At 39.0% G+C, this 72089-nt stretch overlaps 3 protein-coding genes across 3 annotated transcripts; all 3 read left to right on the forward strand.

Moving 5' to 3' along the window:
• The first annotated feature begins 2190 nt into the window (after positions 1 to 2190).
• On the forward strand, positions 2191 to 3155 carry LOC132648956 (olfactory receptor 4K3-like). The gene has a single exon (XM_060371545.1). The coding sequence runs from the start codon at positions 2194 to 2196 to the stop codon at positions 3130 to 3132; it is 939 nt and encodes a 312-aa protein (XP_060227528.1). The 5' UTR covers positions 2191 to 2193; the 3' UTR covers positions 3133 to 3155.
• Positions 3156 to 32228: 29073 nt separating this feature from the next.
• On the forward strand, positions 32229 to 33193 carry LOC132648958 (olfactory receptor 4K3-like). Its single transcript, XM_060371549.1, has one exon. It carries the CDS (start codon positions 32232 to 32234, stop codon positions 33168 to 33170), a length of 939 nt encoding a protein of 312 aa, XP_060227532.1. The 5' UTR covers positions 32229 to 32231; the 3' UTR covers positions 33171 to 33193.
• A 29173-nt stretch (positions 33194 to 62366) lies between these two features.
• On the forward strand, positions 62367 to 63308 carry LOC132648988 (olfactory receptor 4K3-like). The gene has a single exon (XM_060371630.1). It carries the CDS (start codon positions 62370 to 62372, stop codon positions 63306 to 63308), a length of 939 nt encoding a protein of 312 aa, XP_060227613.1. The 5' UTR covers positions 62367 to 62369.
• The last annotated feature ends 8781 nt before the right edge of the window (positions 63309 to 72089 follow it).

Consider the following 72089-nt stretch of genomic DNA (forward strand, 5'->3'; position numbering starts at 1 on the left):
AACTGCTGCTCACTGGAAGTATAACTTCCAATTCATCCAAGGCTGATAGTCAAAGGACAACCTTGTTGACATATTTATGTAGTTCATTCTGTTCTTTACAATAACATAGATGATCAGTAGAAAAGCAAAACAATAAGGAAATACATACTAGTGATAGGATGATGATAGGTGTTGTTTATGTCATGAAACTAAAGTATTTCAAAATCTGAAGTGGTCTCAAGATTAGTTTATGCAATTTAAGATTAATATTTTCTCTTTTTTTTGAGTGTTTCTTACTGGCTTTCTTATGCTAAATTTTTTTTAATTTAATTTAATTTTTTTATTATTAGTTACATTTTACTAACTCTGTATCCCAGCTGTATCCCACTCCCTCATTTCCTCCCAATCCCACCCTCCCTCTCTCATCTCCTCCCTGCCCCTTTCCAAGTCCACTGATTGGGAAAGACATCCTCCCCTTTCTTCTGACCCTGTTTTATCAGGTATCTTCAAACTGGCTGCAAAGTCCTCCTCTGTGGCCTAGCAGGACTGCTCCTCCCTTGAGAGGTGGGGAGGTCAAAGAGCCTGCCATTGAGTTCCTGTCAGAAATGGCTGAGACTGAAGTAAATGTGACTTGCAGTGATCAGGTCTGACTTAACTTGCCTTGTGCTTTCAATCCATTTACACTGGTATTTGTAGTAGTATTTGTTAATCAGTTTAGTTGAGCAAACAAAATCTATTATATGTATTTATTAATGAATAACTGTGAACCTATATTTTGTATTTATATCTCATGCCAGTGTGTATGTTATAGCACCTTCTGTATGCTCCCCAACTAAGGTTTTTTCAACATGCTCTTTCGAGCTTTAAGCTAAAATTGTATTTTTCATTAATTAATTAATTACTTTAGTTTATATCCCAATAAGCACTCCCCCTTCCACCTCTATTCCCAGGGCCTCTTTCTGCCTTCCACTTCCCCAATATCACCCGCCCTTTCTCCTAGGAGAAGAGGAGACATCCCAAGAATATCAACCCTCCTTGGCATATCAAGTTGTGGTAGGAATGGTATTATTCTCTTCTATTGAGGGTAGACAATGTCATCCAGTTAGGGGAAAGGGATCCATGGGAAGACAGCAGAGTCAGAGAAAGCCAGGGACCCTGCTGTAAGAGTTCCCACATGAGGACTAAGCTGTACATCTTTTATATATGTGTGAGGGGCCTAGGTCAAGCCCATAGACACTCTCTTCTTGTGGTTCAGTCTCTATGAGCCCCTTTGGGCCCAGGCTAGTTGATTTTGTAGGCTTTCTTGTGGTATCCTTGATTTTTCTGGCTCTTTTAATCCTTCTTCTCCCTCTTCCATAAGACTTTCTGAGCTCTGCCAACTCTTTGGCTGTGGTTGTCTGCATCTGTTTTCATCAGCTGCTGGGTGAAGCCACTCAGATGACAGTTATGCCGGTTTCCTGCCTGTAAGTATAGCAAAATATTATTAATACTGTCATGAGTGGGCTCTCTCTCCTTGCATGGGACTTAAATTAGGAAAGTCAGTGATTGGGTAGGTGGAAGGTTTTATGGGTGGGTTGGTGTTTCTCTTCCTCTACTGTAAATCTACCTGTCCACAATAGGGGGCCACATCATGCTCCATAACCTCTGCTTCTAGGAGTCTCAGCTAGGGTCACCACCATAGACTCCCAGGAGCCTCCACCATCCAAGAGAAGACACAGATATTATTCTACTGATGCTCAAAGAAATCATTATACAGTCTGACAAAATGGTAATGTCTTATAATACCATTTTTATTGAATTTTGGTGTATTTCCCCTTCAGTTGCCAAATTTAATCCGCATTTTTTTTTTTCGGAATTTCATGAACGCTAGTAACAAATTTGGACAGTTTTTCTCAATGAAACAGCATCCATTTTGGGGTTTTTACGTTGCTCTCTTGCTTTACTCACTGCTCTCTTAAAAAGAAATTGCTGATAGAGCATGTGAATAACAGTCACACATGATGCTTCTCTTCTTGCACTTGACTCATTAGCTTTCACCTCAGGCAGCACAATGTTACGCATTCTTGGCTTAGATTTATCTTCAATTTATCCAATTCTATTCAGATGAGTTTCAATACGAATGTCTAATTCTACAAAGAAAGTTGCCTATAGCATACCTCTAGTTAATATTTTTTTCTTTCTTCGCAGGTTACTTCTGAAGACATACTGAGAAAAATGGGTGAAGGCAATCAGTCTGTGGTGTCAGAATTTATACTTTGGGGACTTTCCAACTCATGGAATATTCAGCTCTCACTCTTTGTGATATTTTTAATGATTTATCTTCTCATTGTTTCTGGAAATATTGCCATTCTGGTTTTAATCATCACTGACCCGCATCTGCATTCTCCCATGTACTTCCTGTTGGCCAACCTGTCTTTTGTTGATATGTGGCTTTCTTCAGTCACCACTCCTAAAATGATCACAGACTTTCTCAGGGAAAACAAGACTATTTCCTTTTCAGGCTGCATGTCTCAGGTCTTCTTTGCTCACTGCATCGCTGCAGGAGAGATGGTGTTGTTGGTGGTAATGGCTTATGACCGCTATGTGGCCATCTGCAAGCCACTGCATTACTTTACCATCATGAACCTGAAAAGATGTACTGGGTTGGTGTTGACTTCCTGGACAACTGGATTTGTACATGCCATGAGTCACCTGGTAGTGATTGTGGAACTGCCATTTTGTGGACCTAAGGAAATAGACAGCTTTTTCTGTGATATGCCATTGGTAATCAAGCTAGCTTGCATAGATTCCGATAATTTGGATGTTCTAATGAATGCTGGCTGTGGGGTTGTGGCTGTAACCTGCTTTATTCTGTTGCTCATATCCTACACTTATATCCTAATCACTGTACGACAGAGCTCTAAAGCTGGGGCTCATAAGGCCCTGTCCACGTGCACTGCCCACATCACAGTGGTGATCATCTTTTTTGCACCTTGCATCTTCATCTATGTGTGGCCTCTCAATATCACCTGGTTGGATAAATTTCTTGCTGTATTTTACTCTGTTTTCACACCTCTCCTCAACCCAGGTATTTATACTCTGAGAAATAAAGAAATGAAAAATGCCATGAAAAGATTTATAAGCAACTACTTTGGTCCCAAAGGAAATTTCTAATATCCAGATATATGTCCGAATTACTGAACATAGTGAAACTGACTGTTTGAAATAGATTTTAAGTCAGAAAATATAGTTGATATTCAAAATTTGTACAAATACCCTAATATAGATATAACTTGCTAATTAAAAAAAATATGACATTTACTGACCAACCCTCTTTCTAAAATTTCTTTCTAAATCTAATTTGAATGTTCTTTCCTTGTAGGGATATCATAAAACTGTTCCTCTATGTTTTTAATAGAGTTTACCTTAATGTGTGTTGACCAAACTCATATGTTTATCTTTATAAATAACATCTTAGTAAAATTTACCTGATTATAATTCTGTATATTACCACATGCCCCAAAAATTCTATTTCTTTGCCAAATGGCCAATATCATCACTTTTGCCTGATCACAGCTATCAAGAAAAAAACAAAACAAAACAAAAACAACTAAAGGAGTGGGCAGAAAATGTTAAGAGAAGATCAAACAAGTTATAGACTCAACAAGGCAGCATTTTATTATACTTTGTGTTTTTTATTTTAAGCCAGATGAATATGTATCATAATAAAATGTCCAACAATGTTTACTGAGATTTCTATGTTATCTCAATCTGATACTAATATTTGTACTCTAAATTATTATTTAATATCATATATCCTGAAATAGAATCTCCATGAGGTCTGTTTTCATAAATTGATTGATTCATAGGGTAACAAACTATGTTTAGGATGCTTTTTCCACAAGATAGAGTTTATAATGTTGGTTAAAACTCCATAGCTATTTGACCACTTTAGGAATTTCAGATCTTATATTAAGTATTTTTTATTTAGGTTGTATTTTAAAGGATGCAAATAAAGGTTGAAGTTCATTCTTCTTCATGTGCACATCTCATTCTCCTTGTTTAGGATTCTTTCTTTCCTCCAGTATGTAGTTTTGGTATATTTGGTGAAAATCATGTCACTCTAATTGTGTAGAGTTAAGTAAAGTCTTTCTAGTATATTTTATTCATTTATATGTAGTTATACAAGTATGCCAGTACCATACTGTTGTGGTTCGGTTACACAATTAAATATTACTCAGCAATTAAACAGAAGGAAACCATGAAATTTGTAGGCAAATGGTGGCATATAGAAAAGATCATCCTGAGTGAGGTATCCCAGAAGCATAAAGGCATACATGATATATACTCACTTATAAGTGGAAATTCGACACGTAATATATGATAAACATACCAAAATCTGTACACCTAAAGAAGCTAAGCAAGAAGGAGGCCCATGGGTAAGATGATCAATCCTCACCCAGAAAGACAAATGGGATAGACATTGGAAGAAGGAGAAAACAGGAAACAGGACAGGAGCTCACCACAGAGGGCCTCTGAAGGACTCTACCCAGCAGTGTATCAAAGCAGATGCTGAGACTCTTAACCAAACTTTGGACAGAGTGCAGGGAATTTTGTGAAAGAAGGGTGAGAGAGTAAGACCTGGAGAGGACAGGAGCTCCACAAGGAGAGTAACAGAACCAAAAAACTCTGGCACAGAGGTCTTTTCTGAGACTGATACTCCCACCAAGGACCATTCATGGATATAACCTAGACCCTCTGCTCAGATGTAGCCCATGGCAGCTCAGTATCTATGCAGGTATCTAGTAAGGGGAACAGGGAATGTTTCTAACATGAACCCAGTGGCTGGCTCTTTGATTGCCTCTCCCTGATGGGGGCAGCTCTGTTGCCAGGCCATAGAGGGGGACAATGCAGCCTATACTGATGACAACCGGATAAGCTAGGGACAGATAGAAGGTGAGGAGGATCTCTCCTATCAGTGGACTCAGAGCGAGGCATGGGAGGAGATGAGGGAGAGAAGGTATGGTTGGGAAGGAATGATGGAAGGGGCTATAACTGGGATAGAAAGAGAATAAACTGTAATTAATATAAAAAATAAAAATTTCATAAAAAGTGGGATACACTGTCTGCAGGGTAGAGCCTTTCAGAGGCCCTCTGTGGCAGGTTCCTAGGTTGTTTCCCATTTTCTTCTTCTTCTGATGTCCATCATCTTTGCCTTTCGGGATGGGGATTGAGCATTTTAGTCAGGGTCCTCTCTCTTGATTAGTTTCTTTAGATGTACAGAGTTTAGTAGGTTTATCCTATGTTATGTCTATATGAGTGAGTATATACCATGTGTGTCTTTCTGCTTCTGGGACAGCTCACTCAGCATGATCCTTTCCAGGTACCATCATTTACTGCACATTTCATGATTTTCTTCTTTTTCATTGCAGAGCAATACTCCATTGTGTAGATATGCCACAATTTCTGCATCCATTCTTCAGTTGAGGGGCATCTGGGCTGTTTCCAGCTTCTGGCTATTACAAATAAAGCTGCTACAAACATGGTTGAGCAAATGTCCTTTTTGTGTACGTTAGCCTCGTTTGGATATATGCCTAGGAGTAGTATGGCTGGATCTTGAGGAAGCGCTATTCCTAGTTGTCTGAGAAAGTGCCAGATTGATATCCAGAGGGGTTGTACGAGTTTGCTTTCCTGCAACTGTGGTATGGAATTCCACAGTAGTGTTCAGGCTATTTGAAGGGACTTAGTTCCTAATGCCCTACCTACCTTGGCTTCTGTTTCAGTCAGGGTTCTGTATAAGAACACAAGTGGAAAAAAATAATGTGTGGGGGCTGGAGAGATGGCTCAGCAGTTAAGAGCACTGTCTGCTGTTCCACAGGACCTGGGTCCATTTCCCAACCCCATATGAAAGCTCACAACTGTCTATAACTCCAGTTCCAGGGGATCTGACATCATCACACAGACAGGCAAAACACCAGTGAATATAAAAAATAAAATGAATGTGTGTGTTCACATGTGCGTGCGTGTTTGAGTAGAATGGTTTACTGGTTGTAGTTCAGCCAGTCAAACAATGGTTGTCTCTTGATGGAAAGGCCAAGGACTCAGTAGCTTGTACAGTCCAGGAGACTAGATATCTCAGCAGTCCCAGTCTAATGCTGGAGTCCCTGTGGATCCCTGAGAGCTGCTGGTCTTCTATCTACATTGAATCCCTAAGTGAGGGAATGCCCTCAGTGAAGGAAGGAATGCCCCAGCATCAGGATAGATGAACTTGCCAGTAACAGTAAGGACAAGGAAATCATGAAATTTGCAGGCAAATGAAAGGAACTAGAAAAGATTATCCTGAGTGGGGTATCCCACAACCAGAAAAACACAAATGGTATGCACCCACTTATGAGTGGATATTAACTATATAACATTAAGATAATCATATTAAAATCTACATACCTAAAGAAACTAAACAACAAGGAGGACTCTAGGGAGGATATGTAAATATCATCCAAAATGGCAAATAGGATAGACACCCGAAGCAGTGGAAGAGGGGGAACAAGACAGGAAACTACCATAGAGGGTCCTCTGAAAGGCTCCACCCAACAAGGGATTGAAGGAGATGCTGAGACTCACAGCTAAACTTTGAGCAGAGAGAAGGGAATCTTATGGAAGAAGGGAGGAATAGAAGGACCCAGAGGGGATAGGAGCTACAAAAGGAGACCAACAAAGCTAAAATATCTGAGCCCAGCAGGCCCTGTAGAGACTGATGCACCAACCAAGGACCATGCATGGAGAGGACCTAGACTTCCTGCTCAGATGTAGCCAATAGGCAGCTCAGTCTCTATGTGGGTTGCTGAGTAAGGGGCTGCCTCTGTCATGAACTCACTCTGTTGACTGCTCTTTAGTTACTTTCCCCTGGCTATGTGACCTTGCCAGGCCACAGAGGAAGAGGATCCAGGCAGCCCTGATGAGACTTGATAAGCTAGAGTCAGATGGCAGGGGATGAGAACTCCCCCTTTCAATGGACTAGAAGAAGGGGATGGGGGGATGAAGAAGGGTGGGTGGGACCGGGAGGATAAGAGGGATGGGCTACAGTTGTGATATAAAAGGAATAAATTGTAAAAAATAAAAACAAAAAAAGTCGCTCCCCCCAAAAAAAGTGGGATACAGAACTAAACAGAGAATTCTCAACAGAGGGATATTGAATGGCAGAGAAACACGTAAATAAATGTTCAATGTCCTTAGTTATCAGGAAAATGCAAATCAAAAGGAACCTAAGATTTCATATTATATCCAACAGAATGGCCAAGATTAAATATTCAAGTGACACCACATGCTAGAAAGGATGTGGAGAAAGGGCAACCCTCCTCCATTGCTTGTGGGAATGTAAACTTGTACAACCACTTTGGAAATCAATATGGCACTTTCTTTTCTTTAATTTTTATTTTATTTTAGTTTTAATTACACTTTATTTACTTTGTATCCTCCCTCTAGTTCCCTTCCTCCTCTCTTTCCAATCCCACCCTTCCTCCCCCTTCTCCACGCATGCTCCTCCCAAAGTCCACTGGTACTGGAGGGTTTCTTTTTCTTCACTTTGATCCTAGTCTATTAGGTCGCATCAGGAGTGGATGTATTGTCTTCCTCTGTGGCCTGGTAAGGCTTCTCCCCCCTCACGGGGAGATGATCAAAAAGCAGGCCAATCAGTTCATGTCAGAAGCAGTCCCTGTTCCCATTACTATGGAACCCACTTGGACACTGAACTACCATCTGTGTACTTTCTTGCTACCTGAAGATCCAGCTTTACCACTCCTATGTCTATATCCAAATGATGCCCAAGTATAAAATTTCAAATAAGCCAAAAGAACAAATTCTGACCAAATAAGATCAGAAATCAATGAAAAAAAATAGACCAATAAACAGGTGATAATGTATTAAAGCAGAAACAAAGATAATTTTGTGCACATTTACTATGAAAAAGTTGGCTCAAAAAGGACCTATAAAAGGCTGTGAATCACAAAATTAGCAGGTTATCTAGGTTGGGTACAGGGAAGAGGTGACATGGTTGATGTTTGGAGTTGATGAGTTCTAACACTATCTGGAGGCAGAATTTTACTTGTTTTCTCTTAATACTTTCTAGTGGCTGAAGAAAGACCTTGAACTATAGATGATAATTAATTTTGTCAAAAATGTACTGACATAAAATAAAAATTTCATAGACATACCTATACTACCATTTGGCAAATTTTATAGACATACCTACACTAACATTTGGCAAACAGCTCTTTATTGGGGTTAGCAATCTACACATAAAATTAATGATTACTATCAAGTCAAAAGTTGAATTTTTAAAGTGTTTAATTTTGAATGGATTTGCTAAAATGTCAATTAAGCTGACAGTAAAATAGAATAAAATTAAATAATTAGGGAAGAATATGTCTGTGATCTTAATAACATTAAAGTCCATAACATAATATGGAATGCTTTATGTCTTTTTATTTCTCAGCTTAGAGGAAATAGGTGAATTTGTCAAAAAAAAATTACAGCTTTCCTTTGGAATTTAGTGTAAGGCAAAAATCCATTTCTTTCATTTTTATTCATTGTTGTACATGAAGTCTTAGACAATGTAAAAAATTAAAAAGGAAACAAGAATTAAAACTCATAAAACTCATTATATTGGTAGGTGTCATAAATATTTGATTAGTAAATATTGAATAATCCAAACAGTAATTACTAGATACAATGAATTATTTCAGAAAGAGTGTAGAATATGAAAATTTAAAATTGTATATAACTATACAATTAGCAGTAGAACTTAATGTTTATAATATCAATATCTCATGACCATCTTTGACAAAACAATAGTATGTAAATTACATAATACTACTGAGTGTATTGAGGATGTAATACAGACAGAAATAAACGATTTTGTATGTCACAAACTCAGTAGATAATTAAGTTTGAGTTAGAAGACTGTATTCTTCATGTCCTTGCTTCAGTACTCTCTGGGTTGTGGTGTGTTTGACTAATGCCAAGTTTTTGAGCTTGGAGCTTTTTCTGGGCTTGCAAGCTTATATTCCATTAAGAGTTTATCTGTGATTATTGGGAGGGGCAAGATGGCAGCTCCGGGAGGACTCTCATTCTGACCAGCAGCATGGCAGGATCAGCACAGTGACCAGCAATCAGAACTCGCGGCCATAAAACACAGTGATTGTGTTTCCCAGGTGAGAGGATACCCCACGGTGGGGATTCAATCAGCTTTTAACTCACCCTGCTAAACCTCGGAAGAGATCCTGGTTCTACCAGATGCTTGGCTGCCAACCGCCAGCCCCACGCCATCCCAGAGCCACAAGCCAGTGTCTCTGGTCATGGTCCCAGACTGAACCTTGAGCACCACACTATCAGAGACTGGAATTTTCAGTTGAGAGATAAGCCCATGGTGCAATCGTTTCCTGCACCATGGGGTGCAGGTTTATCTGGGTGACCAGATAAACTCAGGTTCCATGGGTGCACCAGGAGCCAGCCCAGAGCCAGAGCTGGAGACCCAGGCTCTGGCACAGAGCCCTGCCTGCCTGTGCGCCTGATTCGTTGCCTGAGATAGAACTGTGGGCACCAGGGCACCAGTGAATGAGTTTCACTGTCTGGTGCAAACACACAGGGAGAGAAATGGCTGGTCTGATCTCAGAGCACTCAGCCGACACACCCACCCCGAAAAGGTCTTGGGAAAATTACCCAGTTTAGGCAGACGCCCAGGCTCCCAAAGGCCAGAAAGGCAGACACAGGACACAGGCAGTTTCTGCGGGCCAGACAGCTGGCAGAGACTGAGCCCCCATCACTCAGCTGTGCTCCAGACACAGGCAGTTTCTGAGGCCAGCCAGCTGGTGGAGACTGAGCAGTGCGCACCAGGGCAAACAAGAGACTGGGAGTCCCTGTCTCCAGAGAATCCACAGGGAAGAAAGGAAGCTGTACTGACTTAAATCACCCAGTCCTTCCCTGGAAAAAGTCTAGCAGACTGGTGGGGCCTAGCTGCCATCACTCAGCTCCACAGCTGTGCTCCAGACACAGGCACAAACAGTTACTGAGTGCCAGATGTCCAAATGGGTCACAGCAGCTGATCATTAAATTTACAGCAAGAAACCCAGAAATAGGGCAGCTGTCTTCAGGACTTCCCTGGGTGAGAGGAGAACCCTCTCGACTAACAGAGACCACAGTTACCACTCAGGTCTCTATCCCTAAGGTGAGCAGCAGCAACTCCTGAAAAAACGGCACCCATCCAGGGACTATACCCAAAAAGCTGAGAAGACTTCCTTCAGGAAAAACCAGCTTTCTGCAAAGGGGATTCTCTTCACCACAGGATCCCCAGGAACCACAAGAAAATAACCCCAAACACCTAAAATAGCAAAATGGGTAGAGGCCAGCATACAAGCTCAAGCAACAAAAGACAAAGCAATATGACATCTCCAGAACCCAGTTACCCAGGGGCAAGTAGCCCTGGACACCCCAGCATAACTGAGATCCAAGAAGATGACCTAACAACTATGCTCATGAAGATGATAACAGAGGAAACAAATAAGATACATAAAGACATAAAGGAAGATAAACTCAAACAGAATATTGCCATCCATAAAGAAATAGAGGAAGCTGCAGCCAAACAGTTTATGGCCTTTAGAAAATGTTAAAGCACTGAATGAAATATATATATATATATATATATATATATATATATGTATATATATAAAACAGAGTTGAAGGAACTAAAAGAAAAACAGGAAAGTACAATCAGACAGGTGAAGGAAGTAAACAAAACAACTCAAGACCTGAAGATAGAATTGGAAAAATTAAAGAACACACAAATGGAGGTAATAATGGAGAGAAAGAATTTAGGGAAGAAAACAGGAACTACAGAGGTAAGCATAACCAACAGAGTACAAGAAATGGAAGAAAAAAATCTCAGAAGACACAATGGAAGAAATTGATGTATCTGTCAAAGAAAATGTTAAATCCAAAAAATTCCTGACACAGACCGTCCAAGAAATCCAAGACAATATGAAAAGACAAAACCTAAGAATAATAGGTATAGAGGAAAAAGAAGACTCCCTTCTCCAAGGCCCAGAAAATATTTTCAACAAAATCATTGAAGAAAATTTCTCCAAGTTAAAGTAGAGGCCAATAAGAATACATGAGGCTATAAACAAACAGGTGTGGGCTTATAGGAAATATTATGGGAAGCCTTAACCCTCTCGTTGTAACATCCTGCATCAGTTCTAGAACTAGCAGTGGTGGTGTCCGAGGTCTGAGTAGGTTCAGGAGATCATTGCCCCCAGGGGCGAAACATGCTTCATGTAAATTGACTAACTCCATGTTTTCCTCCACTTTTGAAAGTCATTTAGGATTCTTAAAATATTTTTTCCCTTTTATTTTTAAATTTTTCATCAATTACACTTTATTCATTCTGCATCCCCCCATGAGCCCCTCCCTCCTCCCCTCCCAATCCCACCCTCCCTCGTCCCTCCTCCCTCTGCATGCATGCCACTCCCCAAGTCCACTGATAGGGGAAGTTTTCCTCTCCTTTCTGATCTTAGTTCATCAGTTCACATCAAAAGTGGCTGCATTGTCCTCTACTATGGCCTGGTAAGGCTGCTCCCCCCCAGGGGCAGGTGATCAAAGAGCAGGCCAATCAGATTATGTCAGAGGCAATCCCTCATCACATTACTATGTAACCCAATTGGACTCTGAACTGCCCTGGGCTACATCTGTGCAGGGGTTCTAGGTTATCTCCATGAATAGACCTTGGATGGAGTATGAGTCTCTGGGAAGTTCCCTGTGTTCAAATTTTCTTGTTCTGTTGCTCTCCTTGTGGAGACCCTGTCCTCTCCAGCTCTTACTATTTCCCACTTCTTACATAAAATTCCATTCACTCTGCCCAGCAGTTGACCATCAGGCTCAGCATCTGCTTTGATAGTCTGTAGGGCAGAAGCTTTCAGAGGCCCTCTGTGGTAGGTTCCTAGGTTGTTTCCTGTTTTCTTCTTCTTCTGATGCCCATCCTCTTTGCCTTTCCGGATGGGGATTGGACATTTTAGTTAGGGTCCTCTCTCTTGCTTAGTTTCTTTAGATGTACAGGTTTTAGTGGGTTTGTCCTATGTTGTATGTCTATATGAGTGAGTATATACCATTGCAAAACCTGCACTCCCGGTGCAGGGTCTGTACCGCTCCCTCCCCCAAAGAGACTCACAGACCTCTGTTCAATGCAAAAGCAAGAGGCAGCTTATTCCGATCGCGATGGGGGTCATCCCTTCAAAGCAGGAAATGACCCCAAGCATACTAAGCACAGAGTTTGTATACCTAAAAAAATCAGACCTTTACATTGATTAGTCAGCAGAAAAGATAGCAGTAATGCAGGCTGGCAGCTGTAGCGGGGAGTTCACAGCTCCAAGGACAGTCCTCCCCTCTTCTCCCATCTCTTCATTCTGTAGCTGGCCACTTACAGCTCCAAGGACAGACCTCCCCTAAATTGCCTGACTTGTTCTTCTTTCTTATTAGCTGGCCCTTATTCAAGGTCCAGTTGTTTTTCTTTCTAATTTGGGATGGTCCCATTTCTCACCATGTGTTTCTTTTTGCTTCTGGGACAATTCACTCAGGATTAGCCAGAAAGATCCAAGTAATTTTGGTAATGATACTTGCTTTTTTGCCCAGTGCTGGAATGCTAGTAAATTTAGGCATGCCCTGGTTACTCGCATGCCTCGCTGGGTGCTTGTGCCCGTTGATGTCCCTCACACTATGACTCTCGTCAGACAGAAAAGGGATCTTGGAATTACAGCCGCCATTGTTACTTCCATCTCATTGGCGGCTGTTGGAGCTACCACATCGGCATTAGCCATGAGTCATACTGTGTAGACTGCTCAGACCCCGAATAATCTTTTAGCCAATGTACCTCATGCCTTAGATGTACAAAAAGGAATTAATGCTCAACTAAAAGGAGACTTGATGGTGTTAAATCAGAGGATTGATCTCGTGCAGGAGCAAATTGATACCCTATGGCAAATCACTCAACTTGGCTGTCAATGAAAGTATGCTGGACTTTGAGTCACTAGCATACAACATGAGAATTTTTCCTGTGCTGCAAATCTGTCTAAACAATTGTCTAGCTATATTTTAGGTAATTGGACTGGAGAATTCAATACTACGATGGAGCAACTGAGAGTGGCCATTGTCACAGTAAATTCTACCAGAGTGGACGCAGGACTAGCCACAGGATTATCATCATGGATTGCTGCAGCCATGAATCATCTGAAGGAATGGGCAGGCATGGGAGCGTTAGCAGGCCTTCTGGTGTTGGTCTCCTTGGTTTCCCTGTGGTATATATGCAAGATTAGAGTCTCACAACAGTGTAATGCAGCCATGACCATTCAGGCCTTTACAGCCATTGAAGCAGGACAGTCTCCCCAAGCATGGTTGGCTACCATAAAAAGCTAAAATGTTACGCTCAGGATGCGAGGCTAAGCACTGCACTCAGGGTCAGCTGCTTTTGACCCAGAAACGAGCATGTCTGATTGCATGCGAGTTGATGCCCCAGGTCCAGCCTCTGAGAAATAGGTATCAGATTGGTCTGATGCTCTTTGGGTGGATGACACCTAAATGAACATCAGTACAAAGTCCCAATTTATTTCTAATATCAGAGATCAGACCTCTACTGTTGCCTGATGCATCTAAAACAAAAAGGGGGAACTGTAGAGAGCTGCGTAATGCTGCGCCTTAAAGATGGAACTGGTTTCTGCCTTCCACCTTCCCGATGGTGAGTGCTGTCTGTCACGAACAACTCCACATTTTGCTAAAGCCAAGGATCTGGCTTGCTTCCATGTATGTGGACCTATCGGCATTGCCCACATGGCACGCTGGGGTTGGCTACCCAGAGGCTATGTAAGCTGTGGGCTGGCTTTCCCCAGGGTCAGATGATTGTTCAAGGTTCCTGAATAAACTGCATTGAAAAAAAAAAGAAAAAAAAAAAAAAGAATACATGTGGCCTACAGAATACCCAACAAATTCGACCAGCAAAGAAAATCCTCCCGCCACATAATAATCAAAACAGTAAGTATACAGAACAAAGAAAAAATACTAAAAGCTGCAAGGGAAAAAGGCCAAGTAACATATAATGGCAAACTCATTAGAATCACACCTGACTTTTCAACAGAGACTATGAAAGCCAGAAGGGCCTGGACAGATATCATGCAGACCCTAAGAGAACACAGATGTCAGCCCAGGCTACAATACCCAGCAAAACTCTCAGTCCTCATAGATGGAGAAAACAAGATATTCAATGACAAAAACAAATTTCAACAATACCTACAAACAAATCCAGCAGTACAGAAGACACTGGAAGGGAAAATACAACCCAAGAAAGCTAGCTACATTCAAGAAAACACAGGAAATAAATAACCTCAGTTCAGTAAAACAAAAAGCAACCAAGCACACAACCTGATGACCACAGCCAACATCAAAATCAAGAGATCTAACAGCCACTGGTCATTAATCTCTCTCAACATCAATGGACTCAACTCTCCAATAAAAAGACACAGATTAACAGAATGGATACGTAAACAAAACCCAGCAATCTGTTGCATACAAGAAACACACCTAAGACACAAAGATAGACATTACCTGAGGGTAAAGGGTTGGAAGACGACTTTCCAAGCAAACGGACCCAAGAAGCAAGCAGGAGTAGCCATTCTAATATCTGATAAAATAGACTTTCAACCAAAATTAATCAAAAGAGATGGGGAAGGACACTTCATACTCATCAAGGGAAAATTCCACCAGGAAGACATCACAATCCTGAACATCTATGCCCCAAATACAAGGGCACCCACATTTGTGAAAGAAACATTGATAAAATTTAAAGCACATATAGATCCACACACATTAATAGTGGGAGACTTCAACACCCCACTCTCAACAAAGGACAGGTCAACCAAACAGAAATTAAACAAAGAAACAATGTCTCTGACAGAGGTCATGAATCAAATGGACCTAACAGACATTTACAGAACTTTACACCCAAACACAAAAGAATTTACCTTCTTCTCAGCACCTCATGGAACCTTCTCCAAAATAGACCACATAGTGGGTCACAAAGCAAGCCTCAACAGATACAAGAAGATTGAAATAATCCCATGTATCTTGTCTGATCACCATGGAATAAAGCTGGACCTCAACAATAACAGAAATAACAAAAAGCCTACACACACATGGAAACTGAACAACTTGTTACTAAATGACAGCTGGGTCAGGGAAGAAATAAAGAAAGAAATTAAAGTCTTTCTAGAAATCAATGAAAATGAAGACACAACATACCCGAACTTGTGGGACACAATGAAAGCAGTGCTAAGAGGAAAGTTCATAGCACTAAGTGCCTTCAAGAAGAAATTCGAGACAGCTCATTCAAGCACCCTAATGGCTCACTTAAAACCCTAGAAAAAGAAGAAGCAGACACACCAAGAAGGAGTAGACGGCTGGAAATAATCAAACTCAGGGCTGAAATCAATCAATTGGAAACAAATAAAACAATTCAAAGAATCAATGAAACCAAGAGCTGGTTCTTTGAGAAAATCAACAAGATCGACAAACCCTTAGCCAGGCTAACTAAAAGGCAGAGAGACACCACCCAAATCAACAAAATCAGAAATGAAAAGGGGGATATAACTACAGACACTGAGGAAATCCAAACAATCATTAGGACTTACTTCAAAAGTCTATATGCCACAAAATTTGAAAATCTAAATGAAATGGACAATTTTCTTGATCGATTTGACTTACCAAAGCTGAACCAGGACCAGGTAAATCAACTAAATAGACCTATATCCCCCAAAGAAATAGAAGCGGTCATCAAAAGTCTCCCATCCAAAAAAAGCCCAGGACCAGATGGCTTCAGCGCAGAATTCTACCAGACCTTCAAAGAAGAGCTAACACCAATTCTCTTCAAACTATTCCACGAAATAGAAACAGAAAGAATATTACCAAATTCATTCTATGAAGCCACAGTCACCTTGGTACCTAAACCTCACAAAGACTCAACAAAGAAAGAGAATTTCCGGCCAATCTCCCTTATGAACATTGATGCAAAAATACTTAATAAAATACTTGCAAACCGAATCCAAGAACACATCAAAGATATTATCCACTATGACCAAGTAGGCTTCATCCCAGGTATGCAGGGGTGGTTCAATATACGGAAATCCATCAATGTGATCCACCATATTAACAAACTGTAAGAAAAAAATCACATGATAATCTCCCTAGATGCTGAAAAAGCCTTTGACAAAATCCAACATCCATTCATGTTCAAAGTATTGGAGAGATCAGGGATACAAGGCACATATCTAAACATAGTAAAGGCGATATACAGCAAGCCTATAGCCAACATCAAACTGAATGGAGAGAAACTTAAAGCAATCCCACTGAAATCAGGGACAAGACAAGGCTGCCCACTCTCTCCATATCTCTTCAACATAGTGTTGGAAGTCCTTGCTAGAGCAATAAGACAGTTGAAGGAGATCAAGGGGATACAAATTGAAAAGGAAGAAGTCAAATTATCACTATTTGCAGATGATATGATAGTATACATGAGTGACCCCAAAAACAATACCAAGGAACTCCTACAGCTGATAAACACCTTCAGCAAAGTGGCTCGATACAAAATTAACTCAAAAAGAAAAATCAGTAGCACTGCTGTATACAAAAGACAAAAGGGCTGAGAAAGAAATTATAGAAACAACACCCTTCACAATAGCCACAAATGACGTAAAGTACCTTGGTGTAACCCTAACCAAGCAAGTCAAAGACTTGTATGAAAAAAATATCAAATCTCTGAAGAAAGAATTAGAAGAAGATATGAGAAGATGGAAAGATCTCCCATGCTCAAGGCTTGGCAGGATTAACATAGCAAAAATGGCCATCTTACCAAAAGCAATCTACAGATTTAATGCAATTCCCATCAAATTACCAACACAATTCTTTACAGACCTGGAAAGAAAAATTCTCAACTTCGTATGGAATAACAAGAAACCCAGAATTGCTAAAACAATCCTCTACAATAAAAGATCTTCTGGAGGTATCTTCATCCCTGATCTCAAGCTGTACTATAGAGCAACAGTTATAAAAACTGCATGGTACTGGCAGAGAAACAGAATGGTGGATCAATGGAACCGAACAGAAGACCTAGAAATAAACCCACACACTTATGGACACCTGATTTTTGACAAAGATGCCAAAACCATACAATGGAAAAAAGACAGCATCTACAACAAATGGTGCTTGTCGAACTAGATGTCTACATGTAGAAAAATGAAAATAGATCCATACTTATCCCCCTGCACAAAACTGAAGTCCAAGTGAATCAAAGACCTCAACAGAAAACCAGACACATTAAATCAGCTAGGAAAAAAAGTGCAAATACCCTAGAACTCATTGGTACAGGAGAAAACTTCCTGAACAGATCACCAACAGCACAGGCTCTGAGAGCAACAATCAATAAATGGGACCTCCTGAAATTGAAAAGCTTCTGGAAAGCAAAGGACACAGTCATCAAAACAAAGGGACTGTCTGCAGATTGGGAAAGAATCATCACCAACCCTTTATCGGATAGAGGACTCATATCCAGTATATATAAAGAACTAAAGAAGATGAAAAGCAGCAAACCAAGTAATCCACTTAAAAAATGGGGAACAGAGCTAAACAGAGAATTCTCTGTAGAGGAATATTGAATGGCAGAGAAGCATTTAAAGAAATGCTCAACCTTATTAGCCATTAGGGAAATGCAAATCAAAACAACCCTGAGATTTCACCTTACTCCCATCAGAATGGCCAAGATCAAAAACTGAAGTGACAACACATGGTGGAGAGGTTGTGGAGAAAGGGGAACCCTTCTCCACTGCTGGTGGGAATGTAAACTTTTACAACCACTCTGGAAATCAATCTGGCACTTTCTCAGACAACTAGGAATAGCGCTTCCTCAAGATCCAGCCATAGCACTCCTAGGCATATACTGAAAAGAGGCCCAACTACACAAAAAGGACATTTGCTCAACCATGTTTGTAGCAGCTTTATTTGTAATAGCCAGAAGCTGGAAACAGCCCAGATGCCCCTCAACTGAAGAATGGATGCAGAAACTGTGGTACATCTATATAATGGAGTATTACTCAGCAATGAAAAATAAAGAAATCATGAAATTTGCAGGTAAATGGTGGGACCCGGAAAAGATCATCCTGAGTGAGTTTTCCCAGAAGCAAAAAGACACACACGGTATATACTCACTCATATAAACAAAAAACATAGATAAACCCACTAAAATCTGTGCATCTAACCAAACTAAGCAAAAGAGAGGACCCTGACTAAAATGCTCAATCCCCACCCTGAAAGGCAAAGAGGATGAACATCACAAGAAGAAGAAAACAGGAAACAACTTAGGAACCTACTACAGAGGGCCTCGCCTCTGAAAGCCAGAAGAAGAAAACAGGAAACAACCTAGGACCCTGCCACAGAGGACCTCTGAACACCTCTGCCCTGCAGACTATCAAAGCAGATGCTGAGCCTGATGGCCAACTGCCCTGAGAATGAATGGAATTTTATGTAATTAGGGGGAAATAGCAAGAGCTGGAGAGGAGAGGAACTCCACAAGGAGAGCAACAGAACAAGAAAATTTGAACACAGGGAACTTCCCAGGACTCTTACTCCAACCAAGGACTATTCATGGAGATAACCTAGAACCCCTGCACAGATGTAGCCCATAGCAGTTCAGTGTCCAAGTGGGTTACATAGTAACAGGAAGAGGGACTGCCTCTGACACAATCTGATTGGCCTGCTCTTTGATCACCTCCCCCTGAGGAGGGAGTAGCCTTACCAGGCCACAGAAGAAGATGTGATTTGATGTGATTTGATAGACTAAGATCAGAAGGAAGGAGAGGAGTACCTCCCCTATCACTTGGTCTTGGGGAGGAGCATGCATGCAGAAAAGGGAGGAAGGGTGGGATCTGGAGGGGAGGAGGGAGGGACTAATGGCAGGATACAAAATGAATAAAGTGTAATTAATAAAAAAAGAGTTTATCTGTGAGATGAAATATTAAACAAGATGCTGTGCTAATATCAATGAGCATTTCTATTCTTTGTTATCTTGGTTCTCAGCTTCCATTCTCTCTTCTCTGCCTCTTATCCTATCTTATTTTCCTCCTTCTCTTACCCATCCATCCTCTTTATCATTTATGTGCTACTGTCTCTGGATGTATATATTTGGCATAAACATACACCTCCTTCTTACACAAATTTTGTAGATTATCTTAAAACTTTATGAAAATTGGCTTGCACAAATCAGGATATTGACAAAACTCATTGTTGTAAATATTGATGTCTTTTCAGCATTTCAAACTGTACCCGTTCTTTTCTTGAATTTGATGAATAGTCTAGATAATTTTTCCAATTAATTATTCCATGCTTTAATTTTTCTTTTGTTGAATCAGTTTTTACATATTTCTGTCTTGTTACTCTCCTGTAGAATATCATGAGGCAGACCATATTTTTAAATTAAATTTTTTTTATATTAATTACACTTTATTCACTTTGTATCCCATCTCCTCCCTGCCCCTCTCTAAGTCTACTAATAGGGGGAATCCTCCTCCTCTTCCATCTGACCCTAGCTTATTATGTCTTTATTAATTAAGCTTGTGATTACTTAATTTAAAATTTTGCTACATGATCTGTATTTTCAAATTTTCTGCTTATCTATATTATATTATGGCAAAACTTTTACCTACTAATTTTAGCTTATTAGGTTAATTTGAAGGGAAAATATGTTATTTTATTTTAATGATTATTTCATGGATGCTTCTATGTAGTTCTGTTTCAACCTGTTATACTCATTGTTATCAGTCGACCATATCAGTGATTTTCATATGAGTCATTTCTTGTTACTGGCAGACTGTTCTTCTTCTGTGTTTTTCATTTGTTTGGCTTTATTGCAACAAAATTATTTAGGCACTTTTAAGTGAGAAACAAAAAGCTTTTTAGAGATATGCATGGTGTTACTATTTTTATCAGCTCTACTGTTTGGTTGTGTTATTAAATATTGACATAAGATACTTTATAGGCCAGAGATGACATTTAAATGCAATTTTAGCTTGTTTATATTTTACATGAAACTTTTTGAAAATAGTTCTTGTAAATATCGTTTTCATCTTTTATATACTGTAAGCTTAACATTTTTGCTAATTTTCTATTAGGTTGTTCATGAAAGCTACATAATATATATAATTACTTTTATTATTTAAGTATTAAAGTTACTACTCCTTGGATGCTATTAAGTCTCTCATTTATTTTCTTTTTAGATAGTCTAGCGTAAGGTAAAAGTTAGTTTTAAATAATCTGTATTAAAACATTTACTATACTTATAAATTATAAAGCTACTAAATCATTATAAATTGTTCATACAGTTTTAAACATGTTCAGATCTTCGGTCCATTTAGAAATTATTCTGCAATATGCTGCAGAGATTGAATACCTTCTTTTGCAAGTTATCCTAGAGATTCCACCACTTTATTAATAACTTTTGATAGAGCTATTAGAATGCTGTTTTTTAATGTGTTTTATTAGCCTTGTGATTATTTTGTACTAATTTCCTCTTGAGTAGGCATAATTTTAACTCTTTATTATCTAAATTTCCATTCCTATTTATTCACTCATATCATAATTATTCATTTATGTTGGATGTTACAGATTTGTGATGTTTAACTTCAGCCTGCTTCCAAGAAAATCATGGCAAAGGTCAAAAGTTGCCAGAATCCCTATCAGTGGACCTGGAAAGGGGCAGGGAGGAGACCAGGGAGAGAGTGTGGGGTTGGGGAAAGAATGAGGGAGCAGGATACAGTTGGGACACAGAGTTAACAAAATGTAACTAATAAGAAAAATAAAATAAAAAAACTTACAGTTTCCTTTACATCTTTCCTGACATTTAGAATTTCTTCCTATGATGGCAGAGTATGTGCACACACAAGTATACACATTTGCACATAAATGAATACATTTTCAATGTATTCATTGGAATACAATATCCCAAATGAATATCTACTGAGACTGAAAAATGTCATGTCCCTGAAATGAGTTGTGGAATGCCAAAGGGTGAAAACCTTTGACTCTATTAACATATGGATTGACTTGGCTATCACGACACTATCTAACGGTCATTGAGTGGTGAATATGCCACATGTTTCTATTGTTTTACATATGCTATTTCATTGCTTCTGTAACAACCATATACAATACATACCACGATCTCCTTTCTATTAATGTGGGAACCAAACCTCACAAAGGATAAATGATTACTCTTAATCATGTTTAGGAAAGTTGAGGTAGAATTGAACCCAACATCTTTTAACTAATTAATTTTAACTAATTAAAATTCTGATAATGGAAAATGGTAGATGTATGTAAGTCATATACTTTGTGTCAAACATGGTAAGGTACTTCAATGCGCTTAATATTTTTACTGTTTGACAACGAATTTCTCTGTACCACAGCTTGTAAAGCGCCTTGAAATGAAAGCATGTCAGCAATTTCAGTCTTCCTATTATACATGATAATGCACTAATAGACCATGCTTCATTATAGTAGCAGGAGATACATCATACATAGATTGCTACCAGGTAGTAATATTATTTATGAATCTCAGTAGGTGGCATATAAACTCTTATTTTTGAGAACTTTTTTTTGGGTTAAGTGAGTAGTACTTCTTTTCTTTTGCTTCTATGAAAAATAAGCCAAATAAAATTTCCTTTAATGTAAAATAGTGCGGTTTATATCTTTTATTATCTTAAACATAAAAGTATCCAGAAAGTCATGGTTATGCACAAATAATAAAATAATAATTACTTTAATTGTTCTACAATTATTGAAAATGTATTTTGAACTAATGGTATTAATTTTGAAACTATATTAAAACTATAAGCTATGATCGTATACAATAAATTGAGGCACTATTAGATCCTCTTTAGCAATTTGTATGTGAGGTAAATTGGAATTTTATAATTGATACAAGGTCTGCTGGAGAATTTAGTAACTTCTTTTCATTATCTCAATCATATGGTTACAGAAGATCTAAGACTTTACCCCAAAGTTTAAATTCCATTGTCTTAGACATCTCATTGCTGTTTTCATCTCTGTGTTCCTCAATGTGTATATAATAGGATTCAAGAGAGCAGTGACCACAGAATAAAACACAGCAAGGAATTTATCTAATGACTTTATGGGAAAGGGCCAAGCATAAATGAAGATGCAATGTCCAAAGAGCAAAAGAACTACTGTGCTATGAGCAGAATACTACCAGACTTTCAAATAAGAACTAATACCAATACTCCTCAGAGGAACATACCAAACTCATTCTATGAATCCACACACACCTTGATACCTAAACCAAACAAAGAGCCCACAAAAAAAAAAGAGAATTTCAGACCAATCTCCCTATCAACATTGATGAAAATATACGCAATAAAATACTCGCAAACCAAATCCAGGAAAACATACAATATGGCATCCACCATGATCAAGCAGGCTTTATCCCAGGCATGCAGGGGTGGTTCAACATAAGAAAATCCTTCAAAATAATCCATCATATAAACAACACACACAAACACACACACACACACACACACACACACACACACACACAGACACACACACGATGATCTTATGATGATCTTATTAGATGTTGAAAAAGCCTTTGACAAAATCCAACACCAGTTCATGTTTAACTATTTGGGGATATCAGGGATTCAAGCACACACCAAGCACAATAACAACAATATACATCAAGCCAACAGCCAACATCCAAGTTAAATGTAGAAACTTAAAGTGTTTCTGCTAAAATCAGGAACAACACAAGGTTGCTTATTCTCACCATATTTCTTCAGTATAGTACTTGAAGTTCTAGCTAGAGCAATAACACAAGAAAAGGAGATCAGGGGCTAGAAATTGAAAGAGAAGTCAAAGTATCACTATTCATAGCTGATAAAATAGTGTACATAAGTGACCCCTAAGATTCTACCAGATAATATCTACAGCTGGTAAACACCTTCATAGAAGTGTGTGTATACAAAATTAGCTCAATAAATCAGTAACCCTCATTTATACTCGCAACACAAGGGATGAGAATATATAGGGTAAAAAACATGCTTCACAATGACAACAAATAAAATAAAATGTCTTAGTGTAACTTTAACCAAGCAAATAAAAGACCTGTATGACAAGAACTTCAAGACATTGCAGAGAGAAATCAAAGAAGATTTTAGAAGATGAAAATATCTTCCATGTTCCTGGATTAGTAGACTTAGTATAGTAAAAATGGCCATCCTGCGGAAAGCCATCTACAGAGTCAAAGCAATTCCCATCAAAATTCTAATACAATTTTTTATAGACCTACAAAGAGTAACTATTAACTTCATGTTTAAAAAAAAAGACACAGGATAGCTAAAAGAATTCTGTAACATCAAAGAACTTATGGTGCTATCAGCATCCCTTATCTCAAGCTATACTACAGAACAATAGTAGTAAAAACTGAATGGTATTGGCATAGAAACAGATAGGTTGATCAATGGAATTAAATTGGATGACTCAGAAATAAACCCACACTCCTACAGGGACTTGATTTTTGACGAAGAAGCCAAAACCGTACAGTGGAAAAAAGAAAGCTTCTTCAACAAATGGTGCGGGTCTAACCAGATTTCTGCGTGTATAAAAGTGCAAATAGGTCCATATTTATCACCCTGCACAAAACTCAAGTCCAAGTAAATCAAAGAACTTGACATAAAAATAGAGACTCTAAACCTACTAGAATGCAACATGGAGAAGTTTATAACTCGCTGGCATAGGAGACAACTTCCTGAACAGAACAGAACACCAACAGCAAAAGCTCTGAGCTCAACAATTAATAAATGGGATCTCATGAAACTGAGATGCTTCTGTAAGTCAAAGAACACTGTCAATAGAAATAAAAAACAGCAGCTTACAAATTGGGAAAAGATCTTCACCAACCCTATATCAGACAGAGGGCTGATATATAAAATATGGAAAGAATTTAAGAAATCTAAAACCAACAAATCAAATAATACAATTAAAATATTGAATACAAAGCTAAACCAAGATTTCACACACACACACACACACACACACACACACACACACACACACACGCACAGAATTCAAAACAGAAGATTTTTGAATGGCTGAGAAACAGATAAATGCTCAATGTCCTTAGCCATCAGAGAAATACAAATCTAAACAATTATTAAGATTCCATCTTATACCAGTCAGAGTGGCTAATATTAAAAAAAAAAAAAAAAAAAACTCAAGTAACAACACATGCTGGAGAGGATGTGGAGAAAGGGGAACACTCTCCATTGCTGTAAACTTGTTCAACCTCTCTGGAAATCAATCTGGCACTTTCTCAGAAAATTGGGGAAAGTTCCACCCACCCTAAGACCCAGCTGTACCACTCTTGGGCATATACTCAAAACATGTTCTACCATATACCAAGGACATTTACTCAACTATGGTCATAGTGGCTCCATTAATAATAGCCAGAATCTAGAAACAACCTAAGTATCCTTCAATTGAGGAATGAATATAGAAATTGTGGTTCATTTACACAGTGGAACACTACTCAGCAATCAAAAACAAAGAAATCATGAAATTTGCAGGCAAGTGGATGAGACTAGAAAAGATCTTCCAAAGTGAAGTAACACACCTCAGAAAGACACACATGATATGTATTCACATATAAGTGGATATTAGACCTATACAGGATAATCACACTACAGTTCACAGATAGGTAAGGGAGGGTGCCGAAATGTCACACAAAAATAGACTAGAGAGCAGAAAGTAGAACAGATAGCATAAGGGAATTGGGCAGGTGATGAAATGGGGAGGAAAAGAAAGGGTGGAGATCAGATGTGGGGAGAAGTGGGGTGGGAGGAAAGAGGGCTGGGAAAAAGAAGGGAAACTTGGAGGGAGGGTCATCTCTTTGTCAAGTTGGAGGCCTGTGACAGGGTAGGCTCCTGGCAGGATATAGTTGTGACTCTAGGTGAGACTCCTAACAGGGGGGAGAGTGGACATGAAGACTGAAAGTGACCACTTCCTAGCCAGGCAAGACAACAACCCACAGACAAAATCTGTGATCCAAAACTTACCCTGCCTACAAGAAGTGCAGGGATAAGGAGGAAACAATGATGGAGGGAAAATCCAAACAATAATAGGCCCAACCTGAGACCCACTCGATTGTAGAGAGCCATCTCCTGACACTAATAAGAATACTTTGCTATACTTGCAGATAGGAGCCTAATATGGCTGTCCTCTGGGAGGGTTCAGCCAGCAGAAGATGGAGACAGGTGTTGGGACTTACAGCCAAACACGTGGGGGAAATCTGGGGGTCCTGTGGAAGTGTAGGAGGAATGATGGAAGGAGATGGAGGGGACAGGAGCCTCACAAGAAGACCAACAGAGACAACTAACCCAGTCCCATGGGGTCTTGCAGAGACTGAGACATCAACTAAGGAGCATGCATGATCTGGACCTAGAGCAACTTGGGTTTCATATGGATGCCTGGCAAGTGGAGGGGTGAGGGCTCTTTCTAACAGGGACTCTGTTGCCTGCTTTTGGATCACTTCCCCCTAGCAGTGCTGCCTTGCCTGGCCTCAGGGGGTGAAAATATGCTCAGACCTGATGTGATTGGATGTGCTGGGGAAGGTTAATATGGGGTAGGGAGGGCTCCACTTTTCTGATGAAAAATAGTGAGGGGATGGAGGAAGAAGGGTAAGTGTGGCAAGACTGAGCGGAACGAATGGGGGGGTAAATAAAATAATTATAAAAATAAATAAATAAATAAATAAATACATTAATTAATTAATATAAATTTTACCTAACAGGCAAAAACAAATCCACATGTAGTACTTTTATTTTACAATCAGCAGGATTTATTGTAACCCCATATCAAGTCAATTTTCTAAAATCAACAAAGGAAATGTTTATATTCCATAGCGTTCATAGTTATTGCATCAGTTCATACCTGCTAATATCACATACAGTTACAGATCATGCTTCATCAGTAATGTGACCAGATTTTTTCACCATGGGTTGTTTCTTTTATTTTTTTATATTAAATTTTTAATTTTTTAATATTAGTTACAGTTTATTAACTTTGTATCCCAGCTGTATCCTTCTCACTTGTACCCTCCCAATCTTACTCTCCCTCCCTCATCATCTCCCTGCCCCTTTCCAAGTCCACTGATAGGACCTCTCCCCCTTTCATCTGACCCTAGCTTATCAGGTATTTCAGGCCTGGCTGCAATGTCCTCCTCTGTGGCCTAGAAAGAGCCAGCCATTGAGTTCCTTTTAGAAATAGTCCTTATTCCCCTTACTAGGGTACCCACTTAGATACTGAGCTACATGGGCTACATTCCAGCAGGGGTTCTAGGTTATATCCATACATGGTCCTTGGTTGGAGATACAGTCTCACAAAAGACCCCCGTGCCCAGGTACATTTGGTCCTTGTGGAGCTCCTGTCCTCTCCAGGTCATACTAACTGCCCCTTTCATACGATTCCCTGCACTCTGCTGAAGGTTTGGTTATGCTTTAGGGAATTATGTTCACTGCACAGGTTTTGTTCTTGACATATCTCTCATGATTAGCACGTGGTCTCAAAATCTGAAATTCTTTAGTCACTTAGATTATATTGTTACAGGAACAGACCAGGCAGCTGCAAGCTGTTTTTTAAATTCCTTATAAATGAAGTGAATAATTTCAAAAAGTTCACTAAAATTATCAGTGCTGAGATGACTAATAGGAAGTTTTACTCGTCATTCTTCCCATTTTCACAAATTTGCAGTACTCAGTATCATTGCTAATGGAGAAATCCCTAAGGATGTCCAAGATAATTATTTCTTAGGTTCTCATTTTGTTCGGGAAACAGAAAAGGTGACATGGAACACACAGGGGACAGTGAAGTGAAGAAGGTTTGGGTCAGGTGGAAAGACGTCTTGATATGCATGAATGTCTTCATAAACCCACATCAGATGGGAAGAAAATGTGACCCAAGAGAAAGCTGTGATTTTGGTAAGTCAGCTCTCTGATATCCTTCTTTTAGGTAATTAATAAAATATTTCTAGTTATCTCTTTTTACCATTATATGTTGCATATTAAGTTCAGAATGTGTTTTTGACTTTCTTCTATTTGAGTCCAATATTGTGGGTTTTTTTTCCCCACTTCTGTTCCATGAATGCTCGATTCTATCTCAGATGCTCGCCATTTTTAATCAGATAATCTATTAGAGTAGTATACAGTTAACATTTCACAAATATTCACTTCAAGTTAACCAGACAGAATAGTTTTGAGTCAAGGAGTGCATAGCAGATAAGAAAACTTTCAGAATAGAATTGGGCATAAAAAGAAAAGCATTCTGAGTGGTTATTGTGGGAATCAGCTCAAAAGGGCATTCAGTACAGAAATGCATGGAAAAATACAAGAAAATAAACAGTTTGCTTCTAGAATCTTAAAAAGATAATTCAAGTTTCTTCAATCAGTTTCTTTTTGTATTTCTCAACATAAAAACATTAGATATTCTAAGAGAATTTCTACTAAGTTAAATGCAAAAATTGCAGAGTCCCTTTAAATGATTGTATTCAATAGGTCTTTGACAGTCGTGATAAAAAAGTCCTGGGCAAAAGAGGAGCGGGTGAAGTGGTTATTATGTTCCTGAAAAAAATTGAATATCAAATATGAATCATGCATTTGTATATTTCACATATACATAGTATAGGTTGCTTTTAGATTTTTAGAGAGATAATTCAGCTTGTTTACCTTCATTAATTTTTATGTTAATTAATGTAAAAGCTAACATTAGATTTTTTAGGAAATTTGCTAATAAGTTAAATATATGTATGTATATTTATATATTTATAAAAATGCATTTCCATATGTACAATATGTATGTGCAAATAGAAAAATATTTTCAGATATAAATACATATGTTCAAATATACTATATATACATATAGATGAGCATGTATATCTTAAACAGAGTTCAGCTGAACATCAGAATATTGGCCATAACTTTATGAATCATATTGTTTCAAGACACAGTAGGAAATAAGATTAAAGGGAACAATTCGTGCACCATTTTGCTCTGGATATTAGAGAGGTGTAATGCCCATGTGTGTATTTTATTCTATGATTTCACAGCACATTAAATTGAGTGTGTAATATTATTTAAGCTCCTGTAATATCTGGCATCATTTTTACTAGCTTCTCAAAAATCATGTGGATATAAAACATCCTGATTAACAGCATTAAAACAGAACTGATCATGTACAGTCACTACTATGTATCAGCTATGTAAGATTTTTACGTTCACAGAGATCTGATGACAATACTGTCCTACTTCTATAATACTAGAGAAGACTATCTATCTATCTATCTATCTATCTATCTATCTATCTATCTATCTATCATCGTTTTTTAGAGGCAGGTTTTCTCTGTGTAGTCTTGGCTATACTGGACTCACTTTGTAGAACAGTCTGACCTCGAACTCACAGAGGCCCACTGACCTTTTCCTCCTTGAATGCTGGGAACACAGACATGCACCACTGTGCCCAGCTGAGGAGACACTTTAAAAGGCATTGCTTGAGACTTGGTTCTGCTTTGCAGCAGAGGTCCCAAAGGACAGTTTGACAATGCTCTGTAAATGAATGCACTTTCTTAATAATTTCCTTTGGTAGTGCCATAATTCTACCATGAATGTAAAAATTGAGCTCAGTAAAGCCAACACCAAGAGACATGGTATAGTGGAAGGAGTGAAATCCAAGGCATCCTTAATTCTATGCAAAAAAAATCACAGCCAAATAAAGATTCCTGAGAGCATAAGAAGCAGTGTGTCCCAGGAAAGAGCACGCCAACTGGATATCTAGTACCAAGTGGTCATCCTGAGAACATACTTAAAAGTATCATTACACAGGCTGAATAATTTGTATGTATAAAACTATTAATAAAAGGTAGGCTGTGATTTTCTTTTTCTCCTTTTTTATTACTCAGATTTTTTTTAATCATACAATATAGTCTCAATATGCTTTTTCCCTTCCCTTTTTTCTCTGACTTCCTACCCACATTGTCTCTCATTTGGATCCTCTCCCTTTGTGTCTCTCATTACAAAAAAAAAAAAAAAAAAAAAAGGACAGGCTTCTAAGAGATAACAACAAAGCATAACAAAATAAAAAATATTAAGATAAACCAAATACTTTCATATCCAAGTAGGATAAAAGAAGCCAACTGTAAAATTAAAGAGCCCCAAGAGAATGCATAAGAATCAGAAACTCACACATCTATTCAAGAATCTCATATAATTATTAAAATGAAATCTCTACTATTACATGCTGAAGACTTGGTGAAGACACATGTAGCCCTCTGCTTTCTTCTTCATTATTTTTGAATTCCTATGAGCTTCACTCTGTTGATTTAAGGTACCTTGTTTTCCCACGAATTTGACAGAGAACAAGGAACAGTATATGGGAGAATTTGGAGGGAAGAAAGGAGAGAAATATTTTCATTATATTATAACTTAAAAAAAACAAACAAAAAATAAACAAAAAGTTCAACTTGACCCTAAACTTTATGATATGTAACAAAATTAAATATATATCAAGGAATACTAATTCTTCATTGTATGATCAGCGTATTTTGCTTAGATATTGGGCATATCTTTGTAAGGCATGTGTATTTACTTATTCCATCAGCTTTCTTTAGCAGATGGATGTGCTGCCTGATGCCTTCATAACTTTTACTTGTCTTGCATTCCTTCTCTACACTTTTGTGATGACAGAAATCAGGAACTTAAAATAATTCTGATGATGGCATCAAGGATTTTATTGTTCGCCTGCTCTGGGATAAAATGAGACCCCAAGTTGAAAAGCACCATGAGAATTATTGAAGGGAAAAAAAAAAGTGGTCAATGACTGTTTACCATCTGGTTTCAGTATTGGTCACTATATTAGCATAAGCACCCTGCCTTGAGGGGAATAACTGCTGCTCACTGGAAGTATAACTTCCAATTCATCCAAGGCTGATAGTCAAAGGACAACCTTGTTGACATATTTATGTAGTTCATTCTGTTCTTTACAATAACATAGATGATCAGTAGAAAAGCAAAACAATAAGGAAATACATACTAGTGATAGGATGATGATAGGTGTTGTTTATGTCATGAAACTAAAGTATTTCAAAATCTGAAGTGGTCTCAAGATTAGTTTATGCAATTTAAGATTAATATTTTCTCTTTTTTTTGAGTGTTTCTTACTGGCTTTCTTATGCTAAATTTTTTTTAATTTAATTTAATTTTTTTATTATTAGTTACATTTTACTAACTCTGTATCCCAGCTGTATCCCACTCCCTCATTTCCTCCCAATCCCACCCTCCCTCTCTCATCTCCTCCCTGCCCCTTTCCAAGTCCACTGATTGGGAAAGACATCCTCCCCTTTCTTCTGACCCTGTTTTATCAGGTATCTTCAAACTGGCTGCAAAGTCCTCCTCTGTGGCCTAGCAGGACTGCTCCTCCCTTGAGAGGTGGGGAGGTCAAAGAGCCTGCCATTGAGTTCCTGTCAGAAATGGCTGAGACTGAAGTAAATGTGACTTGCAGTGATCAGGTCTGACTTAACTTGCCTTGTGCTTTCAATCCATTTACACTGGTATTTGTAGTAGTATTTGTTAATCAGTTTAGTTGAGCAAACAAAATCTATTATATGTATTTATTAATGAATAACTGTGAACCTATATTTTGTATTTATATCTCATGCCAGTGTGTATGTTATAGCACCTTCTGTATGCTCCCCAACTAAGGTTTTTTCAACATGCTCTTTCGAGCTTTAAGCTAAAATTGTATTTTTCATTAATTAATTAATTACTTTAGTTTATATCCCAATAAGCACTCCCCCTTCCACCTCTATTCCCAGGGCCTCTTTCTGCCTTCCACTTCCCCAATATCACCCGCCCTTTCTCCTAGGAGAAGAGGAGACATCCCAAGAATATCAACCCTCCTTGGCATATCAAGTTGTGGTAGGAATGGTATTATTCTCTTCTATTGAGGGTAGACAATGTCATCCAGTTAGGGGAAAGGGATCCATGGGAAGACAGCAGAGTCAGAGAAAGCCAGGGACCCTGCTGTAAGAGTTCCCACATGAGGACTAAGCTGTACATCTTTTATATATGTGTGAGGGGCCTAGGTCAAGCCCATAGACACTCTCTTCTTGTGGTTCAGTCTCTATGAGCCCCTTTGGGCCCAGGCTAGTTGATTTTGTAGGCTTTCTTGTGGTATCCTTGATTTTTCTGGCTCTTTTAATCCTTCTTCTCCCTCTTCCATAAGACTTTCTGAGCTCTGCCAACTCTTTGGCTGTGGTTGTCTGCATCTGTTTTCATCAGCTGCTGGGTGAAGCCACTCAGATGACAGTTATGCCGGTTTCCTGCCTGTAAGTATAGCAAAATATTATTAATACTGTCATGAGTGGGCTCTCTCTCCTTGCATGGGACTTAAATTAGGAAAGTCAGTGATTGGGTAGGTGGAAGGTTTTATGGGTGGGTTGGTGTTTCTCTTCCTCTACTGTAAATCTACCTGTCCACAATAGGGGGCCACATCATGCTCCATAACCTCTGCTTCTAGGAGTCTCAGCTAGGGTCACCACCATAGACTCCCAGGAGCCTCCACCATCCAAGAGAAGACACAGATATTATTCTACTGATGCTCAAAGAAATCATTATACAGTCTGACAAAATGGTAATGTCTTATAATACCATTTTTATTGAATTTTGGTGTATTTCCCCTTCAGTTGCCAAATTTAATCCGCATTTTTTTTTTTCGGAATTTCATGAACGCTAGTAACAAATTTGGACAGTTTTTCTCAATGAAACAGCATCCATTTTGGGGTTTTTACGTTGCTCTCTTGCTTTACTCACTGCTCTCTTAAAAAGAAATTGCTGATAGAGCATGTGAATAACAGTCACACATGATGCTTCTCTTCTTGCACTTGACTCATTAGCTTTCACCTCAGGCAGCACAATGTTACGCATTCTTGGCTTAGATTTATCTTCAATTTATCCAATTCTATTCAGATGAGTTTCAATACGAATGTCTAATTCTACAAAGAAAGTTGCCTATAGCATACCTCTAGTTAATATTTTTTTCTTTCTTCGCAGGTTACTTCTGAAGACATACTGAGAAAAATGGGTGAAGGCAATCAGTCTGTGGTGTCAGAATTTATACTTTGGGGACTTTCCAACTCATGGAATATTCAGCTCTCACTCTTTGTGATATTTTTAATGATTTATCTTCTCATTGTTTCTGGAAATATTGCCATTCTGGTTTTAATCATCACTGACCCGCATCTGCATTCTCCCATGTACTTCCTGTTGGCCAACCTGTCTTTTGTTGATATGTGGCTTTCTTCAGTCACCACTCCTAAAATGATCACAGACTTTCTCAGGGAAAACAAGACTATTTCCTTTTCAGGCTGCATGTCTCAGGTCTTCTTTGCTCACTGCATCGCTGCAGGAGAGATGGTGTTGTTGGTGGTAATGGCTTATGACCGCTATGTGGCCATCTGCAAGCCACTGCATTACTTTACCATCATGAACCTGAAAAGATGTACTGGGTTGGTGTTGACTTCCTGGACAACTGGATTTGTACATGCCATGAGTCACCTGGTAGTGATTGTGGAACTGCCATTTTGTGGACCTAAGGAAATAGACAGCTTTTTCTGTGATATGCCATTGGTAATCAAGCTAGCTTGCATAGATTCCGATGATTTGGATGTTCTAATGAATGCTGGCTGTGGGGTTGTGGCTGTAACCTGCTTTATTCTGTTGCTCATATCCTACACTTATATCCTAATCACTGTACGACAGAGCTCTAAAGCTGGGGCTCATAAGGCCCTGTCCACGTGCACTGCCCACATCACAGTGGTGATCATCTTTTTTGCACCTTGCATCTTCATCTATGTGTGGCCTCTCAATATCACCTGGTTGGATAAATTTCTTGCTGTATTTTACTCTGTTTTCACACCTCTCCTCAACCCAGGTATTTATACTCTGAGAAATAAAGAAATGAAAAATGCCATGAAAAGATTTATAAGCAACTACTTTGGTCCCAAAGGAAATTTCTAATATCCAGATATATGTCCGAATTACTGAACATAGTGAAACTGACTGTTTGAAATAGATTTTAAGTCAGAAAATATAGTTGATATTCAAAATTTGTACAAATACCCTAATATAGATATAACTTGCTAATTAAAAAAAATATGACATTTACTGACCAACCCTCTTTCTAAAATTTCTTTCTAAATCTAATTTGAATGTTCTTTCCTTGTAGGGATATCATAAAACTGTTCCTCTATGTTTTTAATAGAGTTTACCTTAATGTGTGTTGACCAAACTCATATGTTTATCTTTATAAATAACATCTTAGTAAAATTTACCTGATTATAATTCTGTATATTACCACATGCCCCAAAAATTCTATTTCTTTGCCAAATGGCCAATATCATCACTTTTGCCTGATCACAGCTATCAAGAAAAAAACAAAACAAAACAAAAACAACTAAAGGAGTGGGCAGAAAATGTTAAGAGAAGATCAAACAAGTTATAGACTCAACAAGGCAGCATTTTATTATACTTTGTGTTTTTTATTTTAAGCCAGATGAATATGTATCATAATAAAATGTCCAACAATGTTTACTGAGATTTCTATGTTATCTCAATCTGATACTAATATTTGTACTCTAAATTATTATTTAATATCATATATCCTGAAATAGAATCTCCATGAGGTCTGTTTTCATAAATTGATTGATTCATAGGGTAACAAACTATGTTTAGGATGCTTTTTCCACAAGATAGAGTTTATAATGTTGGTTAAAACTCCATAGCTATTTGACCACTTTAGGAATTTCAGATCTTATATTAAGTATTTTTTATTTAGGTTGTATTTTAAAGGATGCAAATAAAGGTTGAAGTTCATTCTTCTTCATGTGCACATCTCATTCTCCTTGTTTAGGATTCTTTCTTTCCTCCAGTATGTAGTTTTGGTATATTTGGTGAAAATCATGTCACTCTAATTGTGTAGAGTTAAGTAAAGTCTTTCTAGTATATTTTATTCATTTATATGTAGTTATACAAGTATGCCAGTACCATACTGTTGTGGTTCGGTTACACAATTAAATATTACTCAGCAATTAAACAGAAGGAAACCATGAAATTTGTAGGCAAATGGTGGCATATAGAAAAGATCATCCTGAGTGAGGTATCCCAGAAGCATAAAGGCATACATGATATATACTCACTTATAAGTGGAAATTCGACACGTAATATATGATAAACATACCAAAATCTGTACACCTAAAGAAGCTAAGCAAGAAGGAGGCCCATGGGTAAGATGATCAATCCTCACCCAGAAAGACAAATGGGATAGACATTGGAAGAAGGAGAAAACAGGAAACAGGACAGGAGCTCACCACAGAGGGCCTCTGAAGGACTCTACCCAGCAGTGTATCAAAGCAGATGCTGAGACTCTTAACCAAACTTTGGACAGAGTGCAGGGAATTTTGTGAAAGAAGGGTGAGAGAGTAAGACCTGGAGAGGACAGGAGCTCCACAAGGAGAGTAACAGAACCAAAAAACTCTGGCACAGAGGTCTTTTCTGAGACTGATACTCCCACCAAGGACCATTCATGGATATAACCTAGACCCTCTGCTCAGATGTAGCCCATGGCAGCTCAGTATCTATGCAGGTATCTAGTAAGGGGAACAGGGAATGTTTCTAACATGAACCCAGTGGCTGGCTCTTTGATTGCCTCTCCCTGATGGGGGCAGCTCTGTTGCCAGGCCATAGAGGGGGACAATGCAGCCTATACTGATGACAACCGGATAAGCTAGGGACAGATAGAAGGTGAGGAGGATCTCTCCTATCAGTGGACTCAGAGCGAGGCATGGGAGGAGATGAGGGAGAGAAGGTATGGTTGGGAAGGAATGATGGAAGGGGCTATAACTGGGATAGAAAGAGAATAAACTGTAATTAATATAAAAAATAAAAATTTCATAAAAAGTGGGATACACTGTCTGCAGGGTAGAGCCTTTCAGAGGCCCTCTGTGGCAGGTTCCTAGGTTGTTTCCCATTTTCTTCTTCTTCTGATGTCCATCATCTTTGCCTTTCGGGATGGGGATTGAGCATTTTAGTCAGGGTCCTCTCTCTTGATTAGTTTCTTTAGATGTACAGAGTTTAGTAGGTTTATCCTATGTTATGTCTATATGAGTGAGTATATACCATGTGTGTCTTTCTGCTTCTGGGACAGCTCACTCAGCATGATCCTTTCCAGGTACCATCATTTACTGCACATTTCATGATTTTCTTCTTTTTCATTGCAGAGCAATACTCCATTGTGTAGATATGCCACAATTTCTGCATCCATTCTTCAGTTGAGGGGCATCTGGGCTGTTTCCAGCTTCTGGCTATTACAAATAAAGCTGCTACAAACATGGTTGAGCAAATGTCCTTTTTGTGTACGTTAGCCTCGTTTGGATATATGCCTAGGAGTAGTATGGCTGGATCTTGAGGAAGCGCTATTCCTAGTTGTCTGAGAAAGTGCCAGATTGATATCCAGAGGGGTTGTACGAGTTTGCTTTCCTGCAACTGTGGTATGGAATTCCACAGTAGTGTTCAGGCTATTTGAAGGGACTTAGTTCCTAATGCCCTACCTACCTTGGCTTCTGTTTCAGTCAGGGTTCTGTATAAGAACACAAGTGGAAAAAAATAATGTGTGGGGGCTGGAGAGATGGCTCAGCAGTTAAGAGCACTGTCTGCTGTTCCACAGGACCTGGGTCCATTTCCCAACCCCATATGAAAGCTCACAACTGTCTATAACTCCAGTTCCAGGGGATCTGACATCATCACACAGACAGGCAAAACACCAGTGAATATAAAAAATAAAATGAATGTGTGTGTTCACATGTGCGTGCGTGTTTGAGTAGAATGGTTTACTGGTTGTAGTTCAGCCAGTCAAACAATGGTTGTCTCTTGATGGAAAGGCCAAGGACTCAGTAGCTTGTACAGTCCAGGAGACTAGATATCTCAGCAGTCCCAGTCTAATGCTGGAGTCCCTGTGGATCCCTGAGAGCTGCTGGTCTTCTATCTACATTGAATCCCTAAGTGAGGGAATGCCCTCAGTGAAGGAAGGAATGCCCCAGCATCAGGATAGATGAACTTGCCAGTAACAGTAAGGACAAGGAAATCATGAAATTTGCAGGCAAATGAAAGGAACTAGAAAAGATTATCCTGAGTGGGGTATCCCACAACCAGAAAAACACAAATGGTATGCACCCACTTATGAGTGGATATTAACTATATAACATTAAGATAATCATATTAAAATCTACATACCTAAAGAAACTAAACAACAAGGAGGACTCTAGGGAGGATATGTAAATATCATCCAAAATGGCAAATAGGATAGACACCCGAAGCAGTGGAAGAGGGGGAACAAGACAGGAAACTACCATAGAGGGTCCTCTGAAAGGCTCCACCCAACAAGGGATTGAAGGAGATGCTGAGACTCACAGCTAAACTTTGAGCAGAGAGAAGGGAATCTTATGGAAGAAGGGAGGAATAGAAGGACCCAGAGGGGATAGGAGCTACAAAAGGAGACCAACAAAGCTAAAATATCTGAGCCCAGCAGGCCCTGTAGAGACTGATGCACCAACCAAGGACCATGCATGGAGAGGACCTAGACTTCCTGCTCAGATGTAGCCAATAGGCAGCTCAGTCTCTATGTGGGTTGCTGAGTAAGGGGCTGCCTCTGTCATGAACTCACTCTGTTGACTGCTCTTTAGTTACTTTCCCCTGGCTATGTGACCTTGCCAGGCCACAGAGGAAGAGGATCCAGGCAGCCCTGATGAGACTTGATAAGCTAGAGTCAGATGGCAGGGGATGAGAACTCCCCCTTTCAATGGACTAGAAGAAGGGGATGGGGGGATGAAGAAGGGTGGGTGGGACCGGGAGGATAAGAGGGATGGGCTACAGTTGTGATATAAAAGGAATAAATTGTAAAAAATAAAAACAAAAAAAGTCGCTCCCCCCAAAAAAAGTGGGATACAGAACTAAACAGAGAATTCTCAACAGAGGGATATTGAATGGCAGAGAAACACGTAAATAAATGTTCAATGTCCTTAGTTATCAGGAAAATGCAAATCAAAAGGAACCTAAGATTTCATATTATATCCAACAGAATGGCCAAGATTAAATATTCAAGTGACACCACATGCTAGAAAGGATGTGGAGAAAGGGCAACCCTCCTCCATTGCTTGTGGGAATGTAAACTTGTACAACCACTTTGGAAATCAATATGGCACTTTCTTTTCTTTAATTTTTATTTTATTTTAGTTTTAATTACACTTTATTTACTTTGTATCCTCCCTCTAGTTCCCTTCCTCCTCTCTTTCCAATCCCACCCTTCCTCCCCCTTCTCCACGCATGCTCCTCCCAAAGTCCACTGGTACTGGAGGGTTTCTTTTTCTTCACTTTGATCCTAGTCTATTAGGTCGCATCAGGAGTGGATGTATTGTCTTCCTCTGTGGCCTGGTAAGGCTTCTCCCCCCTCACGGGGAGATGATCAAAAAGCAGGCCAATCAGTTCATGTCAGAAGCAGTCCCTGTTCCCATTACTATGGAACCCACTTGGACACTGAACTACCATCTGTGTACTTTCTTGCTACCTGAAGATCCAGCTTTACCACTCCTATGTCTATATCCAAATGATGCCCAAGTATAAAATTTCAAATAAGCCAAAAGAACAAATTCTGACCAAATAAGATCAGAAATCAATGAAAAAAAATAGACCAATAAACAGGTGATAATGTATTAAAGCAGAAACAAAGATAATTTTGTGCACATTTACTATGAAAAAGTTGGCTCAAAAAGGACCTATAAAAGGCTGTGAATCACAAAATTAGCAGGTTATCTAGGTTGGGTACAGGGAAGAGGTGACATGGTTGATGTTTGGAGTTGATGAGTTCTAACACTATCTGGAGGCAGAATTTTACTTGTTTTCTCTTAATACTTTCTAGTGGCTGAAGAAAGACCTTGAACTATAGATGATAATTAATTTTGTCAAAAATGTACTGACATAAAATAAAAATTTCATAGACATACCTATACTACCATTTGGCAAATTTTATAGACATACCTACACTAACATTTGGCAAACAGCTCTTTATTGGGGTTAGCAATCTACACATAAAATTAATGATTACTATCAAGTCAAAAGTTGAATTTTTAAAGTGTTTAATTTTGAATGGATTTGCTAAAATGTCAATTAAGCTGACAGTAAAATAGAATAAAATTAAATAATTAGGGAAGAATATGTCTGTGATCTTAATAACATTAAAGTCCATAACATAATATGGAATGCTTTATGTCTTTTTATTTCTCAGCTTAGAGGAAATAGGTGAATTTGTCAAAAAAAAATTACAGCTTTCCTTTGGAATTTAGTGTAAGGCAAAAATCCATTTCTTTCATTTTTATTCATTGTTGTACATGAAGTCTTAGACAATGTAAAAAATTAAAAAGGAAACAAGAATTAAAACTCATAAAACTCATTATATTGGTAGGTGTCATAAATATTTGATTAGTAAATATTGAATAATCCAAACAGTAATTACTAGATACAATGAATTATTTCAGAAAGAGTGTAGAATATGAAAATTTAAAATTGTATATAACTATACAATTAGCAGTAGAACTTAATGTTTATAATATCAATATCTCATGACCATCTTTGACAAAACAATAGTATGTAAATTACATAATACTACTGAGTGTATTGAGGATGTAATACAGACAGAAATAAACGATTTTGTATGTCACAAACTCAGTAGATAATTAAGTTTGAGTTAGAAGACTGTATTCTTCATGTCCTTGCTTCAGTACTCTCTGGGTTGTGGTGTGTTTGACTAATGCCAAGTTTTTGAGCTTGGAGCTTTTTCTGGGCTTGCAAGCTTATATTCCATTAAGAGTTTATCTGTGATTATTGGGAGGGGCAAGATGGCAGCTCCGGGAGGACTCTCATTCTGACCAGCAGCATGGCAGGATCAGCACAGTGACCAGCAATCAGAACTCGCGGCCATAAAACACAGTGATTGTGTTTCCCAGGTGAGAGGATACCCCACGGTGGGGATTCAATCAGCTTTTAACTCACCCTGCTAAACCTCGGAAGAGATCCTGGTTCTACCAGATGCTTGGCTGCCAACCGCCAGCCCCACGCCATCCCAGAGCCACAAGCCAGTGTCTCTGGTCATGGTCCCAGACTGAACCTTGAGCACCACACTATCAGAGACTGGAATTTTCAGTTGAGAGATAAGCCCATGGTGCAATCGTTTCCTGCACCATGGGGTGCAGGTTTATCTGGGTGACCAGATAAACTCAGGTTCCATGGGTGCACCAGGAGCCAGCCCAGAGCCAGAGCTGGAGACCCAGGCTCTGGCACAGAGCCCTGCCTGCCTGTGCGCCTGATTCGTTGCCTGAGATAGAACTGTGGGCACCAGGGCACCAGTGAATGAGTTTCACTGTCTGGTGCAAACACACAGGGAGAGAAATGGCTGGTCTGATCTCAGAGCACTCAGCCGACACACCCACCCCGAAAAGGTCTTGGGAAAATTACCCAGTTTAGGCAGACGCCCAGGCTCCCAAAGGCCAGAAAGGCAGACACAGGACACAGGCAGTTTCTGCGGGCCAGACAGCTGGCAGAGACTGAGCCCCCATCACTCAGCTGTGCTCCAGACACAGGCAGTTTCTGAGGCCAGCCAGCTGGTGGAGACTGAGCAGTGCGCACCAGGGCAAACAAGAGACTGGGAGTCCCTGTCTCCAGAGAATCCACAGGGAAGAAAGGAAGCTGTACTGACTTAAATCACCCAGTCCTTCCCTGGAAAAAGTCTAGCAGACTGGTGGGGCCTAGCTGCCATCACTCAGCTCCACAGCTGTGCTCCAGACACAGGCACAAACAGTTACTGAGTGCCAGATGTCCAAATGGGTCACAGCAGCTGATCATTAAATTTACAGCAAGAAACCCAGAAATAGGGCAGCTGTCTTCAGGACTTCCCTGGGTGAGAGGAGAACCCTCTCGACTAACAGAGACCACAGTTACCACTCAGGTCTCTATCCCTAAGGTGAGCAGCAGCAACTCCTGAAAAAACGGCACCCATCCAGGGACTATACCCAAAAAGCTGAGAAGACTTCCTTCAGGAAAAACCAGCTTTCTGCAAAGGGGATTCTCTTCACCACAGGATCCCCAGGAACCACAAGAAAATAACCCCAAACACCTAAAATAGCAAAATGGGTAGAGGCCAGCATACAAGCTCAAGCAACAAAAGACAAAGCAATATGACATCTCCAGAACCCAGTTACCCAGGGGCAAGTAGCCCTGGACACCCCAGCATAACTGAGATCCAAGAAGATGACCTAACAACTATGCTCATGAAGATGATAACAGAGGAAACAAATAAGATACATAAAGACATAAAGGAAGATAAACTCAAACAGAATATTGCCATCCATAAAGAAATAGAGGAAGCTGCAGCCAAACAGTTTATGGCCTTTAGAAAATGTTAAAGCACTGAATGAAATATATATATATATATATATATATATATATATGTATATATATAAAACAGAGTTGAAGGAACTAAAAGAAAAACAGGAAAGTACAATCAGACAGGTGAAGGAAGTAAACAAAACAACTCAAGACCTGAAGATAGAATTGGAAAAATTAAAGAACACACAAATGGAGGTAATAATGGAGAGAAAGAATTTAGGGAAGAAAACAGGAACTACAGAGGTAAGCATAACCAACAGAGTACAAGAAATGGAAGAAAAAAATCTCAGAAGACACAATGGAAGAAATTGATGTATCTGTCAAAGAAAATGTTAAATCCAAAAAATTCCTGACACAGACCGTCCAAGAAATCCAAGACAATATGAAAAGACAAAACCTAAGAATAATAGGTATAGAGGAAAAAGAAGACTCCCTTCTCCAAGGCCCAGAAAATATTTTCAACAAAATCATTGAAGAAAATTTCTCCAAGTTAAAGTAGAGGCCAATAAGAATACATGAGGCTATAAACAAACAGGTGTGGGCTTATAGGAAATATTATGGGAAGCCTTAACCCTCTCGTTGGAACATCCTGCATCAGTTCTAGAACTAGCAGTGGTGGTGTCCGAGGTCTGAGTAGGTTCAGGAGATCATTGCCCCCAGGGGCGAAACATGCTTCATGTAAATTGACTAACTCCATGTTTTCCTCCGCTTTTGAAAGTCATTTAGGATTCTTAAAATATTTTTTCCCTTTTAATTTTAAATTTTTCATCAATTACACTTTATTCATTCTGCATCCCCCCATGAGCCCCTCCCTCCTCCCCTCCCAATCCCACCCTCCCTCGTCCCTCCTCCCTCTGCATGCATGCCACTCCCCAAGTCCACTGATAGGGGAGGTTCTCCTCTCCTTTCTGATCTTAGTCCATCAGTTCACATCAAAAGTGGCTGCATTGTCCTCTACTATGGCCTGGTAAGGCTGCTCCCCCCCAGGGGCAGGTGATCAAAGCGCAGGCCAATCTGATTATGTCAGAGGCAGTCCCTCTTCACATTACTATGTAACCCAATTGGACTCTGAACTGCCCTGGGCTACATCTGTGCAGGGGTTCTAGGTTATCTCCATGAATAGACCATGGATGGAGTATGAGTCTCTGGGAAATTCCCTGTGTTCAAATTTTCTTGTTCTGTTGCTCTCCTTGTGGAGACCCTGTCCTCTCCAGCTCTTACTATTTCCCAGTTCTTACATAAAATTCCATTCACTCTGCCCAGCAGTTGACCATCAGGCTCAGCATCTGCTTTGATAGTCTGTAGGGCAGAAGCTTTCAGAGGCCCTCTGTGGTAGGTTCCTAGGTTGTTTCCTGTTTTCTTCTTCTTCTGATGCCCATCCTCTTTGCCTTTCCGGATGGGGATTGGACATTTTAGTTAGGGTCCTCTCTCTTGCTTAGTTTCTTTAGATGTACAGGTTTTAGTGGGTTTGTCCTATGTTGTATGTCTATATGAGTGAGTATATACCATTGCAAAACCTGCACTCCCGGTGCCGGGTCCGTACCGCTCCCTCCCCCAAAGAGACTCACAGACCTCTGTTCAATGCAAAAGCAAGAGGCAGCTTATTCCGATCGCGATGGGGGTCATCCCCTCAAAGCAGGAAATGACCCCAAGCATACTAAGCACAGAGTTTGTATACCTAAAAAAATCAGACCTTTACATTGATTAGTCAGCAGAAAAGATAGCAGTAATGCAGGCTGGCAGCTGTAGCGGGGAGTTCACAGCTCCAAGGACAGTCCTCCCCCCTTCTTCCATCTCTTCATTCTGTAGCTGGCCACTTACAGCTCCAAGGACAGTCCTCCCCTAAATTGCCTGACTTGTTCTTCTTTCTTATTAGCTGGCCCTTATTCAAGGTCCAGTTGTTTTTCTTTCTAATTTGGGATGGTCCCATTTCTCACCATGTGTTTCTTTTTGCTTCTGGGACAATTCACTCAGGATTAGCCAGAAAGATCCAAGTAATTGTGATAATGATACTTGCTTTTTTGCCCAGTGCTGGAATGCTAGTAAATTTAGCCATGCCCTGGTTACTCGCATGCCTCGCTGGGTGCCTGTGCCTGTTGATGCCCCTCACACTATGACTCTCGTCAGACAGAAAAGGGATCTTGGAATTACAGCCGCCATTGTTACTTCCATCTCATTGGCGGCTGTTGGAGCTACCACCGCGGCATTAGCCATGAGTCATACTGTGTAGACTGCTCAGACCCCGAATAATCTTTTAGCCAATGTACCTCATGCCTTAGATGTACAAAAAGGAATTAATGCTCAACTAAAAGGAGACTTGATGGTGTTAAATCAGAGGATTGATCTCGTGCAGGAGCAAATTGATACCCTATGGCAAATCACTCAACTTGGCTGTCAATGAAAGTATGCTGGACTTTGAGTCACTAGCATACAACATGAGAATTTTTCCTGTGCTGCAAATCTGTCTAAACAATTGTCTAGCTATATTTTAGGTAATTGGACTGGAGAATTCAATACTACGATGGAGCAACTGAGAGTGGCCATTGTCACAGTAAATTCTACCAGAGTGGACGCAGGACTAGCCACAGGATTATCATCATGGATTGCTGCAGCCATGAATCATCTGAAGGAATGGGCGGGCATGGGAGCGTTAGCAGGCCTTCTGGTGTTGGTCTCCTTGGTTTCCCTGTGGTATATATGCAAGATTAGAGTCTCACAACAGTGTAATGCAGCCATGACCATTCAGGGCTTTACAGCCATTGAAGCAGGACAGTCTCCCCAAGCATGGTTGGCTACCATAAAAAGCTAAAATGTTACGCTCAGGATGCGAGGCTAAGCACTGCACTCAGGGTCAGCTGCTTTTGACCCAGAAAAGAGCATGTCTGATTTCATGCGAGTTGATGCCCCAGGTCCAGCCTCTGAGAAATAGGTATCAGATTGGTCTGATGCTCTTTGGGTGGATGACACCTAAATGAACATCAGTACAAAGTCCCAATTTATTTCTAATATCAGAGATCAGACCTCTACTGTTGCCTGATGAATCTAAAACAAAAAGGGGGAACTGTAGAGAGCTGCGTAATGCTGCGCCTTAAAGATGGAACTGGTTTCTGCCTTCCACCTTCCCGATGGTGAATGCTGTCTGTCACGAACAACTCCACATTTTGCTAAAGCCAAGGATCTGGCTTGCTTCCATGTATGTGGACCTATCGGCATTGCCCACATGGCACGCTGGGGTTGGCTACCCAGAGGCTATGTAAGCTGTGGGCTGGCTTTCCCCAGGGTCAGATGATTGTTCAAGGTTCCTGAATAAACTGCATTGAAAAAAAAAAAAGAAAAAAAAAAAAGAATACATGTGGCCTACAGAATACCCAACAAATTCGACCAGCAAAGAAAATCCTCCCGCCACATAATAATCAAAACAGTAAATATACAGTACAAAGAAAAAATACTAAAAGCTGCAAGGGAAAAAGGCCAAGTAACATATAATGGCAAACCCATTAGAATCACACCTGACTTTTCAACAAAGATTATTAAAACCAGAAGGGCCTGGATGGATATCACGCAGACCCTAAGAGAACACAGATGTCAGCCCAGGCTACTATACCCTGCAAAGCTCTCAGTCCTCATAGACGGAGAAAACAAGATATTCAATGACAAAAAAAAAAAAAAAATTCAACAATATCTACACACAAATCCGGCATTACAGAAGACACTGGAAGGGAAAATACAACCCCCCAAAATTAGCTTCTTTCAAGAAAACACAGGAAATAATTAACCTTACTACAGTAAAACAAAAAGCAACCAAGCACACAACCTGATGACCACAGCCAACATCAAAATCAAGGGATCTAACAGCCACTGGTCATTAATCTCTCTCAACATCAGTGGATTCAACTCTCCAATAAAAAGACACAGATAAACACAATGGATACATAAACAAAACCCAGCAATCTGTTGTATACAAGAAACACACCTAAGTCACAAAGATAGGCATTACCTGAGGGTAAAGGGTTGGAAGACGACTTTCCAAGCAAATGGACCCAAGAATCAAGCAGGAGTAGCCATTCTAATATCTGATAAAATAGACTTTCAACTAAAATTAATAAAAAGAGATGGGGAAGGAAACTTCATAATCATCACGGGAAAATTCCACCAGGAAGACCTCACAATCCTGAATAGCTATGCCCCAAATAAAGAGCACCCACATTTGTTAAAGAAAGATTGATAAAATTTAAACCACATATAGATCCCCACACATTAATAGTGGAAGACTTCAACACCCCACTCTCAACAAAGGACATGTCAACAAAATAGAAATTAAACAAAGGAACAATCTCTCTGACAGAGGTCATGAATCAAGTGGACCTAACAGACATTTACAGAACTTTACACCAAACACAAAAGAATTTACCTTCTGCTCAGCACCTCATGGAACCTTCTCCAAAATAGACCATATAGTTGATCACAAAGCAAGCCTCAACAGATACAAGAAGATTGAAATAATCCCTTGTATCTTGTCTGATCACCATGGAATAAAGCTGGACCTCAACAATAACAGAAATAGCAAAAAGCCTACACACACATGGAAACTGAACAACTTGTTACTAAATGACAGCTGGGTCAGGGCAGAAATAAAGAAACAAATTGAAGTCTTCCTAGAAATCACTGAAAATGAAGACACAACATACCCAAGCTTGTGGGACACAATGAAAGCAGTGTTAAGAGGAAAGTTTATAGCACTAAGTGCCTTCAAGAAGAAATTCGAGACAGCTCATTCAAGCAACTTAATAGGCCACTTAAAAACCCTAGAAAACGAAGAAGCAGACACACCAAAAAGGAGTGAACATCTGGAAATAATCAAACTCAGCGCTGAAATCAATCAATTGGGAACAAATAAAACAATTCAAAGAATTGTACAATGTAAACTTGTACAACCACTCTGGAAATCAATATGGTGCTTATCAGGCAACTAGGAATAGCGCTTCCTCAAGATCCAGCCATACCACTCCTACGCATATACCCAAAAGCGGCTCAATTACACAAAAGGACATTTGCTCAACCATGTTTGTAGCAGCTTTATTTGTAATAGCCAGAAGCTGGAAACAGCCCAGATGCCCCTCAACTGAAGAATGGATGCAGAAACTGTGGAACATCTACACAATGGAATATTACTCAGCAATGAAAAATAAGGAACTCATGAAATTTGCAGGTAAATGGTGGGACCCGGAAAGGATCATCCTGAGTGAGTTTTCCCAGAAGCAAAAAGACACACACGGTATATACTCACTCATATAAACATACAACATAGAATAAACATACTAAAATCTGTTCATCCAACCAAACTAAGCAAAAGAGAGGACCCTAACTAAAATGTTCAATCCCCATCCTGAAAGGCAAAGAGGAAGGACATCAGAAGAAGAAGAAAACAGGAAACACCCTAGGAACCTCCTACAGAGGGCCTCTGAAAGCCAGAAGAAGAAAAAAGGAAACAACCTAGGAACCGGCCACAGAGGGCCTCTGAAACCTCTGCCATGCATACTGTCATGGCAAATGCTGAGCCTGATGGCCAACTGACAGGCAGAGTGAACGGAATTTTAGGTAAGAAGTGGGAAATAGCAAGAGCTGGAGAGGAGAGGAACTCCACAAGAGAGCAACAGAACAAGAAAATTTGAACACAGGGAACTTCCCAGAGACTCATACTCCAAACAAGGACTATTCATGTAGATAAACTAGAACCCTGACAATGAAGGCACTTCTGATGAGAAATGATAGACTAAGATCAGAAAGAAGGAGAGGAAAACCTCCCCTATCAGTGGACTTGGGGAGGAGCATGCATGCAGAAAAGGGGGGGGGAGGTGGGACCGGGAGGGGTGAAGGGAAGAGCTTATGGCGGGATACAAAATGAATAAAGTGTAATTAATAAAAGTTAACAAAAAAAGAATCAATGAAACCAAGAGCTGGTTCTTTGAGAAAATCAACAAGATCAACAAACCCTTAGCCAAGCTAACTAAAAGGCAGAGAGACACCACCCAAATCAACAAAATCAAAAATGAAAAGGGGGACATAACTACAGACACTGAGAAAATCCAAACAATCATTAGGACTTACTTCAAAATTCTATATGCCACAAAATTTGAAAATCTAAATGAAATGGACAATTTTCTTGATCAATTTGAAATACCAAAGCTGAATCAGGACCAGGTAAATCAATTAAATAGTCCTATATCCCCCAAAGAAATAGAAGCAATCATCAAAAGTCTCCCATCCAAAAAAAATGCAGGACCTGATAGCTTCAGCGTAGAATTCTACCATTCCTTCCGAGAAGAGCTAACACCAATTCTCTTCAAACTATTCCACAAAATAGAAACAGAAGAAACATTACCAAACTCATTCTATGAAGCCACAGTCACCTTGGTACCTAAACCTCACAAAGACTCAACAAAGAAAGAGAATTTCAGGCCAATCTCCCTTATGAACATTGATGCAAAAATACTTAACAAAATACTTGCAAACCGATTCCAAGAACACATCAAAGATATTATCCACTATGACCAAGTAGGCTTCATCCCAGGTATGCAGGGGTGGTTGAATATACGGCAATCCATCAATGTGATCCACCATATTAAGAAACTGAAAGAAAAAAACCACATGATAATCTCCTTAGATGCTGAAAAAGCATTTGACAAAATCCAACATCCATTTATGTTTAAAGTATTGGAGAGATCAGGGATACAAGGCACATATCTAAACATAGTAAAGGCAATATAGAGCAAGCCTATAGCCAACATCAAACTGAACGGAGAGGAACTTAATGCAATCTGACTGAAATCAGGGACAAGACAAGGCTGCCCACTCTCTCCATATCTCTTCAACATAGTGCTGGAAGTCCTTGCTAGAGCAATAAGACAGTTGAAGGAGATCAAGGGGATACAGATGGGAAAAGAAGAAGTCAAATTATCACTATTTGTAGATGATATGATAGTATACATGAGTGACCCCAAAAACTCTACCAAGGAACTCCTACAGGTGATAAACACCTTCAGCAAAGTGTCTGGATACAAAATTAACTCAAAAAAAAAAAAAAAAAAAAAACAAAAAAACAAAACAGTAGCACTCCTGTATACAAAAGACAAAAGGGCTGAGAAAGAAATTAGAGAAACAACACCCTTCACAATAGCCACAAATGACACAAAGTACCTTGGTGTAACCCTAACCAAGCAAGTCAAAGACTTGTATGAAAAAAAATTTCAAGTCTCCGAAGAAAGAATTAGAAGAAGATATGAGAAGATGGAAAGATCTCCCATGCTCAAGGCTTGGCAGGATTAACATAGCAAAAATGGCCATCTTACCAAAAGCAATCTACAGATTTAATGCAATTCCCATCAAATTACCAACACAATTCTTTACAGACCTGTAAAGAAAAATGCTCAACTTCGTATGGAATAACAAGAAACCCAGAATTGCTAAAACAATCCTCTACAATAAAAGATCTTCTGGAGGTATCTCCATCCCTGATCTCAAGCTGTACTATAGAGCAACAGTTATAAAAACTGCATGGTACTGGCAGAGAAACAGAATGGTGGATCAATGGAACCGAACAGAAGACCTAGAAATAAACCCACACACATATGTACACCTGATTTTTGACAAAGATGCCACAACCATACAATGGAAAAAAGAGCTGGAGAGGAGAGGAACTCCACAAGGAGAGCAACAGAACAAGAAAATTTGAACACAGTGAACTTCCCAGAGACTCATACTCCAACCAAGGACTATTCATGGAGATAACCTAGAACCCCTCCACAGATGTAGCCCATAGCAGTTCAGTGTCCAAGTGGGTTACATAGTAACAGGAAGAGGGACTGCCTCTGACACAATCTGATTGGCCTGCTCTTTGATCACCTCCCCCTGAGGGGGGAGTAGCCTTACCAGGCCACAGAAGAAGACAATTCAGCCACTTTTGATGTGATTTGATAGACTAAGATCAGAAGGAAGGAGAGGAAGACCTCCCCTATCAGTGGTCTTGGGGAGGAGCATGCATGCAGAAAAGGGAGGAAGGGTGGGATCTGGAGGGGAGGAGGGAGGGACTTATGGCAGGATACAAAATGAATAAAGTGTAATTAATAAAAAAAGAGTTTATCTGTGAGATGAGATATTAAACAAGATTCTGTGCTAATATCAAAGAGCATTTCTATTTTGTGTAATCTTGGTTCTCAGCTTCCATTCTCTCTTCTCTGCCCCTTATCCTATCTTCTTTTCCTCCTTCTCTTACCCATCCGTCCTCTTTATCATTTATGTGCTACTGTCTCTGGCTGTATATATTTGGCATAAACATACACCTCCTTCTTACACAAATTTTGTAGATTATCTTAAAACTTTATGAAAGTTGGCTTGCACAAATCAGGATATTGACAAAACTCACTGTAAATATTGATGTCTTTTCAGCATTTCAAACTGTACCCGTTCTTTTCTTGATTTTGATGAATAGTCTAGATAATTTTTCCAATTAATTATTCCATGCTTTAATTTTTCTTTTGTTGAATCAGTTTTTACATATTTCTCTCTTGTTACTCTCCTGTAGAATATCATGAGGCAGATCATCTTTTTAAATTAAATTTTTATTTTTTATATTAATTACAGTTTATTCACTTTGTATCCCATCTCCTCCCTGCCCCTCTCTAAGTCTACTAATAGGGGGAATCCTCCTCCCCTTCCATCTGACCCTAGCTTATTATGTCTTTATTAATTAAGCTTGTGATTACTTAATTTAAAATTTCCTACATGATCAGTATTTTCAAATTTTCTGTTTATCTATATTATATTATGGCAAAATTTTTACCTACTAATTTTAGCTTATTAGGTTAATTTGAAGGGAAAATATGTTATTTAATTTTAATGATTATTTCATGGACACTTCTATGTAGTTCTGTTTCAACCTGTTATACTCATTGTTATCAGTCGAACATATCAGTGATTGTCATATGAGTCTTTTCTTGTTACTGGCAGACGGTTCTTCTTCTGTGTTTTTCATTTGTTTGGCTTTATTGCAACAAAATTATTTAGGCACTTTTAAGTGAGAAACAAAAAGCTTTTTAGAGATATGCATGGTGTTATTATTTTATCAGCTTTACTGTTTGGTTGTGTTATTAAATATTGACATAAGATACTTTATAGTCCAGAGATGACAATTAAATGCAATTTTAGCTTGTTTATATTTTAGCATGAAACTTTTTGAAAATAGTTCTTGTAAATATCTTTTTCATCTTATATATACTGTAAGTTTAAAATTTTTGAAATCCTAATTTTCTATTAGGTTGTTCATGAAAGCTACATAATATATATATAATTACTTTTATTATTTAAGTATTAAAGTTACTACTCCTTGGGTGCTATTAATTCTCTCATTTATTTTCTTTTTAAATAGTCTAGCGTAAGGTAAAAGTTAGTTTTAAATAATCTGTATTAAAACATTTACTACACTTATGAATTATAAAGCTAAATCATTATAAATCATTATAAATTGTTCATACAGTTTTAAACATGTTCAGATCTTCGGTCCATTTAGAAATTATTCTGCAACATGCTGCAGAGATTGAATACCTTCTTTTGCAATTTATCCTAGAGATTCCACCACTTTATTAATAACTTTTGATAGAGCTACTAGAATGGTGTTTTTTATGTGTTTTATTAGCCTTGTGATTATTTTGTACTAATTTCCTCTTGAGTAGGCATAATTTTAACTCTTTATTATCTAAATTTCCATTCCTATTTATTCACTCATATCATAATTATTCATTTATGTTGGTTGCTACAAATTTGTGATGTTTAACTTCAGCCTGCTTCCAAGAAAATCATGGCAAAGGTCAAAAGTTGCCAGAATCCCTATCAGTGGACTTGGAAAGGGGCAGGGAGGAGACCAGGGAGAGAGTGTGGGGTTGGGGAAAGAATGAGGGAGCAGGATACAGTTGGGACACAGAGTTAACAAAATGTAACTAATAAGAAAAATAAAATAAAAAAACTTACAGTTTCCTTTACATCTTTCCTGACATTTAGAATTTCTTACTATGATGGCAGAGTATGTGCACACACAAGTATACACATTTGCACATAAATGAATACATTTGTATTCATTGGAATGCAATGGCCCAAATGAACGTCTACTGAAATTGAAAAATGTCATGTCCCTGAAATGAGTTGTGGAATGCCAAAGGGTGAAAACCTTTGACTCTATTAACATATGGATTGACTTGGCTATCATGACACTATCTAACGGTCATTGAGTGGTGAATATGCCACATGTTTCTATTGTTTTACATATGCTATTTCATTGCTTCTGTAACAACCATATACAATACATACCACAATCTCCTTTCTATTAATGTGGGAACCAAACCTGACAAAGGATAAATGATTACTCTTAATCATGTTTAGGAAAGTTGAGGTAGAATTGAACCCAACATCTTTTAACTAATTAATTTTAACTAATTAAAATTCTGATAATGGAAAATGGTAGCTGTATGTAAGTCATATACTTTCTGTCAAACATGGTAAGGTACTTCAATGCGCTTAATATTTTTACTGTTTGACAACGAATTTCTCTGTGCCACAGCTTGTAAAGCGCCTTGAAATGAAAGCATGTCAGCAATTTCAGTCTTCCTATTATACATGATAATGCACTAATAGACCATGCTTCATTATAGTAGCAGGAGGTACATCATACATAGATTGCTACCAGGTAATAATATTATTTATGAATCTCAGTAGGTGGCATATAAACTCTTATTTTTGAGAACTTTTTTTTGGGTTAAGTGAGTAGTAATTCTTTTCTTTTGCTTCTATGAAAAATAAGCCAAATAAAATTTTCTTTAATGTAAAATAGTGCGGTTTATATCTTTTATTATCTTAAACATAAAAGTATCCAGAAAGTCATGGTTATGCACAAATAATAAAATAATGATTACTTTAATTGTTCTACAATTATTGAAAATGTATTTTGAACTAGTGGTATTAATTTTGAAACTATATTAAAACTATAAGCTATGATCGTATACAATAAATTGAGGCACTATTAGATCTTCTTTAGCAATTTGTATGTGAGGTAAATTGGAATTTTATAATTGACACAAGGTCTGCTGAAGAATTTAGTAACTTCTTTTCATTATCTCAATCATATGGTTACAGAAGATCTAAGACTTTACCCCAAACTTTAAATTCCATTGTCTTAGACATCTCATTGCTGTTTTCATCTCTGTGTTCCTCAATGTGTATATAATAGGATTCAAGAGAGCAGTGACCACAGAATAAAACACAGCAAAGAATTTATCTAATGACTTTATGGGAAAGGGCCAAGCATAAATGAAGATGCAATGTCCAAAGAGCAAAAGAACTACTGTGCTATGAGCAGAATACTACCAGACTTTCAAATAAGAACTAATACCAATACTCCTCAGAGGAACATACCAAACTCATTCTATGAATCCACACACACCTTGATACCTAAACCAAACAAAGAGCCCACAAAAAAAAAGAGAATTTCAGACCAATCTCCCTATCAACATTGATGAAAAAATACGCAATAAAATACTCACAAACCAAATACAGGAAAACATAAAATATGGCATCCACCATGATCAAGCAGGCTTTATCCCAGGCATGCAGGGGTGGTTCAACATAAGAAAATCCTTCAAAATAATCCATCATATAAACAACACACACAAACACACACACACATACACACACAAATACACACACACACGATGATCTTATTAAATGTTGAAAAAGCCTTTGACAAAATCCAACACCAGTTCATGTTTAACTATTTGGGGAGATCAGGGATTTAAGCACACACCAAGCACAATAACAACAATATACATCAAGCCAACAGCCAACATCCAAGTTAAATGTAGAAACTTAAAGTGTTTCTGCTAAAATCAGGAACAACACAAGGTTGCTTATTCTCACCATATTTCTTCAGTATAGTACTTGAAGTTCTAGCTAGAGCAATAACACAAGAAAAGGAGATCAGGGGCTAGAAATTGAAAGAGAAGTCAAAGTATCACTATTCATAGCTGATAAAATAGTGTACATAAGTGACCCCTAAGATTCTACCAGATAACATCTACAGCTGGTAAACACCTTCATAGAAGTGTGTGTATACAAAATTAGCTCAATAAATCAGTAACCCTCATTTATACTCGCAACACAAGGGATGAGAATATATAGGGTAAAAAACACGCTTCACAATGACAACAAATAAAATAAAATGTCTTAGTGTAACTTTAACCAAGCAAATAAAAGACCTGTATGACAAGAATTTCAAGACATTGCAGAGAGAAATCAAAGAAGATTTTAGAAGATGAAAATATCTTCCATGTTCCTGGATTAGTAGACTTAGTATAGTAAAAATGGCCATCCTGCGGAAAGCCATCTACAGAGTCAAAGCAATTCCCATCAAAATTCTAATACAATTTTTTATAGACCTACAAAGAGCAACTATTAACTTCATGTTTAAAAAAAAAAGACACAGGATAGCTAAAAGAATTTTGTAACATCAAAGAACTTATGCTACTATCAACATCCCTTATCTCAAGCTATATTACAGAATAATAGTAGTAAAAACTGAATGGTATTGGCATAGAAACAGATAGGTTGATCAATGGAACTAAATTGGATGACTCAGAAATAAACCCACACTCCTACAGGGACTTGATTTTTGACAAAGAAGCCAAAACTCTACAGTTGAAAAAAGAAAGCATCTTCAACAAATGTTGTTAGTCTAACCAGATTTCTGCGTGTATAAAAGTGCAAATACGTCCATATTTATCACCCTGCACAAAACTCAAGTCCAAGTAAATCAAAGAACTTGACATAAAAATAGAGACTCTAAACCTACTAGAATGCAACATGGAGAAAAGTCTGTAACTCGCTGGTATAGGAGACAACTTCCTGAACAGAACACAACAACAACAAAAGCTCTGAGCTCAACAATTAATAAATGGGATCTCAAGAAACTGAGACACTTCTGTAAGTCAAAGAACACTGTCAATAGAAATAAAAAACAGCAGCTTACAAATTGGGAAAAGATCTTCGCCAACCCTTTATCAGACAGAGGGCTGATATCTAAAATATAGAAAGAACTTAAGAAATCTAAAACCAACAAATCAAATAATACAATTAAAATATTGAATACAAAACTAAACCAAGAATTCACACACACACACACACACACACACACAAACACACACACATGCACACACACACACACACAAAGAATTCACAACAGAAGATTTTTGAATGGCTGAAACACAAATAAATGCTTAATGTCCTTAGTCATCAGAGATGACAACAACTCTTAAGATTCCATCTTATTCATCTGATCCTGTTTTATCAGGTATCTTCAGGACTGGCTGCAAAGCCCTCTTCTGTAGCCTAACAGGACTGCTCCTTCCTTCGGGGGTGGGGAGACCAAAGAGCCAGTCATTGAGTTCCTTTTAGAAATAGTCCTTGTTCCCCTCACTTTGGGAAACCAATTGGTTACTGAGCTACCACAGGCTACATCTGAGTGGAGGTTCTAGGTTATATCCATACATGGTCCTTGGTTGAATGAATGGGGAGTAGGTCCCCCCTATCAGTGGACTTGGAAAGGGGCACGGTGGAGATGAGGGAAGGAGGGAGGGAGGGACTGGGAGGGAATGAGGGATCGGGACACGGCTGGGATACAGAGTTAATAAAATGTAACTGATAAAAAATAAAAAATAAAAAAATAAAGTAATAAAAAAAAATTCCATCTTATACCAGTCAGAGTGGCTAATATAAAAAGAAACTAAAGTAACAACACATGCTAGAGAGGATGTGGAGAAAGGGGAACACTCTCCATTGCTGTAAACTTCTACAACCTTTGTGGAAATCAATCTGGCACTTTCTCAGAAAATTGGGGATAATTCCACCCTAAGACCAAGCTGTACCACTCCTGGGCATATACTCAAAACATGTTCTACCATATACCAAGGACATTTACTCAACTATGGTCATAGTGGCTCTATTAATAATAGCCAGAATCTAGAAACAACCTAAGCGTCCTTCAATTGAGGAATGAATATAGAAATTGTGGTACATTTACACAGTGGAACACTACTCAGCAATCAAAAACAAAGAAATCATGAAATTTGCAGGCAAATGGATGAGACTAGAAAAGATCTTCCAAAGTGAAGTAACACACCTCAGAAAGACACACATGATATGTATTCACTTATAAGTGGATATTAGATCTATACAGGATAATCACACTACAGTTTGCAGATAGTTAAGGGAGGGTGCCGAAATGTCACACAAAAATAGACTAGAGAGCAGAAAGTAGAACAGATAGCATAAGGGAATTGGGCAGGTGATGAAATGGGGAGGAAAAGAAAGGGTGGAGATCAGATGTGGGGAGAAGTGGGGTGGGAGGAAAGAGGGCTGGGAAAAAGAAGGGAAACTTGGAGGGAGGGTCATCTCTTTGTCAAGTTGGAGGCCTGTGACAGGGTAGGCTCCTGGCAGGATATAGTTGTGACTCTAGGTGAGACTCCTAACAGGGGGGAGAGTGGACATGAAGACTGAAGTGACCACTTCCTAGCCAGGCAAGACAACAACCCAAAGACAAAATCTGTGATCCAAAACTTACCCTGCCTACAAGAAGTGCAGGGATAAGGAGGAAACAATGATGGAGGGAAAATCCAAACAATAATAGGCCCAACCTGAGACCCACTCGATGGTAGAGAGCCATCTCCTGACACTAATAAGAATACTTTGCTATACTTGCAGATAGGAGCCTAATATGGCTGTACTCTGGGAGGGTTCAGCCAGCAGCAGATGGAGACAGGTGTTGGGACTTACAGCCAAGCACGTGGGGGAAATCTGGGGGTCCTGTGGAAGTGTAGGAGGAATGATGGAAGGAGATGGAGGGGACAGGAGCCTCACAAGAAGACCAACAGAGACAACTAACCCAGTCCCATGGGGTCTTGCAGAGACTGAGACATCAACTAAGGAGCATGCATGATCTGGACCTAGAGAAACTTGGGTTTCATATGGATGCCTGACAAGTGGAGGGGTGAGGGCTGTTTCTAACAGGGACTCTGTTGCCTGCTTTTGGATCACTTCCCCCAGGCAGTGCTGCCTTGCCTGGCCTCAGGGGGTGAAAATATGCTCAGACCTGATGTGATTGGATGTGCTGGGGAAGGTTAATATGGGGTAGGGAGGGCTCCCCTTTTCTGGGGAAAAATAGTGAGGGGATGGAGGAAGAAGGGTAAGTGTGGCAAGACTGAGCGGAACGAATGGGGGGGTAAATAAAATAATTATAAAAATAAATAAATAAATAAATACATTAATTAATTAATATAAATTTTACCTAACAGGCAAAAACAAATCCATATGTAGTACTTTTATTTTACAATCAGCAGGATTTATTGTAACCCCATATCAAGTCAATTTTCTAAAATCAACAAAGGAAATGTATATATTCCATAGCGTTCATAGTTATTGCATCAGTTCATACCTGCTAATATCACATACAGTTACAGATCATGCTTCATCAGTAATGTGACCAGATTTTTTCACCATGGGTTGTTTCTTTTATTTTTTTATATTAAATTTTTAATTTTTTAATATTAGTTACAGTTTATTAACTTTGTATCCCAGCTCTATCTTTCTCACTTGTACCCTCCCAATCTTACTCTCCCTCCCTCATCATCTCCCTGCCCCTTTCCAAGTCCACTGATAGGACCTCTCCCCCTTTCATCTGACCCTAGCTTATCAGGTATTTCAGGCCTGGCTGCAATGTCCTCCTCTGTGGCCTAGAAAGAGCCAGCCATTGAGTTCCTTTTAAAAATAGTCCTTGTTCCCCTTACTAGGGTACCCACTTAGATACTGAGCTACATGGGCTACATTCCAGCAGGGGTTCTAGGTTATATCCATACATGGTCCTTGGTTGGAGATACAGTCTCACAAAAGACCCCCGTGCCCAGGTACATTTGGTCCTTGTGGAGCTCCTGTCCTCTCCAGGTCATACTAACTGCCCCTTTCATACGATTCCCTGCACTCTGCTGAAGGTTTGGTTATGCTTTAGGGAATTATGTTCACTGCACAGGTTTTGTTCTTGACATATCTCTCATGATTAGCACGTGGTCTCAAAATCTGAAATTCTTTAGTCACTTAGATTATATTGTTACAGGAACAGACCAGGCAGCTGCAAGCTGTTTTTTAAATTCCTTATAAATGAAGTGAATAATTTCGAAAAGTTCAATAAAATTATCAGTGCTGAGATGACTAATAGGAAGTTTTACTTGTCATTTTCCCATTTTCACAAATTTGCAGTACTCAGTATCATTGCTAATGGAGAAATCCCTAAGGATGTCCAAGATAATTATTTCTTAGGTTCTCATTTTGTTCAGGAAACAGAAAAGGTGACATGGAACACACAGGGGACAGTGAAGTGAAGAAGGATTGGGCCAGGTGGAAAGACGTCTTGATATGCATGAATGTCTTCATAAACCCACATCAGATGGGAAGAAAATGTGACCCAAGAGAAAGCTGTGATTTTGGTAAGTCAGCTCTCTGATATCATTCTTTTAGGTAATTAATAAAATATTTCTAGTTATCTCTTTTTACCATTGTATGTTATATATTAAGTTCAGAATGTGTTTTTGACTTTCTTCTATTTGAGTCCAATATTGTGGGTTTTTTTCCAACTTCTATTCCATGAATCCTCGAGTCTGCCTCAGATGCTCGCCATTTTTAATCAGATAATCTATTAGAGTAGTATACAGTTAACATTTTACAAATATTCACTTCATGTTAACCAGACAGAATAGTTTTGAGTCAAGGAGTGCATAGCAGATAAGAAAACTTTCAGAATAGAATTGGGCATAAAAAGAAAAGCATTCTGAGTGGTTATTGTGGGAATCAGCTCAAAAAGGCATTCAGTACAGAAATGCATGGAAAAGTACAAGAAAATAAACAGTTTGCTTCTAGACTCTTAAAAAGATAAGTCAAGTTTCTTATCTTAAAAAGATAATCAGTTTCTTTTTGTATTTCTCAACATAAAAACATTAGATATTCTAAGAGAATTTCTACTAAGTTAAATGCAAAAATTGCAGAGACCCTTTAAATGATTGTATTCAATAGGTCTTTGTCAGTCGTGATAAAAAAGTCCTGGGCAAAAAAAGAGCGGGTGAAGTGGTTATTATGTTCCTGAAAAAATTGAATATCAAATATGAATCATGCATTTGTATATTTCACATATACATAGTATAGTTTGCTTTTAGACTTTTAGAGAGATAATTCAGCTTGTTTTCCTTCACTAATTTTTATGTTAATTATTGTAAAAGCTAACATTAGATTTTTAGGAAAATTGCTAATAAGTTAAATATAAATATGTATATTTATATATTTATAAATATGCATTTCCATATGTAAAATATGTATGTGCAAATAGAAAAATATTTTCAGATATAAATACATATGTTCAAATATACTATATATACATATAGATGAGCATGTATATCTTAAACAGAGTTCAGCTGAACATCAGAATATTGGCCATAACTTTATGAATCATATTGTTTCAAGACACAGTAGGAAATAAGATTAAAGGGAACAATTCGTGCACCATTTTGCTCTGGATATTAGAGAGGTGTAATGCCCATGTGTGTATTTTATTCTATGATTTCACAGCACATTATATTGAGTGTGTAATATTAAGCTCCTATAATATCTGGCATCATTTTTACTAGCTTCTCAAAAATCATGTGGATATTAAACATCCTGATTAACAGCATTAAAACAGAACTGATCATGTACAGTCACTACTATGTATCAGCTATGTAAGATTTTTACGTTCACAGAGATCTGATGACAATACTGTCCTACTTCTATAATACTAGAGAAGACTATCTATCTATCTATCTATCTATCTATCTATCTATCTATCTATCATCGTTTTTTAGAGGCAGGTTTTCTCTGTGTAGTCTTGGCTATACTGGACTCACTTTGTAGAACAGTCTGACCTCGAACTCACAGAGGCCCACTGACCTTTTCCTCCTTGAATGCTGGGAACACAGACATGCACCACTGTGCCCAGCTGAGGAGACACTTTAAAAGGCATTGCTTGAGACTTGGTTCAGCTTTGCAGCAGAGGTCCCAAAGGACAGTTTGACAATGCTCTGTAAATGAATGCACTTTCTTAGTAATTTCCTTTGGTAGTGCCATAATTCTACCATGAATGTAAAAATTGAGCTCAGTAAAGCCAACACCAAGAGACATGGTATAGTGGAAGGGGTGAAATCCAAGGAATCCTTAATTCTATGCAAAAAAATCACAGCCAAATAAAGATTCCTGAGAGCATAAGAAGCAGTGTGTCCCAGGAAAGAGCACGCCAACTGGATACCTAGTACCAAGTGGTCATCCTGAGAACATGCATACAAGTAACATTACACAGGCTGAATAATTTGTATGTATAAAAATATTAATAAAAGGTAGGCTGTGATTTCCTTTTTCTCCTTTTTTATTACTCAGATTTTTTTTAATCATACAATATAGTCTCAATATGCTTTTTCCCTTCCCTTATTTCTCTGACTTCCTACCCACATTGTCGCTCATTTGGATCCTCTCCCTTTGTGCCTCTCATTACAAAAACAAACAAACAAACAAAAAAAAGACAGGCTTCTAACAGATAACAACAAAGGATAACAAAATAAAAAATATTAAGATAAACCAAATACTATCATATCTAAGTAGGATAAGAGAAGCCAACTGTAAAATCAAAGAGCCCCAAGAAAAGGCACAAGAATCAGAAACTCACACATCTATTCAAGAGTCTCATATAATTATAAAAATGAAATCTCTACTATTACATGCTGAAGACTTGGTGAAGACACATGTAGCCCTCTGCTTTCTTCTTCATTATTTTTGAATTCCTATGAGCTTCAATCTGTTGATTTAAGGTAACTTGTTTTCCCACGAATTTGACAGAGAATAAGGAACAGTATATGGGAGAATCTGGAGGGAAGAAAGGAGAGAAATATTGTCATTATATTATAACTTTTTTAAAAAATAAAAGAAACAATATAAAAATGAACAAAAAGTTTAACTTGACCCTAAACTTTATGATATGTAATAAAATTAAATATATATCAAGGAATACTAATTCTTCATTGTATGATCAGCGTATTTTGCTTAGATATTGGGCATATCTTTGTAAGGCATGTGTATTTACTTCTTCCATCAGCTTTCTTTAGCAGATGGATGTGCTGCCTGATGCCTTGATAACTTTTTCTTGTCTTGCATTCCTTCTCCACACTTTGGTGATGACAGAAAACAGGAACTTAAAATAATTCTGATGATGGCATCAAGGATTTTATTGTTCACCTGCTCTAGGATAAAATGAGACCCCAAGTTGAAAAGCACCATGAAAATTACTTAAGGGAAAAAAAGTGATCAATGACTGTTTACCGCCTGGTTTCAGTATTGTTCACTATACTAGCATAAGCACCCTGCCTTGAGGTGAATAACTGCTGCTCACTGGAAGCATAACTTCCACTTCATCCAAGGCTGATAGTCAAAGGACAACCTTGTTGACATATTTATGTAATTCATTCTGTTCTTTACAATAACATAGATGATCAGTAGAAAAGCAAAACAATAAGGAAATACATACTAGTGATAGGATGATGATAGGTGTTGTTTATGTCATGAAACTAAAGTATTTCAAAATCTGAAGTGGTCTCAAGATCAGTTTATGCAATTTAAGATCAATATTTTCTCTCTTTTTTTTCTTTTTAGTGTTTCTTACTGGCTTTCTTACCCTTTCTTTTTTTAATTTAATTTATTTTTTTATTATTAGTTACATTTTACTAACTCTGTATTCCAGCTGTATCCCACTCCCTCATTCCCTCCAAATCCCACCCTACCTCCCTCAGCTCCTCCTTGCCCCTTTCCAAGTCCACTGATTGGGGAGGACCTCATCCCCTTTCATCTGACCCTGTTTTTTCAGGTGTCTTCAGGACTGGCTGCAAAGTCCTCCTCTGTGGCCTAGCAGGACTGCTCCTCCCTTGAGAGGTGGGGAGGTCAAAGAGCCTGCCATTGAGTTCCTGTCAGAAATGGCTGAGATTGAAGTAAATGTGACTTGCAGTGATCAGGTCTGACTATGACTTGCCTTGTGCTTTCAATCCATTTACACTGGTGTTTGTAGTAGTATTTGTTAATCAGTTTAGTTGAGCAAACAAAATCTATTATATATATTTATTAATGAATAACTGTGAACTTTGTATTTATATCTCATGCCTGTGTGTATGTTATAGCACCTTCTGTATGCTTCCCACCTAAGGTTTTTCCAACATGTCCTTTCAAGCTTTAAGCTAAAATTGTATTTTTCATTAATCAATTAGTTACTTTAGTTTATATCCCGATAAGAACTCCCCCTTCCACCTCTATTCCCAGGGCCTCTTTCTGCCCTCCGCTTCCCTAATATCACCCTCCCTTTCTCCTAGAAGAGGAAACATCCCAAGAATATCAACCCTCCTTGGCATATCAAGTTGTGGTAGGAATGGGATTATTCTCTTCTATTGAGGGTAGACAATGTCATCCAGTTAGGGGAAAGGGATCCATGGGCAGACAGCAGAGTCAGAGACAGCCATGGAGGCTGCTGTAAGAGGTCCCACATGAGGACTAAGCTGTACATCTTTTATATATGTGTGAGGGGCCCAGGTCAGGCCCATAGACACTCTCTTCTTGTGGTTCAGTCTCTATGAGCCCCTTTGGGCCCAGGCTAGTTGATTTTGTAGGCTTTCTTGTTGTATCCTTGATTTTTCTGGCTCTTTTAATCCTTCCTCCCCCTCTTCGATAAGACTTTCTAAGCCATGCCAACTCTTTGGCTGTGGTTCTCTGCATCTGTTTTCATCAGCTGATGGGTGAAGCCACTCAGATGACAGTTATGCCGGTTTCCTGCCTGTAAGTATAGCAAAATATTATTAATACTGCCATGCGTGGGCTCTCTCTCATAGCATGGGACTCAAGTTAGGAAAGTCAATGATTGGATAGGTCCAAGGTTTTATGGGTGGGTTGGTGTTTCTCTTCTTCTATTGTAAATTCCCCCTGTCGACAGGAGGGGGCCACAGCATGCTCCATAACCCCTGCTTCTAGGAGTCTCAGCTAGGGTCACCACCATAGACTCCCAGGAGCCTCCACCATCCCAGAGAAGACACAGATATTATTCTACTGATGCTCAAAGAAATCATTATACAGTCTGACAAAATGGTAATATCATATAATACCATTTTTACTGAATTTTGCTGTATTTCCCCTTCAGCTGCCAAATTTAATTCTTATTTTTGTTATGGAATTTCATGAACACTAGTAACACATTTGGACAATTTTTCTCAATGAAACAGCATCCATTTTGGGGTTTTTACGTTGCTCTCTTGCTTTACTCACTGCTCTCTTAAAAAGAAATTGCTGATAGAGCATGTGAATAACAGTCACACATAATGCTTCTCTTCATGCGCTTGACTCATTAGCTTTCACCTCAGGCAGCAATGTTACTCATTCTTGCCTTAGATTTATCTTCAATTTATCCAATTCTACTCAGATGAGTTTCAATACGAATGTCTAATTCTACAAAGAAAATAGCCTACAGCATATCTCTAGTTAATAATTTTTCTTTCTTTGCAGGTTACTTCTGAAGACATACTGAGAAAAATGGGTGAGGGCAATCAGTCTGTGGTGTCAGAATTTATACTTTGGGGACTTTCCAACTCATGGAATATTCAGCTCTCACTCTTTGTGATAGTTTTAATGCTTTATCTTCTCATTGTTTCTGGAAATATTACCATTCTTGTTTTAATCATCACTGACCCGCATCTGCATTCTCCCATGTACTTCCTGTTGGCCAACCTGTCTTTTGTTGATATGTGGCTTTCTACGATCACCACTCCTAAAATGATCACAGACTTTCTCAGGGAAAACAAGACCATTTCCTTTGCAGGCTGTATGTGTCAGATCTTCTTTGCTCACTGCATCGGTGCAGGAGAGATGGTGTTGTTGGTGATAATGGCTTATGACCGCTATGTGGCCATCTGCAAGCCACTGCATTACTTCACCATCATGAACCTGAAGAGATGTACTGGGTTTGTGTTGAGTTCCTGGACAACTGGATTTGTACATGCCATGAGTCACCTGGTAGTGATTGTGGAGCTGCCATTTTGTGGACCTAAGGAAACAGACAGTTTTTTCTGTGATATGCCATTGGTAATCAAGCTAGCTTGCATAGATTCCCCTGTTTTGGATGTTCTAACAAATGCTGACTGTGGGGTTGTGGCTGTAACCTGCTTTATTCTGTTGCTCATATCCTATACATATATCCTAATCACTGTACAGCAGAGCTCTAAAGCTGGGGCACATAAGGCCCTGTCCACGTGCACTGCCCACATCACAGTGGTGATGATCTTTTTTTTACCTTGCATCTTCATCTATGTGTGGCCCCTCAATATCACCTGGTTGGATAAATTTCTTGCTGTGTTTTACTCTGTTTTCACACCTCTCCTCAACCCAGCTATTTATACTCTGAGAAATAAAGACATGAAAAATGCCATGAAAAGATTCATAAGCAACTATTTTGGTCCCAAAGGAAATTTCTAATATCCAGATATCTGTACTAATTACTGAACATAGTGAAACTGACTGTTTGAAATAGATTTTTTTTTCAATGCAGTTTATTCAGGAACCTTGAACAATCCTCGGACCCTGGGGAAAGCCAGCCCACAGCTTAAATAGCCTCTGGGTAGCCAACCCAGGTGTGCCACGTGGGCAATGCAGATAGGTCCACATACATGGAAGCAAGCCAGATCCTCGGCCTTAGCCAAATGTGGAGTTGTTCCTGACAGAGAGCACTCACCATCGGGAAGGTGGAAGGCAGAAACCAGCTCCATCTTTAAGGCATAGCATTCCGCAGCTCTCTACAGTTCCCCCTTTTTGTTTTAGACGCATCAGACAAGAGTAGAGGTCTGATCTCTGATATTAGAAATAAATTGGGACTTTGTACCGATGTTCATTTAGGTGTCATCCACCCAAAGAGCATCAGACCCGTCCTATACCTTTTTCTCAGAGGCAGGACCTGGGGCATCAACCCGCATGCAATCAGACATGCTCTTCTCTGGGTCGAAAGCAGCTGACCCTGAGTGCCGTGCTTAGCCTCGCATCCTGAGCGTATCATTTTAGCTTTTTATGGTATCCAACCATGCTTGGGGAGAATGTCCTGCTTCAATGGCTGTAAAGGCCTGAATGATCATGGCTGCATCACACTGTTGTGAGACTCTAATCTTGCATATATACCACAGGCAAACCAAGGAGACCAACACCAGAAGGCCTGCTAATGCTCCCATGCCCGCCCATTCCTTCAGATGATTCATGGCTGCAGCAATCCATGTTGATAATCCTGTGGCTAGTCCCGCGTCCACTCTGGTAGAATTTACTGTGACAATGGCCACTCTCAGCTGCTCCATCTTAGTATCGAATTCTCCAGTCCAATTACCTAAAATATAGCTCGACAATTGTTTAGACAGATTTGCAGCACAGGAAAAATTCTCATGTTGTATGCTAGTGACACAAAGTCCAGCATACTTTCATTGACAGCCAGGTTGAGCGATTTGCCATAGGGTATCAATTTGCTCCTGCAAGAGGTCAATCCTCTGATTGAACACCATGAAGCTTCCTTTTAGTTGAGCATTAATTCCTTTATGTACAACTAAGGCATGAGCTACATTGGCTAAATGATTATTCAGGGTCTGAGCAGTCTGCCCAGTATGACTCATGGCTCATACTCCAACCAAGGACTATTCATGGAGATAACCGAGAACCCCTGCACATATGTAGCCCAGGGTAGTTCAGAGTCCAATTGGGTTACATAGTAATGTGAAGAGGGACTTCCTCTGACATAATCTGATTGGCCTGCTCTTTGATCACCTCCCTCTGGGGGGGGGGAGCAGCCTCACCAGGCCATAGTAGAGGACAATACAGCCACTTTTGATGTGAACTGACAGACTAAGATCAGAAAGGAGAGGGGAACCTCCCCTATTAGTGGACTTGGGGAGTGGCATGCAAGCAAAGGGAGGAGGGAGGGTCGGATTGGGAGGGGAGGAGGGAGGGGCTTATGGGGGGATGCAGAATGAATAAAGTGTAATTGATGAAAAATTTAAGAAAAAAGGGAAAAAATAATTTAAGAACCTTAAATGACTTTCAAAATTGGAGGAAAACATGGATTTAGTCAATTGGCATGGAGCATGTCTCGCCCCTGGGGGCAATGGGCTCCTGAACCTACTCAGACCTCGGACACCACCACTGCTAGTTCTAGAACTGACACAGGATGTTCCAACGAGGGGTTAAGGCTTCTCATAATATTTCCTATAAGCCCACACCTGTTTGTCTATATCCCCCATTTTTATTCATTATTAGCCAGATAGAGCCAAGTAATTGTGGTAATGATACTTGCTTTTTTGCCCAATGCTGGAATGCTAGTAAATTTAGGTATGCCCTGGTTACTCGCATGCCTCACTGGGCACCTGTGCCCATTGATGCCCCTCAGGCTATGACTCTCTTCAGACAGAAAAGGGATCTTGGAACTACAGCCACCATTGTTACTACCATCTCATTGGCGGCTGTTGGAGCTACCACCAGGGCATTAGCCTTGAAATAGATTTTAAGTTAGAAAATATAGTTGATATTCAAAATTTGTACAAATACCCTAATATAGATATAACTTGATAATTTAAAGAAACTATGACATTTACTGAGCAACCTTCAAAACACTGTGAAAATTTCTTCCTAAATCTAAACTGAATGTTCTTTCTTTGTAGGGATATCATAAAACTGTTCCTCTATGTTTTTAATAGAGTTTACCTTAATGTGTATTGACCAAACATATGTTTATCTTTATAAATAACATCTTAGTAAAATTTACCTGATTATAATTCTGTGTACTACCACATGCCCAGGGTTTTCAATTTCTTTGCCAAATGGCCAATATCATCACTTTTGCCTGATCACAGCTATCTACCAAAAAAACTAAGGGAATGGGCAGAAAATGTTAAGAGAAGATCAAACAAAAGTTATACATTCCACAAATCAGCATTGTATTATACTTTGTGTTTTTTATTTTAAAAAGAGATGAATAAGTATCATAATAAAATGTTCAAAAGATTTTACTGAGATTTCTATGCCATCTCAATCTGATACTAAAATTTGTGCTCTAAATTATTATTTAATATCATATATCCTGAAATAGAATCTCCATGAGGTCTGTTTTCATATATTGATTGATTCATTATTAAAGCTATTGTACTTTATTCAGTAGTTGGCACACATGAGACATTTATTCAACACATTTGTAAGTACAGATATGGCATGTTGTCTGCAAGACTGCAGAAGTGTTAAAACTATATAGACTGTCGCCTTTATCTTTTTTTGCCCATCATAGCTATTTGGAAAGACCCTGTTAATGAAAATAGATAGCATACTCTTGTTTCAGGACACAGAGAAACCAAACTGACTGGGGTACTTCCTCCCATTGGATATCATTCATGATGTTAAAAGGTGCTCATTCTCCTCGTTTAGGATTCTTTCTTTCCTCCAGTATGTAATTTTAGTGTATTTGGTGAAAATCAAAGTGGAGACTTAAGTAAAGTCTTTCTGGTATATTTTATTCATCTATATGTAGTTATACAAGTATGCCAGTACCATACTGTTGTGGTTCATTTACACAATTAAATATTACTCAGCAATTAAACAGAAGGAAATCATGAAATTTGTAGGCAAATGGTGGCATATAGAAAAGATCATCCTTGCGCAAATTGCAGGGAATCTTATGTAAGAAGTGGGAAATAATAAGATCTGGAGAGGACAGGAACCCCACAAGAGAGCAACAGAACCAAAAAATTTGAACACAGGGGTCTTCCCAGAGACTCATATTCCAACCAAGTACCTTGCATGGAGATAACCTAGGACCTCTGCACAGATGTTGTCCATGGCAGTTCAGTGTCCAAGTGGGTTACATAGTAATGGGAAGAGGGACTGCCTCTGACATAATCTGATAGGCCTGTTCTTTGATCACCTCCCCCTGAAGGGAGATCAGCATTACCAGGCCACAGAGGATGACAATGCAGCCACTCCTGATGAGATCTGATAGACTAAGATCAGGAGGACCTCCCCTATCAGTGGAATTGAGGAGGGGCATGTACGAAGAAGAGGGTGGGAGGGTGGGACCCGGAGGGGAGGAGGGAGGAGGGAGGGGCTTATAGGGGGATAAAAAGTGAAAAAACTGTAAAAATAAAATAAAATCCAAAAAAAGAAAAAAGAAAAGATCATCCTGAGTGAGGTATACCAGATGCAGAAAGACACACATGGTATATACTCACTTATAAGTGGAAATTAGACATGTAATATAGGATAAACATACCAAAATCTGTACACCTAAAGAAGCTAAGCAAGAAGGAGGCCCATGGGTAAGATGATCAATTCTCACTCAGAAAGACAAACGGGATGAACATTGGAAGAATGAGAAAACAGGAAACAGAACAGGAGCCAGCCACAGAGGCCCTCTGAAAGACTCTACCCAGCAGTGTATCAAAGCAAATGCTGAGACTCTTAACCAAACTTTGGGCAGAGTTCAGGGAATCTTGTGAAACAAGAGGGAGAGATTAAGACCTGGAGAGGACAAGAGCTCCACAAGGAGAGTAACAGAACCAAAAAATTCTGGCACAGAGGGCTTTTCTGAAACTGATAATCCCACCAAGGACCATTCATGGATATAACCTAGACCCTCTGCTCAGATGTAGCCCATGGCAGCTCATTATCTAAGTAGGTACTTGGTAAGGGGAACAGGGACTGTCTCTAACATGAACCCAGTGGCTGGCTCTTTGATTGCCTGTCCCCCATGGGGGAAGCTCCCTTGCCAGGCCATAGAGGAGGAAAATACATCCTATCCTGATGACAACCAGATAAGCTAGGGAGAGATAGAAGGTGAGGAGGACCTCTCCTATCAGTAGACTCAGAGAGAGGCATGGGAGGAGACTAGGGAGAGAGGGTAGGGTTGGGAGGGAATGAGGGAAGGGGCTACAGCTGGGATACAAAATGAATAAAATATAACTAATATAAAAAATAAAAATTTAATAAAAAGTGGGATACGCTCTCTGCAGGGTAGAGCCTTTCAGAGGCCCTCTGTGGCAGGTTCCTAGGTTGTTTTCTGTTTTCTTCTTCTGATGTCCATCCTCTTTGCCTTTCGGCATGCAGATTGAGCATTTTAGTCAGGGTCCTCTCTCTTGAATAGTTTCTTTAGATGTACAGGTTTTAGTAGGTTTATCCTATGTTATATGTCTATATGAGTGAGTGTATACCGTGTGTGTTTTTCTTCTTCTGGGACAGCTCACTCAGGATGATCCTTTCCAGGTCCCACCATTTACCTGCAAATTTCATGATTTCCTTATTTTTCATTGCAGAGTAATATTCCATTGTGTAGATGTACCACAATTTCTGCATCCATTCTTCAGTTGAGGGGCATCTGGGCTGTTTCCACCTTCTGGCTATTACAAATAAGGCTGCTACAAACACGGTTGAGCAAATGTCCTTATTGTGTACTTGAGCCTCTTTTGGATATATGCCTAGGAGTGGTATGGCTGGATCTTGAGGAAGCGCTATTCTTAGTTGTCTGAGAAAGTGCCAGATTGATATCCAGAGGGGTTGTACGAGTTTGCTTTCCTGCCATTGTGGCCTTAGTATGGAATTCCACAGTAGTGTTCAGGCTATTTGAAGTTACTTAGTTCCTAATGCCCTGCCTACCTTGGCTTCTGTTTCAGTCAGGGTTCTGTATAAGAACACAACTGAAAAAAATTAATGTGTGGGGGCCTGAGAGATGGCTCAGCAGTTAAGAGCATTGTCTGCTATTCCACAGGACCTGGGTCCATTTCCCAACACCCACATGAAAGCTCACAACTGTCTATAACTCTATTTCCAGGGGATCTGACATCATCACACAGACAGGCAAAACACCAGTGAATACAAAAAATAAAATGAATGTGTGTGTTCACATGTGCATGCGTGTTTGAGTAGATTGGTTTACTGGTTGTGGTTCAGGCAGTCCAACAATGGTTGTCTCTTGAGGTAAAGGCCAAGGACTCAGTAGCTTGTACAGTCCAGGAGACTAGATATTTCAGCAGTCCCAGTCTAATGCTGGAGTCCCTGTGGATCCCTGAGAGCTGCTGGTCTTCTATCTACATTGAAACCATAAGTGAGGGAGTTTTAACACCAGTGAAGGAAGGAATGTCCCAGCATCAGGATAGATGAACTTGCCAGTAACAGCGAGGACAAGGAAATCATGAAATTTGCAGGCAAATGAAAGGAACTAGAAAAGATTATCCTGAGTGAGGTATCCCACAACCAGAAAAACACGAATGGTATGCACCCACTTATAAGTGGATATTAACTATATAACATTAAGATAACCATACTAAAATCTACAAACCTAAAGAAACTAAACAACAAGGAGGACTCTAGGGAGGATGTTTAAATATCATCCAAAATGGCAAACAGGATAGACACCCGAAGCAGTGGAAAAGAGGGAACAAGACAGGAGCCTACCATAGAGGGTCCTCTGAAAGGCTCCACCCAACAAGGGATTGAAGCAGATGCTGAGACTCACAGCTAAACTTTGAGCAGAGAGCAGGGAATCTTATGGAAGAAGGGAGGAATAGAAGGACCCAGAGGGGATAGGAGCTACAAAAGGAGACCAACAAAGCTAAAATATCTGAGCCCAGCAGGCCCTGTAGAGACTGATGCACCAACCAAGGACCATGCATGGAGAGTACCTAGACTTCCTGCTCAGATGTAGCCAATAGGCAAATCAGTCTCCATGTGGGTTGCTGAGTAAGGGGCTGCCTCTGTCATGAACTCACTCTGTTGACTGCTCTTTAGTTACTTTCCCCTGGCTATGTGACCTTGCCAGGCCACAGAGGAAGAGGATCCAGGCAGCCCTGATGAGACTTGATAAGCTAGGGTCAGATGGCAGGGGATGAGAACTCCCCCTTTCAATGGACTAGAAGAAGGGGATGGGGGGATGAAGAAGGGTGGATGGGACCGTGAGGAGAAGAGGGAGGGGCTACAGTGGGAATATAAAATGAATAAATTGTAAAATATAAAAACAAAAAGTTGCCCCCCCCCCCAAAAAAAGTGGGATACAGAACTAAACAGAGAATTCTCAGTACAGGGATATTGAATGGCAGAGAAACACATAAATAAATTCAATGTCCTTAGTCATCAGGAAAATGCAAATCAAAAGGACCCTGAGATTTCATCTTACATCCAACAGAATGGCCAAGATTAAATATTCAAGTGACACCACATGCTAGAAAGGATGTTGGAGAAAGGGAAACCCTCCTCCATTGCTGGTGGAATGTAAACTTGTACAACCACTTTGGAAATCAATATGGCAATTTCTTTTTTTTATTTTTATTTTATTTTAGTTTTAATTACACTTTATTTACTTTGTATCCTCCCTCTAGTTCCCTTCTTCCTCTCTTCCCAATCCCACCCTTCCTCCCCCTTCTCCACGCATGCTCCTCCCCAAGTCCACTGGTACTGGAGGGTTTCTTTTTCTTCCCTTTGATCCTAGTCTATTAGGTAGCATCAGGAGTGGCGGTATTCTCTTCCTCTGTGGCCTGGTAAGGCTTCTCCCCCCTCACAGGGAGATGATCAAAAAGCAGGCCAATCAGTTCATGTCAGAAGCAGTCCCTGTTCCCATTACTATGGAACCCACTTGGACACTGAACTACCATCTGTGTACTTTCTTGCTACCTGAAGATCCAGCTTTACCACTCCTATGTCTATATCCAAATGATGCCCAAGTATAAAATTTCAAATAAGCCAAAAGAACAAATTCTGACCAAATAAGATCAGAAATCAATGAAAAAAAAATAGACCAATAAACAGGTGATAATGTATTAAAGCAGAAACAAAGATAATTTTGTGCACATTTACTATGAAAAAGTTGGCTCAAAAAGGACCTATAAAAGGCTGTTAATCACAAAATTAGCAGGTTATCTAGGTTGGGTACAGGGAAGAGGTGACATGGTTGATGTTTGGAGTTGATGAGTTCTAACACTATCTGGAGGCAGAATTTTACTTGTTTTCTCTTAATACTTTCTAGTGGCTGAAGAAAGACCTTGAACTATAGATGATAATTAATTTTGTCAAAAATGTACTGACATAAAATAAAAATTTCATAGACATACCTATACTACCATTTGGCAAATTTTATAGACATACCTACACTAACATTTGGCAAACAGCTCTTTATTGGGGTTAGCAATCTACACGTAAAATTAATGATTACTATCAAGTCAGAAGTTGAATCTTTAAAGTGTTTAATTTTGAATGGATTTGCTAAAATGTCAATTAAGCTGACAGTGAAATAGAATAAAATTAAATAATTAGGGAAGAATATGTCTATGATCTTAATAACATTAAAGTCCATAACATAATATGGAATGCTTTATGCCTTTTGTTTTCTCAGCTTAGAGGAAATAGGTGAATTTGTCAAAAAAAAATACAGCTTTCCTTTGGAATTTAGTGTAAGGCAAAAATCCATTTCTTTCATTTTTATTCATTGTTGTACATGAAGTCTTAGACAATGTAAAAAATTAAAAAGGAAACAAGAATTAAAACTCATAAAACTCATTATATTGGTAGGTGTCATAAATATTTGATTAGTAAATATTGAATAATCCAAACAGTAATTACTAGATACAATGAATTATTTCAGAAAGAGTGTAGAATATGAAAATTTAAAATTGTATATAACTATAAAATTAGCAGTAGAACTTAATGTTTATAATATCAATATCTAATGACCATCTTTGACAAAACAATAGTATGTAAATTACATAATACTACTGAGTGTATTGAGGATGTAATACAGACAGAAATAAACGATTTTGTATGTCACAAACTCAGTAGATAATTAAGTTTGAGTTAGAAGACTGTATTCTTCATGTACTTGCTTCAGTACTCTCTGGGTTGTGGTGTGTTTGACTAATGCCAAGTTTTTGAGCTTGGAGCTTTTTCTGGGCTTGCAAGCTTATATTCCATTAAGAGTTTATCTGTGATTATTGGGAGGGGCAAGATGGCAGCTCTGGAAGGACTCTCATTCTGACCAGCAGCATGGCAGGATCAGCACAGTGACCAGCAATCAGAACTCGCGGCCATAAAACACAGTGATTGTGTTTCCCAGGTGAGAGGATACCCCACGGTGGGGATTCAATCAGCTTTTAACTCACCCTGCTAAACCTCGGAAGAGATCCTGGTTCTACCAGATGCTTGGCTGCCAACCACCAGCCCCACGCCATCCCAGAGCCACAAGCCAGTGTCTCTGGTCAT

Source organism: Meriones unguiculatus, chromosome 18 (genome assembly GCF_030254825.1).
Source record: "Meriones unguiculatus strain TT.TT164.6M chromosome 18, Bangor_MerUng_6.1, whole genome shotgun sequence".
NCBI classification, from domain to species: Eukaryota; Metazoa; Chordata; class Mammalia; order Rodentia; family Muridae; genus Meriones; species Meriones unguiculatus.

Excerpts from the sequence above, each read along its gene's own strand:
- LOC132648956 (XM_060371545.1), top strand. The coding sequence starts at position 2,194 with ATGGGTGAAGGCAATCAGTCTGTGGTGTCAGAATTTATACTTTGGGGA.
- LOC132648958 (XM_060371549.1), top strand. The coding sequence starts at position 32,232 with ATGGGTGAAGGCAATCAGTCTGTGGTGTCAGAATTTATACTTTGGGGA.
- LOC132648988 (XM_060371630.1), top strand. The coding sequence starts at position 62,370 with ATGGGTGAGGGCAATCAGTCTGTGGTGTCAGAATTTATACTTTGGGGA.